At 43.7% G+C, this 72,089-nt stretch overlaps 3 long non-coding RNA genes across 4 annotated transcripts; 2 read left to right on the forward strand and 1 right to left on the reverse strand.

The window, feature by feature from the left end:
* Positions 1–31,114: 31,114 nt before the first annotated feature.
* On the forward strand, positions 31,115–52,803 carry LOC310759862. Of its 2 annotated transcripts, XR_014546584.1 has the most exons (4): positions 31,115–31,147; positions 39,286–39,374; positions 46,530–46,782; positions 52,551–52,803. It is a non-coding gene; the product is annotated as an uncharacterized lncRNA (long non-coding RNA). The 2 variants fall into 2 exon arrangements; XR_014546585.1 differs by lacking the exon at positions 52,551–52,803 and having other exon boundaries at positions 46,530–47,855.
* A 67-nt stretch (positions 52,804–52,870) lies between these two features.
* Positions 52,871–57,019, forward strand: LOC310759882. The gene is made up of 3 exons (XR_014546607.1): positions 52,871–53,121; positions 55,065–55,229; positions 56,743–57,019. It is a non-coding gene; the product is annotated as an uncharacterized lncRNA (long non-coding RNA).
* A 9,359-nt stretch (positions 57,020–66,378) lies between these two features.
* Positions 66,379–69,559, reverse strand: LOC310759823. The gene is made up of 2 exons (XR_014546534.1): positions 69,504–69,559; positions 66,379–66,918 (listed from the first exon to the last, which is right to left on the reverse strand). It is a non-coding gene; the product is annotated as an uncharacterized lncRNA (long non-coding RNA).
* Between the last annotated feature and the right edge of the window lie 2,530 nt (positions 69,560–72,089).

Consider the following 72,089-nt stretch of genomic DNA (forward strand, 5'->3'; position numbering starts at 1 on the left):
AGACAACTGAAAGACTCAGCTGTCTCTAGAAAGCATTCCTGACCCACCCACCCTCTTCCAGGACCCGGCATGCATTGGGAGTAGTAGAACAGAAATCTCAGAAGCAGAAAGCACAGATCAGCCGGCGCAGGGGTGATATGAAATGCTGTTATAGTCAAGATCTGTTCTTAAGAGGCATGTCTGAATATCACACCGCCCTGCCTCTGTACATGGATGTGTGCACCATTGCCTGTCAGGGGCTGGACTGAGGAGGAATGGTGGGGACTGCTGCCGTCCCCCTTCCTGCACCTTCCCAAGAAGAGGACAGTATAGATTTAGAACGGTGACTTGCAGAAGGTCATAGTTCAGAGGCTGCAGAGGGGAGAAGCTGGGAAATATTGGGAGAGCAGCAGGAAGAAAAAGCAGAATGGGAGAGAGAGCTGACAGACTCGGTGTTTCTAGAAAGCATTCCTGGTGTCCCCCCCCCCGCCCCGAGAGTAGTAGAACAGAAAGCTCAGAGGCAGAAAGCACAGATCAGCCGGTGCCGGGGTGATGTAAAATAGGAGGGAGTGAGGAGGTGGGACTTTACCTGGAGCAACGCCATTATCTAAGGGAGACCGCATTCCTTCGTCTCTCTCTGTGACTATTGAATAAACTACTTGGTAAGAACTCTTCTTGTTTATCTGCTTCTTGGCATCCCATTGTGGGAGGGATAGGATTCCCTGAAGCCTGACAACTGGCCTGTTGTCTGAGGTTTGTGTTTTAGCTCTCCCAAACAAGCCAAAAGCACAGGACAGACCCTGGGTACAGCTCATGGTTTGTCTGGAGAGAGCTAAGCCACATCACGTTAAGAGAGCTAAGAGAGCTAAGCCATGTCACGTTCAGCCCATGGTTTAGCTCAGCATAGCAGCCATGAAGCCATGAAGTCCTCTCAGCCGTGAAGCTGACTATGGGCCAGTCACAGTCTATCAGTTTGAATCACCTCACAGCGTTGCTGGGAGCATAAAAAGAGGAGGGAGTGCCTTGAAAGGGGTCAGTGTTCATGACAGTAACAATTCACCCAAAAACCCAAAACGAACTCCAGACTCTTGCAAGGAAAATACTGTCATCATCCCCATTTGTTTCTTTGAAGCCCCACCTGGAAATGCATCAGCCCCATCTAGTGAGATAGATTTGCAGCTTTTCAGCATTCAAAAGAGGTTCCAGGATTTTCCTGGAAGCAGTTCCCTTGGTCACATTCATCAAATAACTTTGCTTGTGATAAATGGAATGTGTCACTCATAAAACGTATCTACACTTCTGAAAGAAATCCATGATTATGAGCAGTGAGATGTGGATGATTCATCTCTTTATGTGGTGGCATTATCCTTGTGCTCTTTGAAAAAAAGGGTTCAGTCTGTCTCGTTCAGCATCCTTGGCGGTTTTGTGCGACTACAGAGCCTTTTGTGAAAGTTCATAGCCATGGATATTTCTCGCTGCTTGGATCCAATTTTTTAAATTTTAAAAATAGGATTAGTAATGTATTTGGGGTGAAAAACACTGTTCCCCCTCCCTTTTAAGAAAGCATTTTGTGTGTGCGGTTTGGAGGCATCCTGAATAAACAAAAATAGCAATACGGCAAGAGTCAAGTCTTGACCTTCAGCAGCTTAGCTTTTGCATAACGGTTTGGAATGAGTTGCACAGGAGCCAAGTTGCGCCCAAAATTGTGGGAGCTACATGGGCATGTGAAGACTGCTGCGTTGGGAAAGGCCGACTGGGCCTCTTCCCGATGTGACATTCATGCACCAGGTTGTGCTGATTGGCCCAGGGTGACATCCTGCCATGCTGTGCAGTGCCCAGAGATATCAACATCCCGCCAGGCTGTGATGCACTGGGGTGACATCCTGTCAAGCCTCTTCTGTCCCCTTGAGATTGGGGGTGACCGAGCCCCGTCCCTCAGCCCCATAGAGTTGGTGCACCTGATGAGTTGTCCTACTCATGTGTAAGTAACCTGGGATGGGTGCACTAAGTTCTGTCCCCATTTGCTGTTGAGTTACGTAGGGTTCAAAATCATGTGGGAAGCCCCCGTCAACAGAGGAGAACCCCCAACTTCAAACCTCTGATCTCCCCAAGTTTGAGGTCAATGGGGACATGGGTGTATCCATGGGCAGGGCGGGTAACTGCCCCCCTCAATCAAGTAAGTAAAGAAAAATACTTAACTAAAAGTAGATTTTGACAGATTTTTCTGAGCACTTGGGGTCAAACAAAAGTAATGGAGGGCTGTAGAGACGTTTTGTTCTGAATCTGCTAGGAAGAGCCAGACAGAGGATGATAACAGGTGGGGGTCCTGCCCCCCCAACCTAAATCTCAGCTACCTGCCCCCCATAACATACATCCTGGCTATGCCTATGAATGGGGGTGGCCTTGAAGGAGGGGTTGGACAGAGCTTAGAGCAGGCTTCCTCAAACTCGGCCCCGATGTTTTGAGACTGCAGTTCCCATCATCCCTGACTACTGGTCCTGCTAGATAGGGATCATGGGAGTTGTAGGCCAAAAACATCTGGAGGGCTGAGTTTGAGGAAGCCTGGCTTAGAAGGTGTTGTTGTTGTTGTTTAGTCGTTTAGTCGTGTCCAACTTTTCGTGACCCCATGGACCAGAGCACGCCAGGCACTCCTGTCTTCCACTGCCTCCCACAGTTTGGTCAAACTCATGCTGGTAGCTTCGAGAACACTGTCCAACCATCTCGTCCTCTGTCGTCCCCTTCTCCTTGTGCCCTCCATCTTTCCCAACATCAGGGTCTTTTCCAGGGAGTCTTCTCTTCTCATGAGGTGGCCAAAGTACTGGAGCCTCAACTTCAAGATCTGTCCTTCCAGTGAGCACTCAGGGCTGATTTCCTTAAGAATTGATAGATTTGATCTTCTTGCAGTCCATGGGACTCTCAAGAGTCTCCTCCAGCACCATAATTCAAAAACATCAATTCCTTGGCGATCAGCCTTCTTTATGGTTCAGCTCTTACTTCCATACATCACTACTGGGGAAACCATAGCTTTAACTATACGGACCTTTGCTGGTAAGGTGATGTCTCTGCTTTTTAAGATGCTGTCTAGGTTTGTCACTGCTTTTCTCCCTAGAAGCAGGTGTCTTTTAATTTCGTGACTGCTGTCACCATCTGCAGTGATCATGGAGCCCAAGAAAGTAAAATCTCTCACTGCTTCCATTTCTTCCCCTTCTATTTGCCAGGAGGTGATGGGCCCAGTGGCCATGATCTTCATTTTTTTGATGTTGAGCTTCAGACCATATTTTGCGCTCTCCTCTTTCACCCTCATTAAAAGGTTCTTTAATTCCTCCTCACTTTCTGCCATTAAGGTTGTGTCATCTGCATATCTGAGGTTGTTGATATTTCTTCCGGCAATCTTATTTCCAGCTTGGGATTCATCCAGCCCAGCCTTTCGCACGATGAATTCTGCATGTAAGTTAAATAAGCAGGGAGACAATATACAGCCTTGTCGTATTCCTTTCCCAATTTTGAACCAATTAGTTGTTCCATATCCAGTTCTAACTGTAGCTTCTTGTCCCACATAGAGATATCTCAGGAGACACATGAGGTGAATTGGGTGTACCTCAACCCTATTCTTTCTTGCTCATGAGTAGTTGGATGCCCAAATAGGGCTAACTCCTATTTGGCAATTTCAGTTTATGTCTGTTGATAATAAATATTAAAATTCCCTGCTACGGCTGTATGGTAATTATTAATTTCAGAAACCGGAGGATTATGTGGCTGAAAACTGAAGTCCAATAATCCTTTAATTTGAATCTGTAAAAAATTTTGTGGAATGCAAAGGGAAATTAAAGCATCATCCGTCATTTGCCGTGCTGAAACATTATCCTGCAGCAATCTGTCCTCACTTTCTCCTTCGACTTCCTTAATTTGAACAGGCAGTTGTGCTAAAGCTGAAGCAAGCAAACAAACCTTCCCACGTTTTACATGTCTAATATTTTACAACTTCCAAACCAGAGAACATTGTAATAAAAACCTCGTCGCAAACCTATTAGCATAAAAAGTAATTAAAAGTTATTGGCTTCTACCCTTTTGTGTTTTTTTGTCTCTGGGAGTTCTCTTTTCACCCTGTCTTGTTGTGCGCTGTGCTAACAAATCCCTTTGCTTCCTTTTCACGTTAAGAGAGCTTTCGAGGCTTTACAGCTCAGACATGAGTGGAATCCTGATTATTCTTGTTAGGTCTCGTCTGCTTTTCCATTAGAGATACCTTCTCAGTTTCTCAGCTAATGCCTTTAGTGTGTCTATGATCCCACTGTAGCTGTTCAGGAACCCCCCTCAGACAATTGCCGCCTTGTGAAGAGGGGAGTGTACCTCTGACCCCACATCAACGTGCCTATTCCTTCAGTGCTCAGCCTTTTTTATTTTAGTTCTTTTTTATTTATTTATATTTTCATTTATGTATATTACAACAATTATTCCACCATAGTTTTAACATTTCAAACTCCGACTCCCTTCACCCTCTTTCTGTGGTTCTTTACATTTCTTTCCATCTTCCTGCATACTCCAAATTATCTCAACATATTCTTTTATATATCTATTCCCATATATATATATATATATATATATATATATATATATCCAGATACATTTTGAAACTTCAGGTTTTTACATTAATCCTGCCAATGTCTTAATCTGCTTACAGTTTGTTCGCAAATACTCAATAAGCCATTTCCATTCCTTTCTAAAAAATAAAATAAAAAAATGTTACCTTGATTTCTTATTCTCCTGCTAGGTTTCACCATTTCTGTGCAGTCCATTAACTTCTGAATCCATTCTTCTTTCGTACGGAACCTCTTCTTCCTTCCATTTTTAGGGAAATAACATTCTTGCAGCTGTGGTTCCATACATAAATACATTTCTATACTGTTTAGGTAGTTTTGATCCCATGATTCCCAGAAGAAAAGCTTCTTTTTTAAAAAATAATAAATAAATGTCACCTTAAACATCTTTCTTTTTTTTAAAAAAATGTATTTTTATTAAAGATTTCTTGGTTTACAAAAGTATGTGCAATGTCTCTTTTTTCAAGTTGCGTTTTCTACAGATCGCTTTCATTTGTTGTGAGACATTAGTGTTACATTAGGAAGAAAAGGATGAAAGTTTGTGGGGTGGTCAGGGCCAGATTTAGGTGTGATGAGGCCCTAAGCAACTGAAGGTAATGTGGCCCTTTATATGTCCAGCTGTCAACAACAAATCGTTGCTGTTTTTTGTGTTGAATATATGCTGTATGGCAATTTATGGACCTAATAGGTATCTAAAGGCACTTGCACATGCAGAATGTAGGCATCCTATATATAGAAATGAGCAAGCCAGTGATATTTTAGGGAGCAGGCTAGCAGGCGGGGGCCATCAGCAGAGGAGCCTACACAACACAAAACACTGTTGCTGTATGTAGGTTTTATTTTACTTGTTTTTTAACTTATATTTTGGAAATGTACATCCAGTTTTTTTCCTTTAAATTTTTTTTGGGCCCCCAAGAGAGTGGGGCCTTAACCTATAGCTTGTTTAGCTTATACAGTGGTACCTCGGGTTACATACGCTTCAGGTTACAGACTCCACTAACCCAGAAATAGTACCTAAGGTTAAGAACTTTGATTCAGGATGAGAACAGAAATCATGCTCCAGTGGCGCGGCAGCAGCAGGAGGCCCCATTAGCTAAAGTGGTGCTTTAGGTTAAGAACAGTTTCAGGTTAAGAACAGACCTCTGGAACGAACTAAGTACGTAACCAGAGGTACCACTGTACGCAAATCCGGCCCTGGGGTTGGGGTTGGGTGGCAATGCTTCTATTCTACTTAGAGTGCTCTGCGATTTTGAATAAGCAGGTGCTGCAACAGCCACATCTTCTCTCAGAATACTCCATCCCATCACCACCCTTGCCCTGACACTCTGGCATTCATCATTCTGCAGCCACTAAAATGCTCCCTCCTTATTGGGCTGTTTATTTTAAATCCCCCCTTGCCCTTCTTTGGTCCCACCCCCTCCCTCAAAAGCCTTATTGTACTCTTGAAATCCTTTGGGTTCCCTCAAGCCTGCTGGCACCTCCCCTCTTGTGTACGGATGGTGCCATTTTGGCTACATAAGGATCGAAACTTGAAGGTAAAATTCACTATCGGTATAACAAGGGATGTGGGTGGCACTGTGGGTTAAACCACAGAGCCTAGGACTTGCCAATCAGAAGGTTGGCAGTTCGAATCCCTGCGACGGGGTGAGCTCCCGTTGTTCAGTCCCTGCTCCTGCCAACCTAGCAGTTCGAAAGCACGTCAAAGTGCAAGTAGGTAAATAGGTACCGCTCCAGCGGGAAGGTAAACGGCGTTTCCGTGCGCTACTCTGGTTCGCCAGAAGCGGCTTAGTCATGCTGGCCACATGACCCAGAAGCTGTATGCCAGTTCCCTTGGCCAATAAAGCGAGATGAGCGCCGCAACCCCAGAGTCGGTTACGACTGGACCTAATGGTCAGGGATCCCTTTACCTTTATCTTTATACCAAAAAGCTAGGGAAGAATATAACGCCGTGCATATACAATACAAATTTCTGAGTTTTGGATTATTCTAACGTGATGTGTACTCTGCTGCCATCTCCTGTTGCTTTTGTTGAGCTATGTAAGTCCCGATTCAAACTCTTATCAAGGAATCGCATCTCCACAGAGGATATATGGTGTTCGGAACCTCTCAAACTTTGTTTTGAAAAAAATAGTCCTCTGGCAAATAAGCTAAGCCTTAATATTAAATTCATCGAAAACTACAAATGTATATGAATAAGTTGATTTTTTTTTAAAAAAAAAATCAATTGCCAAAAACATTCAATGAGCAGACTGAGTGAATATTGGAGGACAGAGCTGTTTGTGCTGTGACCTGTGGCAGCAAAGCTAGCTTTCTTTCCTCAGGTGCGGACGGTGTGGTTGAGGTGACTGTCTCATTGCCAGTGTGGAAGCAAGATTCAACGGTTAGTCTCGTTGTCTTCTGCATGTGGTATGAGGGAGTGTCCTCTTCTCCTTTCCCTCTTCCAGCAGCTAACTGCATGAAAGCCTTCTTCTGTGCAGAATGTCCTCTGACTGACAAACATCTGCAAACGTGGCATCCAAGTTTCATTTTGCAAGTGAACCCAGATGAGACACTTGTGCCGTCTGTCGCATTTCTTTCTACTTTCCATCAATGCACTCTTTTATATATTTTTGCAGTGCTTCTAAAGCATTTTATTTTCCTTACAAACAGTTCCTCGCATTAGTCCCCGGAGGAAGATAAGAGTTCTACCATTACGGATGAGCAAGCTCCAGACACTTGCACACAGAAGTGAACTTAATTCAAATTTGGGAGGAAATAAACATATCGGAGAAAGTGCGCACTCTACTCATTGTTGGTCCCAGCTGGAACCTAAAAAGACTGAATTAGTGTAGCCTTAAACAAGTATCTCTCCTGTGGGATACATATTTCAGCTGGTGGAAAGTCATAAATGATCTGCTCATCCTCCCTTTCTTTGGAAATTATGGCTTTAACATTTATGAGGTGGAGGTGGATTTTGTTTATTTGAGACGTGGCAGTGTATGTGTGCATAGGAAGTTGCCTTTAAGCCAGAAAACGAAGCACAAAACTGAGGTAGTTTCACTTGCCAGTGGAAAATGTGGGGAGTGAGGGAGGCAGCACTAGATGCAACAAAATTGCTTTTACAATAAATGTTGGGTTTTTTTTTAACACCTGGAATTTCCTCTCTCCTCCTTTGTTGCCTTCTACTAAGTAAGACCAAGAATAAGTATTTTGTGTGTGTATGTAGACTTATAATAGCACTAACAGTCGTAGTAGTCTACAGGTTTTTTTCTTGCTGGCAATGGCTGACATTGGGCTGACATCCCGCCAGGCCTCTTCTGTCCCCTCAAGACTGGGGGGGGGGGTGGCTGAGCCCCATCCCAGTGTACATTGGTGGGACTGTAGAGGCCTCAGCCCCATAGAATGGGTGCACCTGATGAGCTGTCCTGCTCATGTGTAAGGAACCCTGGGATGGGTGTGCTAAGCTCTGTCCCCAGTTGCTGTTGAATTATGTAGGGTTCAAAATCATGTGGGAATCCCCTGTCAACAGACAAGGTGTGTGCCTTGGGAAAGAATGCAGGTCCATCTGGGACACATTCCCTCCCCCCCCCCCCCCGGTTTTCACCGTTTTGACTCAAACAGTTTTAGTTAGTGGACTTCGTCTTAGTTTTGTGCATTTGTATTTGATGATAGGCATGCCTTCTTAAAGCAGAGACATCACCTTGCCAACAAAGGTCCGTATAGTTAAAGCTATGGTTTTCCCAGTAGTGATGTATGGAAGTGAGAGCTGGACCATAAAGAAGGCTGATGGCTGAAGAATTGATGCTTTTGAATTATGGTGCTGGAGCAGACTCTTGAGAGTCCCATGGACTGCAACAAGATCAAACCTATCTATCCTTAAGGAAATCAGCCCTGAGTGCTCACTGGAAGGACAGATCCTGAAGCTGAGGCTCCAAGACTTTGGCCACCTCATGAGAAGAGAAGACTCCCTGGAAAAGACCCTGATGTTGGGAAAGACGGAGGGCACAAGGAGAAGGGGACGACAGAGGACAAGATGGTTGGACAGTGTTCTCGAAGCTACTAACGTGAGTTTGACCAAACTGTGGGACTCGGACATGACTAAACGACTAAACAACAACATGCCTTCTTAATTATATTTACAGAGCTTAGCAAAGCACAACGACAGTTGCACCCTGAGAGAAGACATCCATGTCATAAGTCAACTGGTCAAGCTTTTCTACCAGTATGATTAAGAGCGTTTGACTAGGATCTGGGAGATGGGAGTTCAAATCCCCATTCACTGGGTGACTTTGGGCCAGTCGCTGCCTCTCATCCTAACCTACCCCACAGCTTTGTTGTGGGGATTAAATGAGGAGGGGGGAAACTGCATACGCTACCTTGAGCTCCTTGAAGGAAAGTAAGAAAGTGATAAGTAAATTCCTCCCCCAGGTTATTTGCAGCGATGTGTTCAGAAAATACCACTAGGTGGAAGCATTTTCTTGCCATCTCTCCATTGGCTGAATTTAACTTATGAGATATGAGATGTTTCCTGAAAAATGTGCTGATTGCTGATGTTCTGGAGGCTGAGATGAGAGCTCAGAGTTTATGAAGCATTTGTCAAAAGGGGGGGGGGAAGGGGGTGAGAGGAAAGAAAAAGGAAGACTACAACTGTAACTGCGGGCAAATTTCTGTGCCATGAGGTGCTGTGGGTGAGAGATGGGGGAAAGAAAAAAACAAAGGCGGGTGGAATCTAATTTGTTGCATGAAGATAAAGCATGAGTTATAAATTACATTCCAACCTGCCATGCAATTAAATATCTATCTATATGTTTAATTGCATGTTGTTATAGTGGAAAATCATATTGAGGAAGTGCTGCTCTGTATCTCTGTATCCGCGGACAGCTCAGGAATATATTTTTTGTATATTACTAGACATTCCTCACTTGGTCTGTGATGGATGTCCTTTTCTGGTGTCCTTCGCTACCCTACCCATTCCTACTCAGAAGTAAGTTCCATTGACTTTACTGGGGCTTATTCCCAGGTAAATGTAAGATTTTGGCCTAAGAATGAGCTAATGTGATTGTCAGTGCAAGGAAGTCTGAGATCTCCCATAAAAAGTTAAATAATGCATTACTATTGAGGGATATGTTATTGGTCCCTAAAAAAAATTAAAAATAAAAATCCTGATCATATACTGTACAGTGGTACCTTGGTTCTCAAACTTAATCTGTTCCGGAAGTCTGTTCCAAAACCAAAGTGTTCTAAAACCAAGGCACACTTTCCCATAGAAAGTAATGCAAAACGGATCAATCCATTCCAGATTTTTAAAAACAACTCTAAAACAGCAATTTAACATGAATTTTACTAACGAGACCATTGATCCATAAAATGAAAGCAATAATCAATGCAAAAGGTAAAGGTAAAGGACCCCTGATAGTTAAGTCCAGTCGCAGATGACTCTGCGGTTGTGGCGCTCATCTTGCTTTACAGGCTGAGGGAGCGAGCGTTTGTCTGCAGACAGTTTTCCAGGGTCATGTGGCCAGCATGACTAAGTCGTACTGTACTATAAAATAAATAAGACAGTATTGTAGATGATAAAAATTATTATCCACACAGTCACAAAAACAAATTAACCGAAAAAGCCTCAAAAACAAAAACGCAAAATAAATAGCAAAAACAAAAGTGCCAAACTTGACTTCTGAAATGTTCGAAAACCAAGGCACACTTCTGATTGGTGCAGGTGCCCCAGAAACAATAGCATTGGAAGTTCAGCTTCCGAAAAACGTTTGAAAACCAGAACACTTTCTGTGTTTTTCGCTCCATAAGATGAACTTTTTTCCTTCTAAAAAGTAAGGGGAAATGTTTGTGCATCTTATGGAATGAATGTGTGGTCGCTGGAGCCGAATTGCCCAGGGGCAAAAAGCAGATTGTGCTTTTTTTTTTTTAGAAAGAGGGAAGGGGGTGTTGAAACAAAGCCGCTGTTCGGCAAGTGATCGGGAGGGGAGATAAGAGACTCTAGCAATAAAGGGGGCTGCCTGGGAGGGAGGAGGTAAAGACAGCGAACTTGCAAGGAGAGGAGACAGGAAGATTAAAGCAATGAGGAGAGAATTATATATATATATATATATATATATATATATATATATATATAATAATTTTATTTTATTTTATTTAATACACATATATTACAAATATACAAGCATACAAACATACATTTCATACAATCCTTAAAAGTGTTCAAACATACCTACACCCAATCCCACAAATAATTCATTTTCCCATCACCATCCACCACCCCTCACCCCACCTTTGTGTTTGACTTCCAATCTACTCAATTGCAATTTCTTTCCACTTCTATTACTTTCTTTCACACACCTTTAACCTAATTTCATACTTCTTTTTCTGTTATACATTGTTATCCATCTTATTTAGTATTTCAGCATTTGAAACGGAACTTGTTTATTTTAATAGGAGTTCTGATTTTTTCGATATGGTTTTGCAAGTATCTTTTAAACACCTTCCAGTCCCTATCTATCTTCTCTTTTGAGATCCTTCCAATTTCTCACATTGTTTTGGATATATTGCAGTACTCCAATAATTTGGCAAGCCACTCTATTTTTGTCGGTACAATACCACTTTTCCAATTTTTCGTAATCAATAGCCTTGCGGCTACTGTTGCGTAAGGTCTTGTCTTCTTCCTTTAGGCTTCCTGGTACTATTCCCAATAGAAAACCTTCTGGTGTTTTCCTAAATGAATATCTGAACATTTTTTTTCATTTCGTTATATATTGTTTCCCAAAATTGTCTGATGTTTAAACAATTCCACCATATATGTATCATAGTATCTTTTCCAGAAATTAGAAGAAAAGGAGGAGCAAAAAACTGCTCCAGCTAAGGAAAAGACACTAAAGCAAACAAGAGTGAAGGGGGGTGGGGTTGAAACAAAGCTGCTGAGCAGCTGATCGGCAAGCGATCGAGAGAGAGATAAGGGACGCTAGAGATAAAGGAGGCTGCCTGGGAGGGGGAAGTAAAAGCACATGGATCCTCAGGATTTTTGCATTGGGTCACCCCAAATTCACCATCAGATCACATAGCATGTCCATGGCTACAGCCTGCACCTAAAAATCACACATCCATTCTTTCGTGGGGCCGCAATGGCACAAAGAACGTGGTTACAAAACACGGATCCACATGGATCCTCAGGATTTTTGCATTGGTCTCCTCATACTGCAGTTTGGGGTCTTGCCCTCCTTCTTGACATGCCCACTTGCCCTCCTTCTTGACATGGAATGCTCTCTATTGGAGTCTCCAGGTCCAATATAAAAACCATAAGAAGGGAGAAGAGGGACCTTGAAGTTCCCAACAGCTGTTAATCAAGCAAGCAAGCACACAGGTCACCTTTGTCACAGGTGTGTCACGCCTATGTCCTGGCCAGGCCTGCACCCAATCTTGCTTCTGTACACTCTTGTTTGTTCTCAGTAACAAAAAACATATTATCAATATATATAAGGAGAAAAGTTGTTTTCCTTCATTTGCAAGGAATCGTACAAAACAAAGTGGCACTAATAAAGAAAAGTTCCAGGGTGGCAACAGAAAACGAACTAAAAATGCTTTTGGTCTCTTTTGGCTGTGAGACAGGCAACTTAGAACCCTGGGCATACATGAGCCAATAGCACCCAAGTTGGCTTCTGAGGCTCCCAAAAAATTGAATTGGGATGAAGCTGAAAGGAGAAAGGAGAAAAATGTAAATAAACAGGGCAACTTTTCTTAGTAAACTCATGAAATGAGTTCTGTTGAGTTCAGATAAGTGGGTATAGGATTGCAGCCTCATTTGCTTTTTCTTACAGATAATCCTTATATTTTATCTATTCAAACTATTACTACTACCGGAAAATTCTGTAACAAGAGCAGAGCTGCAAAAACTCATCAATCTTTTCCCTCTGGGTTTATTTTAAATGTCAAACATGCTATTTAGTGATGAGAGTTTTGCCGACAACCTTAAAAAGGGGAAAGATCTGGAATTCAGTCATTCTTAATTTTACCTGAAGTCCGTTCCTCAAACTAGTTTAATTTAATTTGGGCTTCAGCCAGTTAACTGTTAATTTAAAAAAATGTATTTAATATGTGTTCTATCCTTTTAAAAAAATTGCTTGAGACTCAAGCTGAGCTGGAAAATACACAGTGGATATAAATCAGTGCCTATAAATAGAGAGTGTAAATCTCAGTTATATATGAAAAAACTTGGGGAGTTAGTACATATGAAACAGAAGCCTTGAAAGTAAACGTCAATAAATCAAATCTCAAAATCAAAGGGGGAAAAAGACAATGATTTTCCTTGTCTCCTAAACTAAGGGAAAACTACTCCCTAATGCTCTTGTGAAGATAAAGTCTCTGCTTCTAATATATCCTGATGTATTTATGGGTGTCTAAACTGCAAACTAGAAGTTAGCAATGAAAGCATGAAACGCATCTACAACCTAGAAAGGCTTGACATTAAATAGTTTAACAGTCGAGTAATTTGGAAGAATGTTTAGATAAACAGAGAGCGAAGAATAGCCCACACAGTAAATGATGCTCAACTAAGGGTCTTGCAAGTGCCATAAATTATGCTGATTTTTAATTAACAGTAAAGTCTTCTAGGCTTAAATGGTACCTGGTCCATTGCTTCTAGGGTTGAAACAAAACTTTCAACTGTTTGTTAAACTGTCCCTAATATATTGGAGCGGGGAAGGATCAAATGGAATTATTTCCCTCTGCCTGACAGAAACCAGTGGTTACTTGTTTTAGTTAGTTTTTATGTGAATGCAACATGTCACCCACCCAAAAAAAGTTTCATATGGAGGATCTTTCATACGACTGCTATAAACTTTTTGGCCTCAGCTAAAGAGGAGAAATATGATTGCTTTGAAATATAATTTTCATAGGTTTGGAAAGGATGGTTTTTTGTTTCACTTTATTTTACAATAACTGTGCTTACTCAGGATAAATACACAGAGACAAGAGAGAGCCTGGGCTCTGAACTTTGTTGGAGCGCATAACACATTTCCCTCCACTTATTTTTGGTTAAAATACCCATATAGCTTAAATGTTATGAGAAATTGTTGGGTATGTTTGTTTGTCTAAAAAAAAAAAAAAGCTGATTAAAAAATGTAGTGAGAAATTGCTGATTAAAAAAAACTAATTTTTAAGCAAGTGCTTGCTATGTTTTAGAAATAGTTTTCCCAGCCAAAATTCCTTTCAGAGGTTCATGACACTTCTGAGACTAAATGTTAGGAGGGAATTGCCAGATTCTTACCTGCTTTTTGCCCTGCCCAGAGAATCTAAACCCGTTGAAGACCATATAAGTTTCAACTCCATCCCCTGTTGAGAACTACTTTCTTTTGAAGATAGAAACTTGGGTCACCTCTGAGGAAAAAGGAGTACATACAATTCAGCTGACATCCACTTATGTCATTCCATGGTTTATAAGCATTGGAACGGACTTCTGGAAATCCTAAATCCATTTGAAGTTTGCACATTTCAGAAAAATGCTGTTGATAAAGCTGATTTATTTCCTAGCAATCCTGAGGAATCTAGTTGAAAACTTCAGGGAATTGATGTAGGCACTGCCAAAAGTTGATGTGGATCAAACTGTACTGGTTTGATGAGGGGCAGCTTTCTGTGCTAATGCTCTCAAAGAACAACAACAGCAACAAAAAATAGTGTGAGAGAGAAGTACTTTATTAACCATGTACCATATTCTCGGACACCATGGCTGCCAATTCCATGGCAAATTTTGTGTTGCCAGCCTCCTTAACTCTTGAAGAGGGGCACTTAAGAAAGGACCTCAGATGATGATTGCAGGCTCTGGGGCTGTTCATATGGGGAGAGGGAGTCCTTGAGGTACACTACATAAGGCTTCATAGGTCAAAACCAGAACTTTGAACTGGGCTTGGAAACTAAGTGGTAGCCAGTGCAGTCGGGCCAGAATTGGTGTTACGTGCCCATCAGCAGTTAGCAGCACCTAGACAGAGCAGATTGGCTTGCAATGGGAGGTTGCATGTCAAGACCCCGTAGCCACCCCCTCGTTGGGAAATATTACACATAAGGAAACGTATACAGTGGTACCTCAGGTTAAGTACTTAATTCATTCCAGAGGTCTGTTCTTAACCTGAAACTGTTCTTAACCTGAAGCACGACTTTAGCTAATGGGGCCTGCTGCTGTTGCGCTGCTGCCGCACGATTTCTGTTCTCATCCTGAAGCAAAGTTCTTAACCCGAGGTAATATTTATGGGTTAGCGGAGTCTGTAACCTGAAGCGTATGTAACCCGAGGTACCACTGTATTAAAGGTAAAGGTACCCCTGACCATTAAGTCCAGTCGTGACTGACTCTGGGGTTGCGGTGCTCATCTCACTTTATTGGCTGAGGGAGCCGGTGTACAGCTTCTGGGTCATGTGGCCAGCATGACTAAGCCGCTTCTGGTGAACCAGAACAGCGCACGGAAACGCCGTTTACCTTCCCGCCAAAGCGGTACCTATTTATCTACTTGCACTTTGACGTGCTTTCGAACTGCTAGGTGGGCAGGAGCAGGGACCGAGCAACGGGAGCTCACCCCATCGCGGGGATTCGAACCACTGACCTTCTGATCGGCAAGTCCTAGGCTCTGTGGTTTAACCCACACCGCCACCGTTATTGGGCAAATTTGGCCACAACTTTATTGAATTACAGATTGTGAGCGGTATTGGCTTAGGCATTGATTGGACCTGACTATATCTGACTCCTGCCTGATGCGCAGGAAGTCCGCTAAGGGTAAACCACCGGATGGAGGAGCCCTGTCAATTCATACCAACTTGAGCTCCCCCTGGTGTTCCCATCGGGGTCGTGTCATAGCCCTAGCCCCCGACCCGGGCTTCGGACATGATCAACACCCCCGGATGCCTTTAACGGAATACCCTTAAGCTTGGAGGGGCAGGTGATGGCCATATCTCCCCTCCCCCATCACAAGGTCAAACAATGCCTAACCGCAACCCTAACCAAGTTGTGAAGATTGCTACGAGGTAGGCAAAAACCACATGGCCAGTGCCAATTTGCCAATTCCTACCAGGCCCTCCGGCTCGCGCCTCTGCTTAAAGGGACCCGGCCACGCCCCCCAGCCAGCAGATTGGCTGGCCGGGCTCTGACGTGGCTGGGATCCCCCCGGGCAACGGGGGACAAAGTCCCCCGCCCCCGGAGGGGAGTGGGTGACCACGTGGTCCACCGCAAGTCCTCCTCACTTGGAAGTGGAGCGGATTTCTGGGCTCTCAGATTTGAGCAGTGCCCTGTGCGACACGAAAATTTGGTGCCTCCAGCCTTTCTGCTCTGTTCTACAGCACTGCCTTGGTGTTCCCTGCAGCACAGGCTCACTGGCTGCGGTACCTGAAAACCGCCTTTGCAACTTGCCTCCGCTACAATGAGATGCCTCGCGTTTCTGTTTAAATTTCAGTGCTTATTTCTAAGATTGCATGAATACATTATAACTTGGCATGTGCAAATGTTATACCACTTGGTGCAATCTTTTCCCCCCAGTGGTGTATTTATTCTTTTTAAAAAAGTTTTTATTTATACTTTTCAAGTTTATACATTTCATTAGTTTTACAATCAATTTAACATTTCAAAGTTTGACTCCCTTCCCCCTCCTTCTGCAGCGCCTTAAATTTATTTTTTAATATATTCTGCATATCCAAATTCATTTAATTTGCTCATTTAATTATCTACTTTAAATATATACTCTTATGAAACTGCAGGTTATTACAATAATCCTGCTAATGTTTTTATCTGTTTGCAATTTATCTGTAAATATTCAATAAACTATTCCATTCTATTATAAAAAGTTTGTCGTCTGGATTTCTTATTCTTCTGGTATGTTTCGCCATTTCTGCATATTCCATAAGTTTTTGCATCCATTCTTCCTTTGCTGGGACTTCTGCTTCTTTCCACTTTTGGGCAAGTAGCGTTCTTGCTGCTGCTGTAGTAGCATGCATAAATAAATTTCTATACAATTTAGATAGTTCTGTCCCTATAATTCCCAAAAGAAAAGCTTCTGTTTTGTTTTGTTATTTTACAAAAGTTATTTTGAACATCCTTTTCAATTCGTTGTACAGCGGTACCTCGGTTTGGGACGCGGGTGGCGCTGTGGGTTAAACCACAGAGCCTAGGACTTGCCGACCAGAAGGTCAACGGTTTGAATCCCCGCGACAGGGTGAGCTCCTGTTGCTTGTTCCCTGCTCCTGCCAACCTAGCAGTTTGAAAGCACATCAAAGTGCAAGTAGATAAATAGGTACCGCTCCGGCGGGAAGGTAAACGGCGTTTCCGTGCGCTGCTCTGGTTCGCCAGAAGTGGCTTAGTCATGCTGGCCACATGACCCAGAAGCTGTACGCCGGCTCCCTCAGCCAATAAAGTGAGATGAGCAACCCCAGAGTCTGTCACGACTGGACCTAATGGTCAGGGGTCCCTTTACCTTTACCTTTACCTCCGTTTACGAACTTAATTCATTCCGGTAGTCCGTTCTTAAACCTAAACCATTCTTAAACCGAGGCACACTTTACCTAATGAGGTCTTCCGCTGCTGGTGCTCTTCCACCGTTCGGCTTCCGTTCTTAGACCAAGGTAAAGTTTGCAAACTGGGACACTACCGGTTTTGCAGAGTTCGTAAACCGAATAGTTCTTAAACAAGGCTGTTCTTAAACCAAGGTATCACTGTATGTCATTTCACAGTATGCTTTAACTTTCCTACAAGACCACCACAGTGGTGTATTTATTCGTTTCCCACAACTCCTAAGTTGCCACCTCCTCACACGGCAGGGCCCCTCCTTCTTTTACTTCTTCCTGTATGTCTCCCAAAATATGATCTGAGTGGCAGATTTTGGGGAGGGGGCACTCAGTGGGATGCAGAATGTGAGAAAAGAAACTGGAAGTAGATTTCTGCTGTGCAAGTGGGTGAACGTAACTGGGTGTTGCCCATTGATTTCTGTTTTTATTTAAATATGCTTACTGATTCACCCTTTGCTTTTAAAAATATTTTTATTTTTTCGTTGACCTGCAGTCTTAATGTTGGGAAACCAGTCTGAGTGCCCTGTGGGCAGAAAATCAGGAATAAAGCCCCTTCCTTCCTTTATTTCTTTTGCTGGGGGAAGAGTTAGTAAATCTCCTCCCCCAGGCTTAAGAAAAATCATTTTCCTTTAGTACATTCATTGTTCCTCTGTGTAGTTGAGCACAGCTTACACATATGGGATTTATTTATTTATCAGTATATATCCTGCCCTTTGGTCCTAAAAAAGGGCCTACAAGACAGCTCACAACAATAAATTTTTTTTTGTTACAAAACCATCATAAAACAACAGAGCCATAGGATAGAAATACAGCAGAGGGTCTGAGATTCTAAGATGGCTCCCAAGTTGTTTGCCATGCAAGCAACGTACAGGGCAAAGATTAGCCTTAATATAAGAAATTTATACAATGTGCATTTCTTGTTAGCTGCCCTGAGCCTGGTTTTCTGAACCGGGAAGGGCGGGGTATAAATAAAAAATTATTATTATTATTTCTCTGGGCAAAATGGACACCCACTACAGTCTTCTGCTGCACACCATTTATAAAACTTCCACCCAACCTATAGTGCAATAGTCTTGAGGGCAAGAGCATAATCTGCAACTCTGCAAGGAGAGAGAGAGAGATAAATGTTGTTGTTTTTTTCATTTGGGTTACAGCAAGCACTGATTTGGAAACCTTGCCTTAGGTTGAATTGCTTGGCAGCCCAGGACCACCATCTGTCTTACTAAAGCTTGTGTCGGAAGGAACGTGCCATCGCTATCCACCATCCAGGAATGAAAACATTATCATTCATAAATACATATAAAGCTGACATTTCTATGAGCAACACAGCTTAGTGAATCATGCGTGCAGAGACACCTGATCTATAAGAACTTGGTGTCTCTTTGGGGAGCGAGAAAAGCTGCCAAGAATCAGGACAGCAGAAGAAATGTGGGCTGCTAAAATGTCCCTGTTTGTTAGGAAAACCTGATAACAGCTGAGTGGAAAGGAGCCAGCGAAAAGCATAAAGCACAGCCGTGGTAGAGCCCAACCTGGTTTTGACCAATCTTCCAGTTGATTGAAGCAGAAACGGAGACAGTGGTGCCCTAAAGTCAGGACTTTGGAGCAGAACTTCAGGGCCCCACTCAGCAGAAGGAGCCGGAAAAGCCGCAAACACAGTTGTTGTTCTTGCCGTTGTTTAGTCATTTAGTCATGTCCGACTCTTTGTGACCCCATGGACCAGAGCACGCCAGGCACTCCTGTCTTCCACTGCCTCCCACAGCTTGGTCAAACTCATGCTGGTAGCTTCGAGAACACTGTCCAACCATCTCTGTTGTCCCCTTCTCCTTGTGCCCTCCATCTTTCCCAACATCAGGGGCTTTTCCAGGGAGTCTTCTCTTCTCATGAGGTGGCCAAAGTATTAGAGTCTCAGCTTCAGGATCTGTCCTTCCAGTGAGCACTCAGGGCTGATTTCCTTAAGAATGGATAGGTTTGATCTTCTTGCAGTCCATGGGACTCTCAAGAGTCTCCTCCAGCACCATAATTCAAAAGCATCAATTCTTTGGCGATCAGCCTTCTTTATGGTCCAGCTCTCACTTCCATACATCACTACTGGGAAAACCATAGCTTTAACTATACGGACCTTTGTTGGCAAGGTGATGTCTCTGCTTTTTAAGATGCTGTCTAGGTTTGTCATTGCTTTTCTCCCAAGAAGCAGGCGTCTTTTAATTTCGTGGCTGCTGTCACCATCTGCAGTGATCACGGAGCCCAAGAAAGTAAAATCTCTCACTGCCTCCATTTCTTCCCCTTCTATTTGCCAGGAGGTGATGGGCCCAGTGGCCATGATCTTCGTTTTTTTGATGTTGAGCTTCAAACCATATTTTGCGCTCTCCACTAGCTAACTGCATTTGGAAGTGAAGAAATGCACATTAGCATCTAAAGAGCAGGGCTGGATCTACACCGACGTGTTTAACGTTATTTCCTCCTATTAGAACGGTATTAGATATGTCGTTTAAAAATGTCGCAGGGCATACTTGTTAATTAAAACGTGTTTTTACCTTGATTTTTTCCGTCAAATGTCTTCTTCTTTGGCGATCACCCGTAGCCGAGTAAGATTGTCTTCCTGTTTTAACAGTGAGTCCATAAGTGGCTGTGGAGGCCAATTCTGGATCCACATGCCCTTCCATGGTGGGGACATAGGTTTCTGGGCAGGAGTTGATCATGGTGATGGTTTACCAAGCGTGCCTTCCTCTTAGCATGTTTCTCCCTTGCGTTCTGAGTTCGAGTGTCTTCAAAGCCCATGACACCTTTGGTAAAGGCTGTTCTCCAACTGGAGCTCTCGCAGGCCAGTTGTCAGTGTTTATACTGTATTTTTTAAGATTTGCCTTGAGAGAGTCTTTGAACCTCTTTTGTTGACCACCAGCATTACGCTTTCCATTTTTTAGTTTGGAATAGAGTAATTGCTTTGGAAGACGATCATCAGGCATCCACACAACATGACCAGTCCAACAAAGTTGATGTTGAAGAATCGTCAAATGTAAGTAATATCTGGCCACACCATTTTCCAAAACGCTGTTTTTCCCCGACGCTGGTGGCTGGTCGCTCTGCTCTTCCCTCCAGTGCTACGTTTTAATTCTCCCTCCCTCCCTCCCTCCCTCCCTCCCTCCCTCCCTCCCTGTCCTTTGTTATCTACACATGTTATTTGAACAGCACCCCTCGAATACCATTGGTAAAATGCCACATAGGGACATATGAGCAGTGTTTCACTGATATAGCAGCATAAAATGATTAAAAATTAAGCAATAAAAAAGACAAGCTAATAACACATTATGAATGTAAGAAGTAGGATGTCATGTGTCCATCTACGTTGCTAAAACCATACCTTAACCCTTCCTTAATGTTAAAAACCATGAGTGTATATCTGCCCCAGGACCCCTTAAGGCAGCTACACCCAGTCAAAAGTTAGATGTTTATACCACTGAACAGAGAGCCCAATATTCTGCCTTATACTTCATCCTTTGAGGACTGCCTTGATAAGGAAAATGTACCCACCCTGTGGAACGCCCTCCCATCAGATATCAAGGAAATAAACAACTATCTGAATTTTAGAAGACATTTGAAGGCAACCCTGTTAAGGGAAGTTTTTAATGTTTGATATTTTATCATGTTTTTAATATTCTGTTGGGAGCTGCCCAGAGTGGCTGGGGAGACCCAGCCAGATGGGCGGGGTATATATAAAGTGTTGTTGTTGTTGTTGTTGTTGTTGTTACCATGCATGAAGGTGCTAGAGAAGAATTATTACCTGTTTAAAGGTAAAGGGACCCCTGACCATTAGGTCCAGTCGCGGATGACTCTGGGGTTGCCGCACTCATCTCGCTTTATTGGCTGAGGGAGCCGGCGTACAGCTTCCGGGTCATGTGGACAGCATGACTAAGCCACTTCTGGCGAACCAGAGCAGCGCACGGAAATGCCGTTTACCTTCCTGCCGGAGCGGTACCTATTTATCTACTTGCACTTTGACGTGCTTTTGAACTGCTTTTGGCAGGAGCAGGGACCGAGCAACGGGAGCTCACCCTGTCGTGGGGATTTGAACTGCTGACCTTCTGATCGGCAAGTCCTAGGCTCTGTGGTTTAACCTACAGCGCCACCCACGTCCCACATTACCTGTTTACTTGGTGTTTATTTATAGAGTGTTGGTCACCTGCAGGATCTGTTTCACCTTGTGCAGGTGTGGTTCACCTGGTCTTGGGTGGATATTGCATTCTGTAGGAGATATTATTTTGTGAAAGGGTCATTTGCTGTGGACAGCACACTTGTATGCAACGTTACAGAGAATCATGAAGAATGGCTTTTCCAGAGCTTCAGTGCCTGCACCAACATCGCTCCTTGCCCCAGTTCCCCAACCCAATTAGCCTGCCCAGATCTATTTCCCCGCTATGCACTGTGTGTGCTGGGAAACCATGACCGATGAAGCAATTTGATCTCTGAGCCCAGTTAAGGAACACAAAGTCTACAATCAGAATGATAAATTGGACCCGCCACTTGATTAGGAGCCAGGTGCGTGATTCATGTGCTATGTGCTGATTAAGTGCATCTAATAGTGATGAGTGAATCTCCACATTTTTGGACGGGGATGATAATCAGCTTGGGTGCATGTCCAAGGCATGGAGTGGGAGTGGGGTGCTTTAGCATCCCTGAGCTAGAAATCATACAGGACTGGAGCACATTGTGATGTTTGTGGATCATGCTGAGCCCAGCTCATAAATACTTGTGGTATTTCAACTATTCAGGTTCCAGTACTGGCTACGTGGGCCCAGTCTGTGGAAGCATATAGAACTAGCTAACTAGCTATTGAAAAGTGAATATCTTTTGAATCATAGGATCAGAGAGAGTCCATCACCTCTCTTGGGAGTCTGTTCCACTGCCGAACGCCTCTTACTGTCAGAAAAATTTTCCGAATGTGTCATTGGAATCTCCTTCCTTGTCACTTGAAGCCATTGGTTCGAGTCCTAGCAAGAGCAGAGCAGGAGAAAACAAGCACGTTCCCTCTTCCATGTGACGGACCTTGAGATATGTGAAGGTGTCGGGGGCCACTAGGTGGCGCATCGGAAGATGGCTGACAATAACATCTCTCCGACCCACACGAGGTAATTTGGAGGCTATGATGGGGGTAATTAGCCTCCTTAACCCCCCCAGGATTGTGGGGGGACGGCCCTTGCCTGCTGTGCCCTATACCACCCCCGAATTTGTGGGGGTGGGGGCACTAGGCACAAAGCCCTCCTGTGGGATTCCGGCACTCCTGGACGCCGTCCCTGATTCGCGCCGCTAGTTGCAAGCATCTTCAAAAGAAACAATTTGGACGAGATAAATTGCACATGCTTCAAGGAAAAAGGGGAGTAAAGACTGCTGACAGAAGAGATCTCTGATAACAAGACAAGAATAAAATATGAGAAGATACGTCAAGATACGGTATGACTGAGTGGGGAGGGAAAAAAACCCCTGCCTTCCTTTTTCTTATGTGATTTAACAAGAATCCCCTTCCCTAATGAGTCAGAAACTAAGGACTTAAGCTGTGGATTTAAGGCTGTGTGGAGATAAACTTTCGAACCAAAGCAATGTTTCAAGATGAAGCTGGAAAGCTAAGAGTTTTGGAATGACGCAGTTAAAAATGCCGTCGCCATTTTGGGAGGCATTGTTGGAGCTCTTGGGTCTGGGAGGAGAAAGAGAGAAATAGAGTTGTTTACATATCGTGGATCAACTTCTCGGTGGGACTTAAGAGCGACAAATGCCAAATTTATGATGGAAAAAGCGATGTTATCTACGAAGGAGATATATGGAAACCATCTGGACTTAGTGGAGGAACGGGAAATCCACACAGGATTATTATTTTGCTTATCGGCTTAAGGAGACTAACAGAAGAGATCGTAAAGGAAAAATAGAAATTATATGAACAAGATATGATGTGGAAACACCAAGATAAGACTGGATAGAATTATGAATTTTGTTTGGACTGATTGGGACTGATTTGGACATTAACGCAGTAATAAGAAGATGATCTGAATCCCCCTTTGGATCTTGAAGTATGGGTTCCCCCAACAAAATTTAAAAATTTGGCTTTGTAATTTGGAATTTATGTGATGTGATTTAATTTGATGTGATTGGCCAGTTAATAAAAATTATTTTTTTTAAAAAAAAAAGAGATATGTGAAGATGTCTATCATATCTCCTCTCAGTCTCCTCTTTTCCAGGCTAAACATACCCAGCTCTTTCTAGCGCTCCTCGTAAGGCTTAGTTTCCATAATGTTTGTATGAATGGGGTAACTGTGCCCCTGAAGGACCAGGTGCGCAGCCTGGGAGTCATTTTGGACTCACAGCTGTCCATGGAGGCGCAGGTCAAATCTGTGTCCAGGGCGGCTGTCTACCAGCTCCACCTGGTACTCAGGCTAAGACCCTACCTGCCCGCAGACTGTCTCGCCAGAGTGGTGCATGCTCTAGTTATCTCCAGCTTGGACTACTGCAACACGCTCTACGTGGGGCTACCTTTGAAGGAGACCCGGAAACTGCAATTAATCCAGAATGCGGCAGCTAGACTGGTAACTGAGACTGGCCGCCTGGACCACATAACACCGGTTCTGAGAGATCTGCATTGGCTCCCAGTATGTTTCCAAGCACAATTCAAAGTCTTGGTGCTGACCTTTAAAGCCCTAAACAGCCTTGGTCCTGTATACCTGAAGGAGCGTCTCCACCCCCATCGTTCAGCCTGGACACTGAGATCCAGCGCTGAGGGCCTTCTGGCGGTTCCCTCATTGCGAGAAGTTAGGTTACAGAGAACCAGACAGAGGGCCTTCTCGGTAGTGGTGCCCAACCTGTGGAACACCCTCCCTTCAGATGTGAAGGAAATAAGCAGCTATCCTATCTTTAAAAGACATCTGAAGGCAGCCCTGTGTAGGGAAGTTTTTAATATTTAACGCTTTACTGTTCTGTTGTCTGGAGAGGTTACTTTCTGGTTCACATGGAGAAGCTGTTTGCAACAGAGTCCAGTGACGGAAGCATGCAGCTGTATTGAGGCAGCACTGGGTGTTGACATTTTGTGCCCCCTAATAATTTTGCTTTTCCCAATCTTGCTTTCCCAGTAGTGATGTATGGAAGTGAGAGCTGGACCATAAAGAAGGCTGATTGCCGAAGAATTTATGCTTTTGAATTATGGTGTTGGAGGAGATTCTTGAGAGTCCCATGGACTGCAAGAAGATCAAACCTATCCATTCTTAAGGAAAACAGCCCTGAGTGCTCACTGGAAGGACAGATCGTGAAGTTGAGGCTCCAGTACTTTGGCCACCTCATGAGAAGAGAAGACTCCCTGGAAAAGACCCTGATGCTGGGGAAGATTGAGGGCACAAGGAGAAACGGACGACAGAGGACGAGATGGTTGGACAGTGTTCTTGAAGCTACCAGCATGAGTTTGACCAAACTGCGGGAGGCAGTGGAAGACAGGAGTGCCTGGCGTGCTCTGGTCCATGGGGTCATGAAGAGTCGGACACGACTAAACGACTGAATGACTAAACAACAACAACAAACAATTTTGCACCCGGGGCAATTGCCCTTATGGCCCCTCTCATGCTATGCCACTCTGCTTTACCCTCTGTGTGCTATCAGTAGGTACAGGATGTTTTCCAAAGACGGCAAATGAAATAAAGTATGAAAGCAAGCATTTTTTAAAAAAATACAACTAGCGCAACATATTGCTTTTACCTGCTCTCTACGTTTCAAATGAAGCAATGGTGCAGATCGAAATGTTCCCCCTGCACTTTCATTCCTAGGTACTTTTCTTTAAAAAAGCATGGCTAACTGGAAGCATTTTTAGACTTACTGGACTTTGACTCCATGTAAATCAAACAGTTGGCGAAACAGTTGGCTTGCAGTGCGTGGTCAGGAGATGAATCGGCAATGGTGCAGCGCAGCTGGCTCATATTTAATGTACAGATACAGTGTGCTTGTAATTGCTAGCTAGACAGCCAATAATGTAGTTTTGGCAGAATTTTGAACCAGATGTTTTAAATAAAGAATAGACCGAATAAGCTGACTTTCATAAATTTTGTTGTCTACACCATTTTATGGGTCATTCTCAGCTGCTCCGTTTATCCAAGGAGGGCAGATAGATAATTTGGGATTTCTTCGGGTTTTCTCAGAAAGATTTGGTATTATTAGCAGATGTCTTAGAGCAAAAGTGTATGATGGACAGTGAGCTCGGGGACAGCTCCCCACACCACTGCCTGCCCAGTTGGTTGGAGCTAGTTTTCCGAACCAAGCACGCTGGGGATATTTATTTATGACAGTCCAGCTCTACTGCATGGGGGTAGGGAAACAAAACATCCTTTATTGAACAGATTTTCCACAGGACCCAGGATGACACACATTTGTACAAGCTGGGAGTGCTTGTTCTGCGGGTTTTGCTAGAAATTATCATCAGGAGGCAGGAATGGGCAGAGATTGAGGCACAGCTGTGAAACAAAGCTCAGTTGTGATTCATTGCTTCTTTGGAAGCGGGTTGAACCAGAATGTGCTGAGTTTCTATCTAGTTCATCATTCCCGTGGTCCACCATAAAAAGGCAGCTCAGGTCAACATAAGTCAGTCTCTCTCTCTCTCTCTCTCTCTCTCTCTCTCTCACACACACACACACACACACACACACAGAAACACACAGAAAAATGGTTGTGTGCATTGAGCCAATGGCCATTTCTTTTGCCATTGTGTCAGATTTTGACTTAAAATGACAAATGAGGGCAAAAGGACAGACATATTGCTTTAAGAGGAATAGTGGAGTTTTGCTAGCATGGTGACTATGATGGCCTTCGAAACTCATTCTTCATTATGGCTGGGATATTGTTTAAATTCAGTGAAGTATGATTGTAATTTGGTATATTGGATAGCTGTGGTTATTTCATTCTACAACTCTGTTTTACTTCTCCCACTCCCCCCCCCCCTTCGTTACTGTTTTTCCAGTATCTACATATTTTGACGAATGTACACATTTTTGCAAGCAATTCCCCCTAATATAATGCATTTTTCTATGCTATTTTTGCTAATACCTTCCTTTTCATGCATGGTTTCACCTAATATGTACATTTTGGTAAGCATTGTTTGGTTGGAGAGCGGCATCGCAAAATTCATATCATTGCAACATTTGAAGGGTGGCTCTGTCTCAGTTTACATGTTGTTGTAGAAGCTGTGAATTTGATTGGTTTGGCTTTAAATGTGTACTGAATGCTAAAAGAAAACTATAGGTTGTTTTTTTAAAAAAAACTTTTTATTGAAAGATTTTCTTGGGTAACAAAAGTACCTACAGATTCTGTGTTTTCAATACATAATGATAATGATGATAATGATAATAATAATAATAATAATAATAATAATAATAATAATAATAATAATAATAATTTATTTATACCCCTCCCATCTGGCTGGGTTTCCCCAGCCACTCTGGGCGGCTTCCAACAAAACACTAAAATACAATAACCTATTAAACATTAAAAGCTTCCCTAAACATGCCAACCTTCAGATGTCTTCTAAAAGTTTGGTAGTTATTTTCCTCTTTGACATCTGGTGGGAGGGCATTCCACAGGGCGGGTGCCACTACCGAGAAGGCCCTCTGCCTTGTTCCCTGTATCTTGGCTTCTCGCAGCGAGGGAACTGCCAGAAGGCCCTCGGTGCTGGACCTCAGTGTCCGGGCAGAACGATGGAGGTGGAGAAGCTCCTTCAGGTATACAGGACCGAGGCCTTTTAGGGCTTTCAAGGTCAGCACCAACACTTTGAATTGTGCTCGGAAACTTACTGGGAGCCAGTGTAGGTCTTTCAAGACCGGTGTTATATGGTCTCAGCAGCTGCTTCCAGTCACTAGTCTCACTGCCACATTCTGGATTAGTTGTAGTTTCTGTGTCACCTTCAAAGGTAGCCCCACATAGAGCACATTGCAGTAGTCCAAGCGAGATCTACAGTAAGGTTACCAGATTTTTTTCAATGAATCCGGGGACACTTTTCAACTTCAATGAATTTTGTATGGGGACTGATTTGTAAATCCAGGGACTGTCCCTGGGAAACAGGGAAGTATGGCAACCTTACTCTGATAGGCAGCATGAAGCCTCCCTTCACAGATTAGTTGCTGAGGTCAGGGAAGGTGGAGGCAACCCGGAAGCTGCATCTTAGAGCCCCTGCACCAACCATGACTAGACTTGTCCAATGTCTATCCACCTTACAAAGTTGTGACGATTGCTATAAGGTAGGTGAAAACCCACATGGCGGTGCCATTTTGCCAGATGTGAAAAATTCTGGCCCGGCCCCGAAAATACGGCGACTGACATTGTCCACAGCAAGGTCGTACCATCAGCACAAAAAAACCTAAACTGAGGGAGGGTGGGTGGGAGAACCAGTGCAGCGAGAGAGAAGGCGAAAGGCTCTTGGTCCCGCGCACCCAGGGAAACGCCCCCTAATTCCTGCCACCACTGGCCAATTTGATGGCAGGAGGATCATCTGGCCTGCCATAGGCCGGTTAACAGAGGAGGCCTGGGGCCTGCCCACAAAGCCACCCGCCTGAGAAGGGGAAGAACGGACCTACTTGCCTTTGATATAGCATCACTCTAGAGGTATTGTATGGGACGCGGGTGGCGCTGTGGGTTAAACCACAGAGCCTAGGACTTGCCGATCAGAAGGTCGGAGGTTCAAATCCCTGCGAAAGGGTGAGCTCCCGTTGCTCGGCCCCTGTTCCTGCCAACCTAGCAGTTCAAAAGCACATCAAAGTGCAAGTAGATAAATAGGTACTGCTCCGGCGGGAAGGTAAACGCCGTTTCCGTGTGCTGCTCTGGTCCGCCAGAAGCAGCTTAGTCATGCTGGCCACATGACCGTGAAGCTGTACACCCTTGGCCAGTAAAGCGAGATGAGCGCCGCAACCCCAGAGTCAGCCATGACTGGACCTAATGGTCAGGGGTCCCTTTACCTTTAGAGGTATTGTGAGAAATTAAAATGGCATCCCTCAGTTACCTGGCACAGCCACCACTGCCTGCCACCTTTGTTTAGGAAGCCCTTTGCCCTCAAACTCAGAGTCTGCCCTGTGTTTTCTGGTTCGTGTAATTGTACACCACCCCTCTGACAACATGTGTGGCGTGATACACACTTGCAGATGTTCTCCCCCCCCCCCCCCGGAGAGGAACTCTGTGTGCTACCACAAACATTCAAAACAATTCCATCTTTTGCTCAAGTCATGGAAACAGCGGTCGACCTCTTTGCATTACACGGTGCTATTTTTATTTTATCTTTTGCCGCGCACTGGAAGGCAGGTAGTCGGAGCCACCTCATTCCCACAGATCGCTCAGACATATAAGGCTGCGCGTTTTCGGAATGCTTCTATTTGCTTTGGCAGGAGTGGCAGCTGCTTGGACGGCTTCCAAAGGCACCGTGTGATGGACATGTAATCAGCATGTAGACCACTGCAGCACATAACTGTGGCGATGTAAACATGACCCCCGGTCTTGTCGGTCTGTTTTGGATCATGCATCACTCCAGCATCCTGGAATTTTATGGAACTCTACCTAGCATCCCCCCCCCCATTAGTTAGCTTGGCCATGAATCTGAATTATTTCTTAATAGCTACATCAGTTGGCAGTTAAGATCATTCCCACCCCCCTTTTCTTAAAAAAAGCACATTCTTGCTCCATGTCAGTGATATATTCACTGTAATAGTGCTCCTTTCATTTAGAACTGGCCACTGTTGCCAAAGTTCAAAGAAACCACAGCTATTTTAAATGGTTATGTATCAGATGCAGAGTCCATTTGGTCAAATTTGCTGGTTTGTTTTTTTGTAGAGGGAAATTCGTTGTGGTTTCTGGGCAGAAAAAAGACCATTTCCATCCCTTTATTGAGAAGGAACGCAAAAGAAAGACATTGATAACTCCATTGAAGGGGATTCATTTATCTGCCTAATTTTGTAACAGGGATTTTTTTTTAATATTTGCATGTTCAGGCATTGTTTTGCTAGGTCTTCAAAGACTATTAGGGGACGGGTGATGATCTGTTCGTAAAACAATGACTTGACTTGATAGTTAGGTATAATTTTAATTGCTTTTCTTTGTAGGTTTGAGAGTGATTGGCCCAGATGATGAAGTGGTGGTGATTGTCCCCACTTCTCCTTGAGCTCTTCGATGGAGAAAGACAATGGACACGATTTAATAAACATATCATATTACCTTCAGATTGTGCATAGTCAAGGCCAAACTACATGTTATGTAGTTCACACTTTTAAAAACATATGCTTAAACCAGGCATTAATACTCCAAAGGAAAACCAGCCGCAGGGCTGATATTGAATGTGTTCCTCTAGATCCAAATCTAGAGTCTGCAGTAATTCCTGGGCTGCTATTCCCCCCTGCCAAAAAACCACCCCTAGTTGCAGTAATCAACCAATAGCCCCCAGGAATTAGAGCAATTCTCAGACAGGAACTGGCATGAGTTCTCAGTCCAGATAAATAGTATGTTATGGGTCAGGGCCCTGCAGCTGTTTTATCCCCTTCAAAACAAAAGTGACCCATTTAAGTACTTAAAAAACACACACACCACACAGTGTAAATAACATAAGGCATGTTTCTGAGCTTCAGAAAATGAGAGGCTGGGTGGTTCCGTTCATCCCCAATAATAGGATCACTTCTCAGCCATTCTAAACATATAGACATGTAGGGTTTGCCCCACAGGGATTGAAAATAGCTTCAGAATGTGGCTTCTGGAAGGTATCCTTCATGTATCCTTCAGGGGAACTGTGTGCCCCTCATGTGAAAGATGGACCAGAAGAATTGAGCATCATTTTCCCCCAACACACCATTTCTTCTCCTTTCTTCAAAGGGGTGCACCATGCATTTGGGGTTTCCCATTTTAACCATTTTGCTCTTTCACCTTGTCAGACCTGAACTGGTGTCAGTGAATGTCTTACACCATGGGTAGGCAAACTAAGGCCCGGGGGCTGGATCTGGCTCAATCACCTTCTAAATCCGGTCCGTCGACAGTCCGGGAATCAGCGTGTTTTTACATGAGTAGAATATGTCCTTTTATTTAAAATGCATCTCTGGGTTATTTGTGGGGCCTGCCTGGTGTTTTTACATGAGTAGAATGTGTGCTTTTATTTCAAATGCATCTCTGGGTTATTTGTGGGGCATAGGAATTTGTTCATTCCCCCCCAAAAAATATAGTCCGGCCCCCACAAGGTCTGAGGGGCAGTGGACTGCCCCCTGCTGAAAAATTTTGCTGACCCCTGTCTTACACTGTCAGTATAGAGTCTCCTTCTCCAGCTGTGAGGGCTTGGAGGAGGATAGTCAGTGTTTCAAGACGATCTTGCAACCCGCCTACCCTAAAGCCAAGAGGCAGCAGGAGTAAGGGTGAGTCTGAGTACCTTATTTATTCAGGAACAGCAGGCACATATACAGAAGATCTAGCAAGTTGGACTACACAAAAACACTACAGGGATCGCCTATGCTTGAGCTCCTTGGGCACATATGGATCTTTGAGTTTGGAGGGTATCACTCGATCTTGTGACTTCTCTCCCCCTCCCTGGATCAGCTCCCCCCTGCCTGAGACAGAGAGAAAGCGCATACACATGCATACATCCCTCTTTCCCCCAAAGGGATCTGTACAAAAGCAGACCACCCAAGTGCCCCTATTTCCCAGGGACAGTCCCAGGTTTACAGAAGCTGTCCCAGTTTCTGATTTGATCCTGGAATGTCCTGCTTTTCCTTAGGACCTCCCTATTTTAAATGTTCCCTAAGACTGTCAGGGAGCATTATCAGCACAGAATGCCGATGCTGATGAGAAAGTCTACTTACATCTCCATCCACTTTCTCTCTCACATGCTGAATGATCAAACCAAAGGAGATGGCTATGCCTCTAGAGCCCTAGTGACCAAGGAGCCAGCAGGGGGAGGTGTCACAATGAAGGGCGTGTCACAAGGACCTCCGCAACCTAGCAACCACCAGCACTCAACTGACACCACTCTCAACTGACACTAAGTTGGCTTTTAATCCATGTTCAGCTTTTTACAAGTATGTAAAATGAAATTTATTCCTTTATAGTCAAGCTTCTGTTGTTCCTGCACCTACTGAGCATTAGCTATCTAATCTACCTCTCTCTGTGTTCCTATATTGCTAAATGGTGGAAAACCAGAAATCACCCCTTGTGTAATTCATTTTATTACCCTCCTTCACTAGCAGGTCCCAGGGCAAGTTACAGCCACCTAAATTATAATTATTGTTGTTATTGTGTGACCAGGCGGTGACAGCCCCAGCCCCCAGGGATCATAAGGAAGAAATAAAGACTCTGACAATGTTATATGGAATTAAAATTAGGCCACAACTTTATTAAACTTCCAAATGTAGGAAGACGTTGGCTTAGGCCTTGGGCATGTATCCCTCCCAGCCCCACAGCTGGGGGGGGGGACTGGGGCTAATCAGGGTAAATGGGATATGGGGGTGCTCTGTGAGACATAAGTATAGCAGGCAACCAAGCCCATATCTCTGCACACAGGGTAGTTCACTGATGAACTTTCGGTGTATGGCCAGTGACACCCAAAATATAACCCCTTTAAGAGGGGGACATTATTATTATTATTATTATTATTAACGTTATTAATTAAATTTGTATACCCACAGGTTTCAGGGCAGTTCACAGGATAATATCACAATATAAAAATACAAATTGTATAATAAAAACAAAAACAACCCAATAACCTCCCCCCAACACATTTTAAAAGGGCATTGGATGTCAACAGGGCTAGTTTTGAAAATACAACTCTCTGGGGTCAAAGGCCAGGTAACAGACCCCCCAAGTGCCCCCATTTCCCAGGGACAGTCCCAGATCTACAGAAGCTGTCCCAGTTTCTGATTTGATCCTGGAATGTCCCGCTTTTCCTTAAGACATCCCTCTTTTCATCGGAGAAATGTTGGAGGGTATTCAGTTATGCAACCCCCGAGGAAAGGAGATAAGTAACTATACAACCTTTAGAAGACATCTGAAGGCAGTCCTGTATAGGGAAGTTTTTAAATAACAAAATATTTAATGTTTTATTGTGTTTTTATATGTGTTGGAAGCCGCCCAGATTGGCTGAGGCAACCCAGTCGGGTGGGCAGGGTATAAATTTAACAACATCAATAATACTAGAAGAAGAAAAGGACGTCCCTATTTTCATTGGAGAACTGTTGGAGGGTAAAAGTCAGAGAATCACCCTTCCAACTTCCTCCTTCATCTCTATGTTCTTTTCAAGGGAGGTAAAGATGACCACCCTTGCCATCTCATGACTTAAAGGGCAGGGGCAGGTAGGGGGCTCAGAGAGTTCATGGGCACTAGGGGAAGACCATGGTGCCCACATTGGCTGCTACCACTTCCTGACCAGATCTGACTGGTCTATCCAAGGAGAAAACCACATCTACCCAAACAGGATTGTGAAATGCTGTTATAGTCAAGATCTGTTCTTAAGAGGCATGTCTGAATATCAGACCGCCCTGCCTCTGTACATGGATGTGTGCACCATTGCCTGTCAGGGGCTGGACTGAGGAGGAATGGTGGGGACTGCCGCCGTCCCCCTTCCTGCACCTTCCCAAGAAGAGGACAGTATAGATTTAGAACGGTGACTTGCAGAAGGTCATAGTTCAGAGGCTGCAGAGGGGAGAAGCTGGGAAATATTGGGAGAGCAGCAGGAAGAAAAAGCAGAATGGGAGAGAGAGCTGACAGACTCGGTGTTTCTAGAAAGCATTCCTGGTGTCCCGTCCCCCCCGACCAGGCGTGCCTTGAGAGTAGTAGAACAGAAAGCTCAGAGGCAGAAAGCACAGATCAGCCGGCGCAGGGGTGATGTAAAATAGGAGGGACTGAGGAGGTGGGACTTGGAGCAACGCCATTATCTAAGGGAGACCGAATTCCTTCGTATGAATATTGTACGAATATGAAAATTGTATTGTATGAATATTGAATAAACTACTTGGTAAGAAGGGACGCGGGTGGCGCTGTGAGTTAAACCACAGAGCCTAGGACTTGCCGATCAGAAGGTCAGAGGTTCAAATCCCTGCGACGGGGTGAGCTCCCGTTGCTCGGTCCCTGCTCCTGCCAACCTAGCAGTTTGAAAGCACGTCAAAGTGCAAGTAGATAAATAGGTACCGCTCTGGTGGGAAGGTAAACGGCGTTTCCGTGCACTGCTCTGGTTCGCAAGAAGCGGCTTAGTCATGCTGGCCACATGACCCAGAAGCTGTACACCGGCTCCCTTGGCCAATAAAGCGAGATGAGCTCCGCAACCCCAGAGTCGCTCACGACTGGACCTAATGGTCAGGGGGCCCCTTACCTTTACCTTACTTGGTAAGAACTCTTCTTGTTTATCTGCTTCTTGGCATCCCATTGTGGGAGGGATAGGATTCCCTGAAGCCTGACATTGCCTTACTTTCAGCTCAGAGCAAACACCTGAGGTTTCGAGCCAGAGGTTCAAGCACATGCTTTTCCCTTGAGGGCAAGTCTTTGCCACTCTGAGTGCCACCCGGCTGCAGAACAGGCCATGAGCTTCTTCCTCAGGAAAAGCCTACATTGGTTTGAGCTATATAGTATGGAGCAGCCATCAAATCATCAGCCAATTAATCGGTCACATACCTCTACTTAGGGATGGAGGTAGGCTGATGGATCTGTTTGCCTGCCTCTCACAAGGCAATGCTTTTCCTTGGACTTTTGTTGGCTAGGTCAAGTCGATCCTGAAAGATACACTGAAGCTGTGTTTGCCACAAATGAGCAATGACTGAATCCATGTCCCCTTTTGTCGGGTCTGCCAACACTGTCCAGAAGATATATCTTTTGGGTTTCCAAACTGACACACTCACACAAACACGCACAGTCACTGCCCTTTGTATTAAAATCCATTCAAAGCCTGTTCTGAACAAAGTCCGCAGCATGGCAATCCCTTGGGCAGCCAGACGCAGTTGGAAATTCATAATAATAGCCATGTATAAGTTGGAGCAGCCCAGTGTTAGCAGCAGTTAAGTAACTTATGGACAGTGAAAATGCAAACATGTTTTCAACAGGACGTTAGCCTATTCATATGCTGGGGACTGAGACTGGTATTGGGTCTCTCCAGGATGCTGAGAGCTACAGCAGCTGCCCTAGGGTGCTGGGTGCTGACCCCAAGGCCCATTATAAGTGATTTGGCTCCACAAGTAGTTCCCTTAAAAAAAAAATCACAAAATTTTGCAGGAGGAAAGAAAGGGAAATGATGAAAATTTCAGCAGAAGCTGAAATGGAACGAAAGAAATACATGAAGATGATGGACTATCCCGAAATGGTGAAATTGACCGGGAGAATCAGAGACCAGGACGAGAAGAAGTTTAGGAAAGAATGGGAAAAATTTGTAGTCTATTTAAGAGAACATTATAAACAGTTAAAAACTTTGGCAGGATTAGAGTAATACTTGTAAAAGACAAAATATAATGAAAAAGTTAATAATAGATATAACGAATTGGGGGAAAGGATAAGTTGAATAAGAAGGGATGGACAATGGAAACCAGAGAAGGGCGGGGGGAAGTCAAGGGATTCTGATAATCCTAAATCTAAAGGTGATCAATATGTTTAAACTGAAACTTGCTGGAAATGTAAAGAAAAAGAGGGTACCTTCTATCATATGTGGTGGACCTGCCCCAAGGTGAAAGACTTCTGGGAGAAGATTTATAATGAATTGAAAAAAATGTTGAAATATACATTTATTAAGAAACCAGAGGCCTTTCTTCTTGGAATAACAGGTTTGGAATTTCCCAAAAAAGATGTTAAATTGTTTTTGTATGCCACAACTGCAGCAATAATTTTGTTAGCGAAGAATTGGAAAACACAAGAAATACCAGCTGTGGAAGACTGGCAGATGAAGATGATGGATTTTTCGGAGCTAGCCGACATGACTGGAAGAGTCCGCGACCAGAAGGAGAAGGATTACCAGGAGGAATGGATGAAATTTAAAGACTATTTAGTTAAATATGTTAAGTTAACTTAATTGGAAAAGCTTGCAAATATCAGATAGGCTTAGGATTTAAATATGTAATGTGATTACAGTGGTACCTCAGGTTAAGTACTTAATTTGTTCCAGAGGTCCGTACTCAACCTGAAACTGTTCTTAACCTGAAGCACCACTTTAGCTAATGGGGCCTCCTGCTGCTGCCGTGCTGCCGGAGCACGATTTCTGTTCTCATCCTGAAGCAGTACTTAACCTGAGTGTCAGGGAACTGTCATCGGAAGAACCGGTGGTGCAAGGGCTCCCAGAGGTTGGGAGAGACTTATCAGCGGAGGAGGGAACCAGCAGGGGGAGAGAAAGAGCTCCAAGGGAAAGTGAGTCGGAAGGATGGCTCAGAGACAATTCCAGCGAGAACAGTGGGGAGGTTTCAGGACCTCCTATAGGGACACCCACTCCTCGCCGGAAACTGTCACGCAGAGAGTCCAGAAGGCGTGTTTCTGTTAAGGAGCTTTTATGCTGGAAGAAATTCCGTAAACGCCCACTGTCGGATTCTGCCAGCGACTGACGGAGCCATGCTGATGGAGCTCCGTCACAGACAGGGGTTTGTGGACTTAGCCAAACCTTGAGGGACTAGAAACTTTACGCACAAGCAGCTCATCATCCCATCACACTGAGGTACTATTTCTGGGTTAGCGGAGTCTGTAACCTGAAGCGTATGTAACCTGAAGCATATGTAACCTGAGGTACCACTGTAATTAATATGTTTAATGCCAAATTTGAAAGAAAGAAAGATGTTAAGTGATTAAGTTAATTTTATAAGAACATTGGTTTTGGAAAACTGTTAAAATGATATACACTGAAATTCAACCAGGGGGATACAGGGAAGTCACTTAACAATATTACTAAGATTGATGTAAATAAGGCCGAGATTTAATTTTTTTTTTTTGGAAAATTAATAATTTTTTTTGGAAAAAAAATAAACTGAAACTTGTTATGGAAAATTTAGTAAAAAATATATTTTTAAAAAAGAAATACATGACTGTTATCTAGTGGCTGCACAATCTATCTGAAGCTACACCACCATGTCTACCCTTCTTCTCTGCCTCCCCCTCAGTTGTTACATCTCCTCTCCCCTTCTCTCCCCCCACGGTATCCTCCTCTTGCCCCTTCCCTTCTCCCTCCACCACCTCCCAAGGCATCCAGGGCCGTCCTGTTGCATTTTGGCTTCATCCATCACATACCCCTCCCTGAAAAAAGAGGCTTATTCCATTCGTTTGGGCAGCAGAAACCATCAAAGGTTACATTGCATGGGTCTATAAATAACATCATTTTTGGTATTTAAAGCTGAGAAGCATAAATCACCGGCATGGCTAGTGTCCGATTCAGTCCGATGAGTGTAAGGAGAGATAAAAGAGTTGCTAAATGCATGCTTATTTACAAACTTAGGAAATGTATTTTAACCAAAGGACCTCTCGTGCTTTTCTTTCATTGGACAGGGGTTATATCTGTAGTCCATACTTGGCGATGTGTTGCTATTATTCAACATAGTTGTGTGGTTTGTTTGGTGAGTGTATCATAGTAGGCTCCCTCTAAATTAGACTTTTGATTAATGACACTTCTATATTAAGAGCTTGGGAAATGTGCTGAGAACTGGATGGCAGAAGCCCCCTTCAGGCATATCAAGGAGTGTGTCCGGGCATAAAGGGGAAGAAGGATGCATGCAAGTTCCTCCCCAAAAATGCATGTGCATCTCAGCTCCTCCTAATCGTGCAAAGGTCTCAAGGGAGATTCTGCCCATGTTCTGTTAAGTATAATTGTTTAACTCATACAGAAATGAAAAATGTCTATGTATTGATATGGGTCTAAAATGGAAAATGGCTAAATGTGTCTTGCGAATGCTGAGGATTTTCCACAAGAGTTTTTCTAAAGGACTCTGAGCTCCTTGCTGAGTTAATGACCAACTAACTGATTATTAGTTAATAATAATTAACTAATAATTAGCGCGGGTGGCGCTGTGGGTTAAACCACAGAGCCTAGGACTTGCCGATCAGAAGGTCGTTGGTTCGAATCCCTTCGACGGGGTGAGCTCCCGTAATTTGGTCCCTGCTCCTGCCAACCTAGCAGTTCGAAAGCACATCAAAGTGCAAGTAGATAAATAGGTACCGCTCTGGCAGGAAGGTAAACGGCGTTTCCATGTGCTGCTCTGGTTCTCCAGAAGCAGCTTAGTCATGCTGGCCACATGAACCGGAAGCTGTATGCCGGCTCCCTCGGCCAATAAAGCGAGTTGAGCGCCGCAACCCCAGAGTCGGCCACGACTGGACCTAAGGGTCAGAGGTCCCTTTATCTTTACTTTTTAACTGATTCTTGTTCTCTGGTAGCTGACCTGTGAGGGTTGTAGACGTAGAACATATGAGAGGTATTGGTTTGCAATCTCCATTTTGAAAGTTGTCTTTGAGTCTTGGCCTCCTAAAGCTATGGTTTTCCCAGCAGTGATGTATGGAAGTGAGAGCTGGACCATAAAGAAGGCTGATCGCCGAAGAATTGATGCTTTTGAATTATGGTGCTGGAGGAGACTCTTGAGAGTCCCATGGACTGCAAGAAGATCAAACCTATCCATTCTTAAGGAAATCAGCCCTGAGTGCTCACTGGAAGGACAGATTGTGAAGCTGAGGCTCCAATACTTTGGCCACCTCATGAGAAGAGAAGACTCCCTGGAAAAGACCCTGATGTTGGGGAAAGATGGAGGGCACAAGGAGAAGGGGACGACAGAGGACGAGATGGTTGGATAGTGTTCTCGAAGCTACCAACATGAGTTTGACCAAACTGCGGGAGGCAATGGAAGACAGAAGTGCCTGGTGTGCTCTGGTCCATGGGGTCACGAAGAGTCGGACACGACTAAACGACTAAACAACAACAACAACAACAAAGGGAGAGCAAACAGCCTGGAGGGAGGGAGAGAGAGAGAGAGAGAGAGAGAGAGAGAGAGAGAGAGAGAGAGAGAGAGACTTTTGCTTATAGGTCTCTTTGGATTATTATATCTTTTGCAAGATGCTGAGCCTGTGCTGGACAGCACAAGATAGTGTATGGATATTTTTAATGTTTTAATTCTGTTTTGAAGAATGTTCCACCAGTAAACGTTTGAATATTATTTCCATGGGCCTGGACAATGTTTCATTTCCAAAGGAGTCAGTTCTTATGCTTCCAGTCACTTCAAACTGTGCAATATTTAATATCTGCAACATGTTCAACTTGCTATGGGGCACAGTTTAGGGAGCGGCCCAGATTTCACCCTTCTGGGGAAGACACCAGGTAACTTGTGCCTCTGCTCAGTCTGTTGGGCAGCTGCTGTTAATGGTCGGTGGCAACTCCTGCTCTGCAGAAAAAGATATATCCTGCTCCCTCTACACCAATAAATGCAAACTTTTGCAACATATATTATGAAATATTATGCATTTATGGATAGACGTTTTTGCTTACATTTCATTTTTTTAGTTGCCTGCTTTCTAATCCACTAAATTTGAATTTAAACTCTTTTTATTCCAACTCTTAAACTTCTTTATATGAGGGAAATTAACTGTTTCTGGGTACTGTGGATGTTATGTTCTATGCATTTGACTTCATTGTTCTGCATTGTTGTAGTAAGGTCAAAGGGAAAAGAAACATAAAGCTTCAGAAACCAGTTGAAAGGATTTTCTTTAAATGCACAGGGCTCTTCAAGACCATGGGTACTTGCTGCTGAATAATTTTTTTGCCTGGAACTAAAAGGGTATCTTACTTCAACGTTGGAGCAAAATACCAGATTTGCAAGATGTTTTGCATTGTATCAAGCCTAAGCTCTCGTTCTGCAAAGAAACATGACCCTGGCATGTTTTTTAATTGATCCTGAGGTGTCAGACATTATGCTTGTTACAGCAAGATAAATATGATTCCTCCCAAAGGTGGGTTTTTTGTTTTTTGTTTTGCCTAAGCTTTGTAGACTGTATCTTCCAAAGATGAATTGTTCTGGTTTATAAGCCTGGCTTGAATTATTTTTTCTTTCATGACAGACAAGACCAATGAGTTGGGTAGTATTTGCTCCTCAGTGAGCTAAAACACAGCACCTGTGTTATCCTGGTGTAAAGCCTTCCTTCCTCACTATCATGGCTCCTCGGGCAATTATTTCAGTGGTAAGATAAATACACGAGAGAATCACATTTTGCTCTCTTTCATAAACAGAAGCGGGGCCGACAATATATTTTGTGGTCTGAGGTGAATGACAAAATGGCGCCCGAGCTTTCCTCCACTCTGCATTCCATGTAGAAAAAGTGAGTAGACTTGCAGTTGAATATTACTTCAACTCAGGCTGTGGCCTAGCATTCCCTGAAGCACCTGAGGGCAGAAGGCTAGCTTAGAGGGCTAAAGGCAGCCGGCATGGCACATGCAGCTCTGTCCGCTCCCCATCCTTCAGGATCTGTTGCCTGAGGCAGTTGGCTCGCTCTGTAATGATAAGGCCAGCCATGATTAGCTTACACAAAAACTTGCCTCTATCAAATGGCACAGTTACATAATCTTTTTTTTTTTTTTTTAAATAATTTTTATTACGTTTCTTTTCATAATTTTGACAATTCAATACAATACAGAAAAACCCAAATACAAGAAACAATTTTTGATTTTTTTAACAAAAAAGAAAACCATTGGACTTCCCCACACCTTCCAGATCTGCGTTCTTTGTAGTAGCAATATCAGCAATTTGTTACCTTATTTCAAACCTTGTTGGAACTTTCCATTATTATGTACCCATATTCAGTATATTGTATCTTAACTTTGTTACCTTTTAAAATAAACATAAAATGTTTGATTCACATTGACTTCTTTTCTCATTTGTCATTAATTTTACCATTTGCTTAATCATATTTGCTAAAGCGTAACCTTTCCAAGAACATGCACTGTCTTAAAGTTCATACAGCTTATAGTATTTTTGCAAATAGTCTTTAAATTTTTTCCAATCCGCCTCGACTGATTCTTCATCCAAATCTCGGATTCTGCCGGTCATTTCAGCTAGTTCCATATAGTCCATCAACTGCGTCTGCCATTCCTCCAACGTGGGTAAATCTTGTGTCTTCCAATTCTTTGCGATGAGTATTCTTGCTGCTGTGGTAGCATACATAAACAAAGTTCTATCTTTCTTTGACACTTTCTGGTCTACCATGCCCAGCAGGAAGGCCTCTGGTTTCTTGGGAAAGGTATACTTAAATACCTTTTTCAGTTCATTGTAAATCATTTCCCAGAAGGCCTTCACTTTTGGGCAGGTCCACCAGAGATGAAAAAATGTCCCTTCTGCCTCCTTACATTTCCAACATTTGTTATCAGACAGGTGATATATCTTAGCTAGCTTGACTGGGGTCATGTACCACCGGTATAACATTTTCATAATATTTTCTTTCAGGGCACTACATGCCGTGAATTTTATCCCGTTGTTCCATAACCTTTCCCAGTCTTCAAACATAATGTTATGTCCGACATCCTGTGCCCATTTTATCATGGCAGATTTAACTGTCTCATCCTGTGTATTCCACTTAAGCAGCAAGTTGTACATTCTCGATAATACCTTAGTTTTTGGTTCTAACAATTCTGTCTCCAATTTCGATTTTTCCACTTGGAAGCCAACTTTTTTATCCAATTTAAAAACCTCTTGAATTTGAGCATAGTGTAACCAATCTCGCACCTTATTTTTTAGTTTATCCTTACTCTGCAGTTTCCAGTTGTCTCCAATTTTTTCGATTATTTCCCAATATTTCGGCCAATAGGCCTCCATATTGGGTCTTTTTCGAGCCTTGGCCTCCACTGGTGATAGCCACCTCGGGGTTTTACTCTCTAATAAGTCCTTATATTTCATCCAGACTGCAAAAATTGATTTTCTGACAATATGATTTTTGAACAGTTTATGAACCTTAACCTTGTCGTACCATAGATATGCATGCCAACCAAAAGCATTATCAAACCCTTCCAGATCCAGGACATCAGTGTTTTCTAACAAAAACCAATCTTTCAACCAGCAGAAGGCTGCAGATTCATAATATAACCTCAAGTCCGGCAGGGCAAACCCTCCTCTTTCTTTCGAGTCAGTTAGTATTTTAAACTTTATTCGAGGCTTTTTGCCCTGCCAGACAAACCCAGATATATCCTTCTGCCATTTTCCAAAACATTCCACTCTGTCCACGATCTGTAGGGTCTGAAACAAAAATAACATTTTCGGCAATACATTCATCTTTATAGCTGCTATTCGACCCAACAAGGAAAGTTTCAATCTTGACCAAATTTCTAAGTCCTTCTTAATTTCCGACCAACATTTTTCATAATTGTCTTTAAATAAGTTCAAATTTTTGGAAGACAAATAGATCCCTAGGTATTTCACCTTTTTAACCACATTTAATTCTGTTTCTCTCTGAAACCCCTCTGTTTCTGTAGATGTCAAGTTTTTGGCCAAAACCTTAGTCTTTTGTTTGTTCAACTTAAATCCTGCAACCCGACCAAACTCATGAATAAGTTCTAAAACTCTTTTTGTACTGGGTTCTGGCTCCTGTAATGTCAAAACTAAGTCATCTGCAAAAGCTTTCAGTTTATATTGTTTCACTCCGACCTCTATCCCTTGTACCAACCGGTCCTCCCTAATCATGTTCAATAGCACCTCCAGGACTGAAATGAATAAAAGAGGGGATAGAGGGCACCCTTGTCGTGTCCCTTTTTCAATTTTAAATTCCTCCGTCACCACATTGTTCACTATTAATTTAGCTTTCTGTTCTGAATAGATTGCTTCTATTCCATTTTCAAACCCCCGTCCCACTCCCATCCCTTCCAGATTTTTCTTCATAAACTTCCAAGATATATTATCAAATGCTTTCTCCGCATCAATGAAGATTAAAACCGCCCTTGTGTTCCTATTGGTTTGCAATAGTTCCAAAATGTCAATGATGTTTCTGGTATTTCCATATAAATGTCTACCAGGGAGAAAGCCAGCTTGGTCCTTGTGAATTACTTCATTTAAGACCTTTTTAAGTCTGCTTGCTAAAATGTCTGCAAATATTTTGTAATCCACATTCAGGAGTGAGATGGGACGGTAGTTCTTAAGCTGGGTCTTTTCAGATTCTAGCTTGGGTATCAATGTGATGAATGCTTCTTTCCACGTTTCCGGTGCCCTCTTCCCCTCCATGATCTGGTTGCATACCTCCATCAAAGGCTGTGTCAAGTAGTCCTTCAAAGTCTTGTAGTATTTGGAGGTAAGCCCATCCGGGCCTGGAGATTTGCCAAGTTGCATATTCTGAATGGCACCTTCAATTTCCTGTTGAGTTATTTTACAATTCAAGATTGATCTTTTATCTTGGGTTATTTTTGGTAGTCCATTTATCCTTAAAAATTGATCTATCTCCAACTCTTTCTGAGGCCCTTGTGCATAAAGTTCTTTGAAGTATCTGTGGAAGCACTTCCTGATTTCTTCTGGTTTCTGAACCATTCTTCCTTCAATCTCTAGATTTGTCACTGTATTTAACTTTTGTCTTTTTTTCAGCTGCCAAGCTAGCAGCTTTCCACATTTGTTTGCTGATTCAAACGATCTTTGCTTCATCTGTTTGATTTTCCATTCGATCTCTTGATTTATCAGTTTAGAGTATTGTGCTTGATGGAATTTGATTTCTCTCAGCACTTCCTTTGACTTGGGATTGGTTCTCAGTTTCTTCTCACCTTGATATATTTTCTCCAATATTTTATCCTTCTTTCCATTCCAGAGCTTTTTCTTGATTGTATTTTGTTGTATCAGAAACCCTCTCATAACGGCTTTACTTGCGTCCCAGATCATTCTTTTTTCAACTGTAGTGTTCAGGTTGATTTCAAAATAGTCCTTTAACGTTTTTTGGGCCTTTTTCACAATCTCTTGATCTCTTAATAAGGTGTCATTCATTCTCCATCTGAAGGAACCGGTTTGGGTAAGTCTAAGTTCTAGTTTCAAAGCATTGTGGTCGGAGCATGTTTTTGGGCAGATTTCCACCTTTCTAGTCTTGGGTGCCAGCCCTCTAGATGTCCAGATTTGGTCGATCCTTGTCCATGACAGGTGGGCCTCAGAGAAGAAAGTTCCTTCTTTACCTAGGGGGTCTTTTGTCCTCCATATATCAATCAGATCCAAATTGTCAATCAGTTCAAAGAAAGTTTTAGGCAGTCTGCCATCTGATGTTAAGTTTTGATTTTGAGACTTATCCATATGTGTAGATACCACTCCATTCATGTCTCCCATCATTATGATGTTGTTGTAGTCCATATAGTCCAACATGGTCTCATGCAGCTTCTTAAAAAATTCTGATTTCCCGTCATTTGGCGCATATATTCCTAATATCAAAATTTTTTCTCCTTGTGTCTGGATTTCAATCGCCAAGATTCTTCCTTGCTCATCTTTAAATACAAATTTTGGTGCCAGGCTCTCCTTGGCATATATCACCACGCCTCTTTTCTTAACCTTGTCTGATGAAATAAATTCTTGGCCTAGTCTTTTGTTAACTAAGACTTTTCTGTGAAGCCTGGTCACATGGGTTTCTTGTAAACAAATAATGTCCAATTGTTCTTTCTTCAATATGTGAAATATTTTCCTTCTTTTTTCCGGAGAATTTCCGCCATTTATATTCCAACTAAGTAGCTGCAGAGACATCCTGTACTGTTTTGTTACACCTAGAGTGGTATATCTTCTGGTCCCGAGGGTGTAGGGCCTGCTCCGCCTCCAGGCGGAATCCCAGCTTGTGGTAGAGGACAAAGTGCTGCTGCTTCTTTTTGGAGATCTTCACCGTGATCGTGCAGGAACTTTTGTAAATCCTCTGGTGTTTTTATCTTTACCTTCTTCTGCTTGTAAGTAAATGATAACCCTTGTGGAAACTCCCACCTATAACGAATTGTGTTGATTCTCAGCAGTCTTGCCAGTTCTAAATAAGTGGTTCTCAAGTCCAATAACTGTTTTGGGATGTCTCGGTAAATTTCCACCCTTTTATCTTGTATCACCAATGTATTTGCGAAATGTAGGCCTAATATTTTGTCTCTCTCTTCCCTTGATCTCAAAATTATCAAACAATCTCTGGGTCTGTCCTTCCTTACCAATCTTCCCAGCCGAAAAGCTGACACTATTTTAAAGTCAGTTTCTTCCTTAATGCCCCAGAATTTTGAAAATTCTGTTGTCAAAAATCCAATTAAATCTTCTTGTTCAATTTCTGGGATTGCTCTTAATCTGAGGTTATTCTCACGATTTTTCAATTCCACCATCGAGAGGTAGGCTTGTTGTTCACCAATTTGTTTATGCAAAGGTTTAACTTCACCTCTAACTTCCTCGACCTCTTTTCTAGCTGCCGTTGCAATTTGAACAGCTTCCCCAGCCAAATTACGGTTTTCTTGTGTAGCTCCTTGCAATTTTTCAATTGCTTGTGTATGCTGGGAAACCTGATCTGTCAATTTCTGGATCGAAGATGTAGCTTGGTCAATTTTTGATGATTGGTTGTCAACCTTTTGATTTAAAGCTGCCAACTGCTCCAAGATTTGTTTCAGAACTCCCTCAGATGCTCCTGCTGCCATATCTTCCTCTGCTGGAATTTTAGACTTTTCGGCTTCTGCCTTTTGTACGCCCAGCACAGCTGGAACTGATGATCTGCGTCCCTGAGTCAAAGTTGTTTGTACAAGCTGTGCCTGCTTTTTTTCCTTTTCCTTCTCCTTAGCTTCCTTGGCTTTGGCTGCTCTTGTCTTTCCTGTACCACTCATCAGTCAATGTTCAAGGTCAAATTGTTATTGTCCCATGGGAAAGACAGATCCAATTTAAAAACAATCCAGTGAGAGAGAGTAAACATAAAAAGCTGTTCCCAGGCCTTATATTCCCAAAATCCTCTAGGGGGAGTACCACCAAAGTTTCAAAAAGAAGAAGGCAACTTTTCCGCCATTAAAGTCCCCTGTATGTTAAAAAACAGAAATGCAATAGTCCCAAATGGTAATAAACAAGTCCTGCAGAGTACTTTAAACTTTTAACAAAGTTTCAAAAAGGTGCCTACAATTTGTATCCAGTCCAGCTTGTTAAAGCTCAAAAGCTCAAGGGTATCCATACGTCTGTAAAAGTTTGTAACAATTTGTAACAGTTCCGCAGTTAAACAGTTTCCCCTCCAGCAGCCCGACGATTTGGAATTTAGCTTTGAATGATCTTACTGGGGAGGATCGCTCCAATTTTCCTTTTAAAAAATTGCTCACAAATAAGTCTATCTTTTCTCGTTAACAGTCACTTCTGAAAGTGCATGAAAGTCCCTCTTTAAAACATCCCTTTTCAGCCGCTTTTCGCTTCTCTGATCCCTTGCTTTGATCTTGTAAGCAGCTCCGGGAGGCGGACTTCCTTTTTAACGTCTCCCGGTTACAGCCAAAATTTTTTTCAAGAATTTACTGCCGAATTTAACGTCCTTACTCACGGGTTTGTTGTTTCAGTCGAATCTTTAAAGGAAGAAAGGTCGGCGCTCATCTGCAACAGCTGCGCGGCTTCACTCCCGCAGAAAGAGCGATGAACTCACAGCACCGCTACCCCTCTTTCACTCCGGAGCCCCTTACGGGGTTCCTTTCGCGATTTCGGGGTCGCTCCAGGTGCCCGCCGAGTCCCACGGCCACGAGCTCACTCTGCTCGTGGTTTTTCTTGATGGGTCGTCGCTGTGCCGCAGCGAAACGACCCTTTCCTGCGGAGCCCCTCTTCAGACTAGAAGAGGACCGCCATTACAGTTTCGCGCCGCCTCCGGAAGTCCCAGTTACATAATCTTTAAATCAGTATCATACTCTGTGATTGTACCTATTTTCCAGGTATTCATGGGTACCCTTGTCCCTTTTCAGTCCCTAATATTGATCCTTCTATACCGTGAGAAATATCGAAGTGGCACAAAATAATAGCTATACAAACCCAAACACGAATATTGTGCGCTTTGTGCAAATATTCTAGTCCTCGTATGGCAAGAGTAAGGCTGAGACCTATTGTAATGCTAAGGCTGTTAAATACACTGTTCTAGCTTGTACTGGTAGGTCTTTCTGTACACAACCAACCCAATAATTGAGGGAAATGTGGGATATACTTGAGACTAGGGGTCAGGAACTTGTGGCTTTTCAGACACTGCTAGACTACAAATCCCATTATCCCTGAGCATTAGCCACACTAGCAGGGGAGTTGGAATCTGACAGCCTTGCTGCAGGCCCCTAAAAGCAAATTCCATTAAGCTGTCCTAGAAGCACATCCTTGTATTTCTAGGGACAAAACTATTAACCCACCACCATTGAACTATGGTTTGAATGGGGTTTGATGGCAATAGTACGTCAATCTATCAAACAAACTGTTCATAAAAGCTTGAGTTCTGATGGCTGACAAATCTTCTTTTACTTCTTGTTTGTTTTGTTTTGTTTTGTTTTGTTTTGTTTTGTTTTGTTTTGTTTCTTTACAGGTCCTTCCACTGCCCATCGCCAGTTCCTACCCCCAACAGAGAAGTCAAGTTTAGGTGAAATATAAACTGGTGAAGGTACAACTAGGCAATAAATCCTTGTCAAAACATGTGATGGAGCAATGCTGGAAAGAGAAAGAAAGGAAGGAACTGGAACGGGGAAGCAAAGGTTCATCTAATAACCATGTCATCAGTTGCAAATACGCCGTCCAGTCTGAGAGCATAACTGAATGATAGGCCAGTTCATCCCACCAAGGTTAATGAAGACAAATTGTCTCTGCATTAATGCTGTGCTCTGTCCCTCTCCTCCCACCCCAAGGGGTGGGCAAATGTCAGGCGTGGGTACCAAGAAAGGAAAGAGTAATCTGGTACAATAACTCTGTCTTGTGACACAAGCAAAGGGTTGTGGCTCAGGGGTAAATGCTGCGCAAACAAAATCCTCACCAGTTTAATTCCCATCATCTCCTAGAGGAACTGAGAAAAGCTCCTCGCTGGATCTCTGGAAAATCGCTGCCTGTCCATGGAAACAATAATGAGCTAAATGGACTGGTGTTCTGACTTGGTATCAGGAAGTTTTCTATGTGACTGCTTAAGATTTGGCGAGTCGACTCTGTCACTACCTCAGATGGAAGTTTTACATACACAGCAGAACCACTGAGAGAACCAGCATGGTCCAAGTGGTTGGAATGCTGGAATTGGACTGGGGAGTTCCAGATTTCCACTCCCATACACTCATGAAGCTCACTGGGTGACCTTGGGCCAGTTGCTATATCACCATCTATCCTACCTCTCAAGGTTGTGGTGAGGATAACAGAAGGGCATCTGTGGGGCTGTCAGATCCTTGGAGGAAAGCTGTACAGTGGTACCTCAGGTTAAGTACTTAATTAGTTCCGGAGGTCCATTCTTAACCTGAAACTGTTCTTAACCTGAAGCACCACTTTAGCTAATGGGGCCTCCTGCTGCTGCCGTACCGCCGGAGCCCGATTTCTGTTCTCATCCTGAAGCAAAGTTCTTAACCTGAAGCACTATTTCTGGGTTAGCGGAGTCTGTGACCTGAAGCGTATGTAACCTGAAGTGTATGTAACCTGAGGTACCACTGTAATACAACGATCAATAAAAATGCATGTTTGGAGAAGGAGATAAGTTTCCAGTTTTTCCTAATTCTGCTTTTGCCACAACAAACAGAAATCATCCCCAAGCAGAACTGACGTTTATAGTGTAGAAATGGCAAGTGAATTGCCGAAAGAGAAATAATATATAGACACATTTAGCTACCCTGTAAATCTAGAGGAAAGTAAACGAGCGTTTCTTGGAAGGAGGCTGTTTTGGTTTCTGGAAGAGGCACCACTAGGCATCGTGTAAGCAAAATCCTATGATGGTCATTGCTTTTCACAGGTCCGGGGCAGTCCTATTGTTGACCAGAGAGAGGTGACTGCCTCCAGCAGTCTGGCTGAGCCCCTCTGTTGGGGAACAGAGCTTTATGTTCTCTGCATTCCCTAAGAAAACTTCCCTGAAGTGTGGTGGAGGAGGCTGTCCTATCACCAATGTTGAAGTAAGACTTAACTGCCCGGCAATCTGTACATGGACTGGGGTGGGTGCCATCTTGTCATCAGGTAGCAATACACCTTGGGCTGGCACCGTCACAAGTCATGAAAGATCCGTATGAAATTCTGGTAAAACCTAATGGGAGAGGGAGGGAGAAGGGATGGGTCCTCCTCATAGCTGTCAACTTACAGATTTGAAAATAAGGGACCAGCAGCCTTTAAAATAAGGGACCAGCAGCCAAAATAAGGGACCTGCAGCCTCACCTGTTCCAGGCACTCCAGTCTTCCTGTCCTCCTGCAGTCTGGTCAAACTCATGCTGGTAGCTTCGAGAACACTGTCCAACCAACTTTGTAACCAGAGGTTCAACTGAATAGAATCTGAATCACATGCACCACAAGGCCTATGCAGCCTCAACTTAAGATGGCTCCCTGGCCTGGCTTTGCACTGCAAAGTCTGCAGCAGCACGTGCAAAAAATGGCGTCCAGCATTCAAAAAACCCCTCAGCTTGCATTAACTAGCCACACACAAGGCATGCAAGCTCCACCCCCAGTCGTTCTTAGACTTCTTATTGGGTGAGCAACACAGCCAAGCAACACAGTTGGAGCCTCCCTCCTTCCTGGCCGGCAGGGAGGGAGGGAGAGGAGCTGCTTCCTTTGAAATTTCAGGGACATCATTTAAGGGACATCCATCAATAAGGGACAGCAGCGGGACATGGCGCTGGAATAAGGGACTGTCCCTTCAAATAAGGGACACTTGACAGCTATGGTCTTCCTCAATGGAAGCTTCATCCGTTGACCAAGTCACCTACAAGTTTATTTAGAAGAAAGTCAGTTGACTCCAAATGGGGCTTATTCCCAAGTATGTGTTTCACAGGATTGCAAAACCTTTTCCAAAACCTGGATCTAGTCCTACATCTTGAACTCGTTCTGATTCCTAAGAGCAGCCATGAAGCTTTTCTGGGAGTGGGGTGGAGTTAAGCAGTCTTGCTTGCCTTTCTCCCGCCTTCCACCTTTTCCTGTAACAAACAACACCTGTTCTGCTTGAATGTGTGGTAGCAGAAGCAAAAAGGTGACCTGAGAGTTCAGTCCATCTTTGGTATCTGTGAGGTCTTTGGAGCCAACATTTTTGCCCCATTCGAGGTACACTTTGTTATCGGCGACTGGAAGTTGGAGGAAACATTCTTTCCCTTGGCTCAGGCAGATCGGTTCCCATTGTCTTAAATCAAGGAACCTATCTCAAATGCAAAGCATTTTTTTCCTTCATATAAATCTGTAGAAGATCAGTTAACATAGACAGCAAAGCATATGCTTGTAGTTGAAGTTCTGGCAGCAGATGTGATGTGCAACCGATGGTCGAGATGTTGTGGTTCAGAGTTGGAAAGCAAATAATTCCTGAGAGGAAGGATTCTACGGTCCTCGGCAGCTGATCCAGGAATAAAATAAATAAGCAATAAAAATCCACTTCCTGTTTTGAGAGTTTGCATTTCATACTGGCAAAATTCACCTACTAAATTCAATTTCATGCTTCCATAAATAAACCTGGCACCTTCTAAAATGCTTCCCCATCTGTTTTACAGCTAGGAGCATTTTATTTAAAGCACCCCTGGGATTCACACCAATAAGAGTGTGTGTGTGTGTGTGTGTGTGTGTGTGTGTGTGTAAGGACTATTGTGAAGAACACAACTTTTTAACTTGGAAAGAACACAGTAAAATAATCAAAAAATTCCTGAAATTCTCTCATAAATGAATTACCTCACAAGTATTCATGTTTTCCCCTCACTACTACTCAGACTGTGTGGTCGGTCCTTATTTTTATAGTTTTATATACTTATGAGAGATATCTTTATTTTTATAGTGTGTAAATATTGCTCGATTGTATTTATAAACCACTTGATATCCAGAATTTCTAAGCAGTGTGTGCATACATGTAGAAAGGAAATGCTCATAAAAACCTGCAATTATTTTTTTTTACTGCTGCCTTCCCCAGGGTGGCGCTGTGGTCTAAACCACAGAGCCTAGGACTTGCCAATCAGAAGGTCAGCGATTCAAATGGGGTGAGCTCCCTGCCCCTGCCAACCTAGCAGTTCGAAAGCACGTCAAAGTGCAAGTAGATCAAGAGGTACCGCTCCGGCAGGAAGGTAAACGGCGTTTCCATGTGCTGCTCTGATTTTCCAGAAGCAGCTTAGTCATGCTGGCCACATGACCCGGAAGCTGTACGCCGGCTCCCTTGGCCAGTAAAACGAGATGAGCACCGCAACCCCAGAGCTGGCCACGACTGGACCTAATGGTCAGGGGTCCCTTTACCTTTAGCATACTCAAGAATCAAAAGTTTGGTGTCTCTTTTGGAGGAAATGTACAAGTTTTTGTGCATTTAGCCATTTCCAAAACCTATACAGTGGTACCTCAGGTTACAGACGCTTCAGGTTACAGACGCTTCAGATTACAGACACCGCTATCCCAAAAATAGTACCTTGGGTTAAGAACTTTGCTTCAGGATTAGAACAGAAATCGTGCAGCGGCAGCGTGAGGCCCCATTAGCTAAAGTGGTACCTCAGGTTAAGAACAGTTTCAGGTTAAGAACGGAGCTCCAGAACGAATTAAGTTCTTAACCCAAGATACCACTGTACAAAGAATAAGAACAATTAAAATTAATCCTCAAACCAGAAAGCCAGCTAGAAAGGTTTATTGAAGGAGGAAAGCCTTTGCCAAACACTTGAAGTTCAGCAGGGAGAGGGCCTGTTTAATCTCAGTCATGAAGGAGTCCAACGGGATTGTGACGACATTATGGAGTGCATGACTTCTGGAAGTTATAAGTCATGCATCTCTGAACTGCTGGGGACCACTAACAGACACTCCCCACAACCCTGAGATTAAGGGTCTCATGCTCTACTGACTGAGTTGTCCCAGGGATTTTATATGTCACGTCTGACAAGAGCATCAGAGTTAATTCCAGAAATAAGTTGCAGCATTTTTAGCCATGCTGTGGGACACTGAGTATTCTTTTCCAGGGACGCGGGTGGCACTGTGATCTAAACCACTGAGCCTCTTGGGCAGGCATAGGCAAACTCGGCCCTCCAGATGTTTTGGGACCACAACACCCATCATCCCTGACCACTGGTCCTGTTAGCTAGGGATGATTAGAGTTGTAGTCCCAAAACATCTGGAGGGCCGAGTTTGCCTATGCCTGCTCTTGGGCTTGCAGATGAGAAGGTCAGCGGTTTGAGTCCATGTGACGGGGTGAGCCTCCCATTGCTCTGTCCCAGCTTCTGCCAACTTAGCAGTTTGAAAGCATGCCAGTGCAAGTAGATAAATAGGTACCGCTGTGGCGGGAAGGTAAATGGCGTTTCTGTGCGCTCTGGTTTCTGTCACAATGTTCTGTTGTGCCAGAAGTGGTTTAGTCATGCTGTCCACTTGACATGGAAAAACTGTCTATGGACAAACACTGGCTCCCTCGGCCTGAAAGCAAGATGAGCGCCGCAACCCCATAGTCGCCTTTGACTGGACTTAACGGTCCAGGGGTCCTTTACCTTTTACCTTTATTCTTTTCCAGTGGCTGAAATAATGTTTGCTTGTTTTTTGTTTTTGTTTTGCGTGTTGAGGTCCCCAAGACACCCCCCCAAAGAAAAACACAATTGACACTTAATTTTTGTTTAAGGTTTTTGGCATAATTTTGGCCACAACTTTATTCAAATTACAGCAATGTGAGTGGTTGCTTAGGCATTGGTAGCACTAACTGACCCCGCACGGGGACAGCTCTGACATTCACACCCCCCGCGAAGTCAGCAAGGGTAAGTCACCTGGGGAGAGAGACGGGACTGGGAACCATGCCTCACCTCTCCCCAGAATGCTCCCAGGGGCTTGCGTGGCCCTAGCCCCTTGACAGGGGGTTTCGGACAAAAGCATGGGGAGCCCCTGGGTTCCTTTAATGGAAAACCCTTGAAGCAGCAGCAGCAGCAGCATTTTGGAGGGGCAGGCACAGCCGAATCCATACCCCTCCACCAACCAATTCCAAGACCAATGCCTAACCGCAAACCTTACAAGTTGTGACGATTTGCTACGCAGTAGGCAAAAACCAAGTGGCACACACTAATCAGCCAAATGGACAAAATTCCTACCAGGCCCCTGCCCCAAAGCAGACGACCCCATGACAGGCATAGCAAGGTCAAGCAAACAGCCTAAAATTAGGGAAGGGGGTGCGGGTGATCCGAAGTAAGCAGCGAAAAGAGGAAGTTCCTCGCTGCGAGCATTGTATTTAACAAATAGGGCTGTCAATCAACAAATGGCAACATCTAGATTTCACCAGTAACAGCCCGCCCCTGCTTAAAGGATGGCCAAACCATTTGCCTAGTAACAGTGAGGTGTCTTGTCAGCCCCGCCCGCAACCTGTGCTCTCCATGAGGGAGAACACACTTTATAAAAAAAAACTTACTTAGTTGAGTGATTAAATAATACCTTGGACCAAAGGTATTTACTCCTTCAGGATTCCATCAGGCTGGAAGTTTACAATATGAAAATGAAAGCACATAAGCCCAGGATACTGTTTTATGTCTCAAGTTCAAAAGCCAGATAAGAAAGAACAAGCAGAGCAGAGCTGAATGCTGAATATGGTATCAGCTTTGAAGACCGAGATGCCCATAATAAAAGTGTGCACATTTCGGATACCATTCTGTATTTCAGTATTGAACCCTGTACATTCTTTGATGGGTGCTAGGTAATGCAATAGCTGAAGCAAGGCCTCTCGAATACCGTACTCTAGTAGTTAATAATACAGCCTTTAAAAACATTGTTTCTCCTGGCTCCTTTTCCAATGTGTCTTGCCTTCTTTGACAACCACTCACATAGCTTTCTGCCTCTCAGCTCTCACAGCGAGTTTCTGTTATTTTGCAAACACTGAGCTAGCTTCCATCATTCATTATCAAATCCCCATCTTCACTTCCGATAGCCTTGATCTATCCATCACCCGCTTCCTTACAGTTCTCCAGCTGTTTGAACAATGCCACCTATAATGTTCCCTAATGCTGTTCACTGTCAACAATCCTTTCCCAACGCAGGTAAGAAATCTTATGTTTTTTATTTGTCTCAGGCTGGAGTGTTATTTAACTTGTCACTGAAACAAGAGTCAGACTTTTGTCTGCAAACACGGCTTGTCTTGACCTAATCTCAGCTGATGTTTCTCAATTACAGACTTTGTAACAATTACTGCGGCACTATCTGATTTTATGATTGACACAACATAGAGCTTTTTAAATTAAAAAGAGCTGTGCAAATAAATGTAGCCTTTTCACTTCCACCTCTGTGCTACAAATAACTGAGATGCCTTATTGTTTGATAGTTGTGCTATGCTCATTGCCACAAGGGTTTTCTCACTTTTACTATGCCAAAAGGCCATTTATTTTGACTCCAGGCACAGCTTTTAAACAACTGCATGCAAGAAGCAAGAGTTGCCAAATGGTAATAGCTGCAATCGCTGCAAAACAATTCTTTTTTAACGTATTACATAGGGAATCATCAATGTAATTTTGACTGTGTGTGTGTTTTTTAAACCCCTAAGTATGCTCTTTCGATTACATTGACATTAGCTACTAGCTAAAAAATATATATGCAAATCTTCCATGTTAAATGTAAGTAGATAAATATATTAATGGTTCCTGTATAATAGTTCCTGCATACCCAACCCAAAAGGGACGCGGGTGGCGCTGTGGGTTAAACCACAGAGCCTAGGACTTGCTGATCAGAAGGTTGGCGGTTTGAATCCCCGCGATGGGGTGAGCTCCCGTTGCTCAGTCCCTGCTCCTGCCAACCTAGCAGTTCAAAAGCACAAAGTGCAAGTAGATAAATAGGTACCGCTCCGGCAGGAAGGTAAAGGGCGTTTCCATGCGCTGCTCTGGTTCGCCAGAAGCGGCTTAGTCATGCTGGCCACATGACCCGGAAGCTGTACGCCGGCTCCCTCGGCCAATAAAGCGAGATGAGCGCCACAACCCCAGAGTCGGTCATGACTGGACCTAATGGTCAGGGGTCCCTTTACCTTTACCTTTACCTTACCCAAAATCGAATGTAACAGGATTCTTGCTTGCTGGTCACAGGAAAGAAAACAGCTTTCTTTCTTAAGATTTGGGGACCCTTCCCCACACAAATATTCAGAAACAAGTTGGTCATAACCAGAGTGACATTTCAGTTGGAGGGAGGGCATTCCCCCCCCCCAATGTTTCTCCAATGAAAATAGGGACGTACCATTCCATAATGATCATTTTACAATTTATACCCCACACATCTTATTGGGTTGCCCTGGCATTCTGGGCAGCTTCCAACATATATAAAAACATAATAAAACATAAAACATTTTTTTAAAAAACCTTCCCTATACAGGATTGCCTTCAGACGGCTAGGGATTTGGGTAACTCTATACCCTACAACATTTCACCAATGCAAATGGGGACATCCTAAGGAAAAGTGGGACATTCCGGGATCAAATCAGAAACCGGGACGGCTTCTCTAAATTGGGGACGTCCCTGGAAAATAGGGATACTTGAAGGGTCTGTGAGGGGCACTGAAGGCTGATAAAATATGAGTTATATGTGGCCAGCATGCCTAAGCCACTTCTGGCGAACCAGAGCAGCGCACGGAAACGCCGTTTACCTTCCCGCCGGAGCGGTACCTATTTATCTACTTGCACTTTGACGTGCTTTTGAACTGCTAGGTTGGCAGGAGCAGGGACTGAGCAACGGGAGCTCACCCCGTTGCGGGGATTCGAACTGCCGATCAGGACCTTCTGATCGGCAAGTCCTAGGCTCTGTGGTTTAACCCACAGCGCCACCCACGTCCCTTGAGTATGTGTAGCAAAATATAAAATACTATATGAGTAGTAACCTCATGTACAGAGGGACTCGGGTGACACATTTAGTAAGGTGCAAGATCAGGCTGCATTTCAAACAGTACACAAGAACTGGAAACAAAAACAACATTTAAAGGTTTGTTTTCTCTTTCCATCTTCCAGAATATGCATGGGTGGAAACATCCTTCCACTAGATGTCAGCAAAGCATTCTCTAAGCACCAGCTGCAATTTGCTTCCAGCCTCCTGTTCCAGCTACATAACAAACTTAATAGACAAGTGTCTTCAGATAAAGCCCTTATAAGGGTAACCACAGAGGCAGACAAACCGTGAGGCTCTTTGATTTGCATTTACTACCATTTGTGTGTGATTTATTTCCCATCAAAGTTATTTATTTTACCTTATGCTTTCCACGTTTCCTTGATAACACTCATTATTAAGTTTTGAAAACTGATTAAGTGAGCAATTCCGGTGGTTCACAATTAACTCCTGGGCCCATTAAAATGAAGATCTCGGTACAGTTCGCTATAGTGGACCAGGACTTGGGAGATCAGGGTTCAAATATCTACCCAGCCATGAAGTTCACTAGTGACCTTGGGCCAGTCACCGCCTCCCAGCCTGACCTATCCCACAGGGTTGTTGCAGGGAATTAAATCAGGAGAGGGAGAGTTATGTACACTGTCTTGAGCAACTTGGAGAAAAATATGGGGTATATATGTAGTAGTAGTAGTAGTAGTAGTAGTAGTAGTAATAGTAATAGTAGTAGTAGTAGTAGTAGCAGTAGTAGTAGTAATAATAATAATAATAATAATAATAATAATAATAATAATAATATATTTATACCCCGCCCATCTGGCTGGGTTTCCCCAGCCACTCTGGGCGGCTTCCAACAGAATGCTAAAAACACAATAAAACATCAAACATTAAAAACTTCCCTAAACAGGGCTGCCTTCAGATGTCTTCTAAAAGTTGTATAGTTCTTTATCTCCTTGACATCCACAGGGCAGGTGCCACTACCAAGAAGGCCCTCTGCCTGGTTCCCTGTAACCTCACTTCTCGCAGTGAGGGAACCGCCAGAAGGCCCTCAGAGCTGGACCTGAGTGTCTGGGCTGAACAATGGGGCTGGAGACGCACCTTCAGGTATACTGGGATGAGGCCATTTAATAAATAAATAGACAATTTAGGATTAGAACTGCTTGGGTGTTTTAGAAAAAGTAGCTGCACAAGTAATTGTACATAAGTCCCACTGAAATCATCTGGACTGGACATTCCATTTACTAAGCAAACTAGCTCCATCACAGGGACAAGTGAAAGAGGACATCTTCACCCGGTGTGGTTCCCCTTTATCAAATAGACAACAAAACAAGACAACGACCTATCCTCCCAATGGCATATGAAACATTATGGCTAACCTGGCCCCACAATCCTCCCCAATCACACACACAAACAAAGCACATTGCAACCAACTGAACACAACCAACCAGGCTCTGGACCCTCTCATCTCTCACAATGACAATGAACATTAAATAAAAGTTCAAATAAAAGACCTACTTGTGTGATGCTGACACGATACCCTACACAAACGCTATGCAATAGAATGAAAGAATGGTACCCTCCCATCATGGGACGTGGGTGGCGCTGTGGTCTAAACCACTGAGCTTCTTGGGCTTGCCGATCAGAAGGTCAGCGATTCGAATCCCTGTGATGGGGTGAGCTCCCGTTGCTCTGTCCCAACTCCTGCCAACCTAGCAGTTCGAAAGCACACCAGTGCAAGTAGACGAATAGGTACTGCTGTGGCGGGAAGGTAAATGGTGTTTTCGTATGCTCTGGTTTCTGTCACAGTGTTCCGTTGCACCAAAAGTGGTTTATTCATTCTGGCCACATGACCCGGAAAGCTGTCTGTGGACAAACACCGGCTTCCTCAGCCTGAAAGCAAGATGAGCTCCACAACCCCTTAGTCGCCTTTGACCGGACTTAACTGTCATGGGGTCCTTTACCTTTACCTTCCCTTCCCATCTCACCCCCCCCCACATGATATCTAGAATGACAGTGTCTCATACAAAATGTAAATGAAATATGAAAAAGACTCTATAAATAAAAAATGGAGATGCTGTATGTACTTTCCCCCATTTATTTGTTTGTTTTGTAACACAAGAAAACCTCTAATAAAAGCTAATCGAAAAAATCAGAGACAGTTTGGCCATGGATTTTCATGGGAGCAGGAACATAGAAACAGATCAATTGTGTTGTGAATGTTTTGTAGGCAACAGACTACGTTATCAGATGTGACTCAGCCCTCTTAATAATTCTGATGAAAAATGCTGTTGCCTATAAAATGCAAAAAAGCTTGTAGTTACACTTTTATGTATTAACTATTTTATGTGCACACACACACACACATACACAAAGAAAGTAAGAGTGTCTTCACAGAATTAACACAGATCTTTGCAGAATTAACAATCCATCAAAAATCATATAGGAATTAAACTCTTCCGAAAACATCTGTGTTGATTTGAGATACGCTTTCCTGAAGAATTGTTGTTGATGTACGAAATAAGCACAAACCATCTATCGATAAATGAATCCAACTGTGTTTGGTGGACAGACACATGTATTTGTTCAGGCAATTGTCCATCGAGTCTAAATAACATAAAAAGTTCTCATATACCAAACCAGACTATTGGTCCATCTAGCTTACGACTGTCGACACCAGGGTGAGGAAACTTTTTTAGCCTGCCGTCCACGTTCCCTTCTGGTCAACCTTGCAAAGGCATCATGCCAAGTGTGGGCAGGCAAAACTGGCTAGAGCAATAGATGTGAATTTTGTCTTTCTGCAAGTGGCTAGATTCTTCACGCTCACATCTCTCCCTATCTTCCATCTGGATGAGCAAGAACTACAGATGGCTTCTGTAAGTCCAGGACTGTCCCTGGAAAATAGGGACACTTGGAGGGTCTATCAGGGGTCAGCAGGGGACCGGTCCATTGTCCCTCAGACCTTGTGGAGGGGCCAGACTATATTTTTTTTGGGGGGGGATGAATTCCTATGTCCCACAAATAACCCAGAGATGCATTTTAAATAAAAGCACACATTCTACTCACGTAAAAACACCAGGCAGGCCCCACAAATAACCCAGAGATGCATTTTAAATAAAAGCACACATTCTACTCATGTAAAAACATGCTGATTCCTGGACCATCTGCAGGCCGGATTTAGAAGGCGATTGGGCTGGATCCGGCCCCTGGGCCTTAGTTTGCCTACCTATGGTCTAAGACATGCACCAGATTCAGTCAAAGCTCAAACCAAATCAAGCTGATTTGGGCAGATCCAGGCTCTGACTGTGGTGGGTTGAGACAGTTCTGGATTAGGCCTCCTGGAAAAATCTGCAGGTGTCAGTGGGCAGGGCATTGGGTGGGAAGAAGGAGAAGCAGGCAGCCTTTTCAAAGAGCAGGAGGAACGAGCTACAGAAGCAGACTCTAACAGAATTGAAAATGGGGTGACTCGAGACCTCAGAGGTAGCAAGAGGAGACCTAAGCATCAGACCAGGAAGGGGAGAAGAGAAGACACAAACAACAACGACCCCCAGTACTACCAGTTCCTCACTCACTGTCATTGCCATGTGACAATAGTGACAGCTGATGCAGGAGTTGGTCTGAGGCGCAGCTGCAAATGAGGTATTTTCTGATTCCTTCAAATTATCGGGCAACACCAGGAATTTCAGCTAGTCCACAAATGAGTGTATGATAGTTCTCTGAATTGATATTCCTAACTTTGGTCGAAATTGTGTTACAGGTTTTTTAAATTTAAAAATGTGTCTGTCATACCCCAAATGATCCATCATTGTATGTGTACAGCTAAACTAGGGCTGAAAAGGATTAGATTCTGGACCCAGATACCCAGTTTCTTCAAAGCAAATCCCTTTTGATTTTGGTAAATCTTGCTTCTCAGGAACTTGAGGTTTAGTCGGGATAAGTGTGGAAAACAATCTTTGAGAAAAGGTGGAACTTACAAATTCAGCAAATCCAAATCCAAAATAGCCAATGAATCACGGCTGTGTGGTTTTTATTACAGCTTTTCTATATTACAGCAGGTTGGCTTAGCGTGAGCTTGTGCAAATATTTTCTTTGATTTCGGAGCAGATGGTTTGATACACCCAGGGTTTTACTTTGACTTTATAAGATGTAGAGATGCAGATGGGCCATTTTATAATCCATTTTATTACACCAGAGCCATGAAGAAAAAAAAAGACATGCAGGAAGCACAAGCCATCCTTTTCTGCGTATGTGGGCTAGCCATGCACTTTGTGAGAGCTTCCTGCCAGGAGCAGGGACAACAGATACCTCCATGGGGAAACTGGCCCTCCAAATATTGTTGGATCTGTGTAAGGGCACCATGTTCATGGCAATAACAGGTTTGTTTGTTTATGGAATTTAGATTCCTTCATTCCTCCCAAAGGAACCCCGGGCAGCAGGTTGGTGGGCCTACTAAAGGTGTCAGATGAACCTCCCTGGGGAGAGCTTTCCACAAATGGGGAGCCACTGCAGAAAAGGCCCCGTCTTCATGTTGGCGCCCTCCAGACCTCCTCGTGGGGAAGGCAGATGAAGAAGGGTTGCAGAAGATGATATCTGGGCCTGCATAGGTTCATATGAAAAGAGGTGGTCCCTGAGGTATATAAACTTGTGGAAGCACATGTCACATTTTCTCCCTTCCCACCCCCCACAATAAATCTGGGCAGATGGCACACATACATGCAATCAAGCGCACAAATCCATACACATGAAAACTAAGCTCCATGCTCTGGATGCTATTTCACAAATCATTCTTGTATATTGCATTTATTAAGATTTCTACTTCAAGAGGACTACAGAAAGGCATTGAATGCCAAAGCTGTTGGCACCCTGACTTAAGGTGAGCTCACACATAGATTTTTAACAATGACTGACAGTGATGACTTGCCTGTGTGAAAGAGTTGTCCACAGATCAAACACCACATACAATGCTTCTCACACCCCCATCACACATCATCTCAAATGTGCTTTTTAGTAAAGGCAGTTGGCACATTCAGCTGTGAACCATCTAGCGAAAAACAACCAAGCCATAAGATGGGCTTGTTCATGTGCTGTCAGAGTGGCATGAGAGTTGCCATTGCTGGATCCCATACTGAACACTGGGCTGCTGTTTTCGGGATTTAAAGTTCCCAAATTAGCATGCGATGCAAAAAGTGAAATTCGTTGTGACAATATATTGCAATTTGAAAGCAACAGTTTTGGAATAAGAATTCTTCAAATTAATAGCAACTATAATTTGACGTTGATCACTGGAAGGACAGATCCTGAAGCTGAGGCTCCAATATTTTGGCCACCTCATGAGAAGAGAAGACTCCCGGGAAAAGACGCTGATGACAAAGGTCCATATAATTAAAGCTATGGTTTTCCCAGTAGTGTTGTATGGAAGTGAGAGCTGGACCATAAAGAAGGCTGATTGCCGAAGAATTGATGCTTTTGAATTATGGTGCTGGAGGAGACGCTTGAGAGTCCCATGGACTGCAAGAAGATCAAGCCTATCCATTCTTAAGGAAATCAGCCGTGAGTGCTCACTGGAAGGACAGATCCTGAAGCTGAGACTCCAATACTTTGGCCACCTCATGAGAAGAGAAGACTCCCTGGAAAAGACCCTGATGTTGGGAAAGATGGAGGGCACAAGGAGAAGGGGACGACAGAGGATGAGATGGTTGGACAGTGTTCTTGAAGCTACCAGCATGAGTTTGACCAAACTGCGGGAGGCAGTGGAAGACAGGAGTGCCTGGCGTGCTCTGGTCCATGAGGTCACGAAGAGTCGGACACGACTAAATGACTAAACAACAACAATAATTTGACGTTGGCGGCTGTCTTGAGACTGAGATGTGCATTATAACCTGCATGCTATTAAACATGCAAATTAGTTGTGGGTCCATCTTTCATGAAGAATCTGCAATGCTCTTCCCCCAAAGTGTTTCCCAAAGTGGCAAAGTTTCTGTCATGGTATCTCTAGAACTATACATGGGATACTAATTCTAAGGCTTTGATTGTCACTTTAAGGAAACTTAAGTGAAGTTCCTACATCTGCAGTTGGGAAATACCTGTCTAATGATATAATAATAATAATAATAATAATAATAATAATAATAATAATAATAATAAAAATACCCTGCCCATCTGGTTGGGTTTCCCCAGCCACTCTGGGCGGCTCCCAACAGAATATTAAAACAGAAAAAAACATCAAACATTAAAAACTTCTCTGAACAGGGCTGCCTTCAGATGTCTTCTAAAAGTCAGATAGTTGTTTATTTCCTTGACATCTGATGGGAGGGCATTCCACAGGGTGGGTGCCACCACCGAGAAGGCCCACTGCCTGGTTCCCTGTAACCTCACTTCTCGCAGTGAGGGAACCACCAGAAGGCCCTCAGAGCTGGACCAACCCGGATGTCATAACATTGTTTCAAGCTTTCGAGTTTTCCAGAACTCTTCATCACATAATATGTAATACAAAGCTGTGGTGGGGGTGGAGTGGGGAAGGGAGGGAAGAGGATGGGGGGGGGACAAAACAGGGAAGTTTCTAATTCTGGTGTGAACTGACTGGCCGAGGGACCAGTGCCAGGTGGCTGTCATCTTATATCTCCCAAAATGCAGTGCCTGTTGTTGGCATAGAGCCTATACATTTAGAAGCCCTATGTGCATGGGGCATTCCTCCATCCCATCTTATTAGGAGATCTGGAAAAGGCTCAGGCTGTAGTTAACGAGAAGCCGAGCCGTCGTCCAGACTTTTCTTAGATATCCCTTCCCTTCACCCAATCCCAGCGAAATAAAATACTTTCTTCTGGAAACAAATGTTCATGCCCGAAAAGCGCCTAGCGTGCGTGCCAGTAAATCATGCGTGAAGCCGATAGAAAGATACAGTTCTGTAATGCTGGACACATCTGTTAGGTGTTCATAAGCCTGCAGAAGGTTGCTATATTGTTGCATCACTACAGGAAATATTATATCAAAAAGCTGGCTCTGCCGTTGCAGGTTGAGAAGAGATTCCAATATCTCTTCCAGATGTACAGTGTTTCGGCTCTGAAAACCTGATGGTTCCTCTGTTTCTGTGCTCCGTGGAGGCAACCCTTTATGCAGAAGGAGGGCTTTGAGGTGGGGGGGGGGGGACTCCGCTGATTCATTCTGCTACTTCTTCACCAGTTGGGAATATCCACATTTTGTTGCGGCCTGGAGAGGTATAAAAAAATATGGGCCTGCAGTTCTTTGTGAGGGCTACAGAGAGCAATGTATGTACATTACTCTCAGCACAGGTCTGGAGCTTCTGTATTCCAACGACATAATGTTGCAAAATAGAATGAAAAAGGCATCCATCAGCAGCCTGGAATTTTGAAAACGGATGCTTACTCTTACGACCAATGTCGAGAAATATTGGCTACGTTTAAAATGGGATGTGTTTCACTGCCACTGTTCCCACTATGACAACATGGCAAAAAAGAAGAAGTGTTGATGGAACATTGGACCTGGGCAGACAGAGGTTGCCAAGGTGATGGGGTGTGTATGTGAAGTGGCAGGAAAAGAGTGTCCTTAGCAAGGTGTGCTGGGAAAAAGAACAAAGACAGAGATCCATCTTTGGCAGGCTGGCTGAAGGGAGACTGGGAGAGATGCCTTTGACTCCAGTGCTGCACTGCTGTGGGGAGACAAGCCCCTCTTGAGAAGACCATGCTGTAAGATCTGGACCCTGCTCCATCCAAACTCAGTATGTGAACAAATCATATTTTTTTAAAGCTATGACAGCCTCTGCTGCATCTTTAATTCTCCAAAGAAGAACAGGCCCTGGTTGAAGTCCAAGCCCCTTGAAATCCTGTGCGTGGCTCAGCAAAGATTGGGGTGGCCTGTAACAGTATATTGTATGCAGGACATGGGTGGCGCTGTGGTCTAAACCACTGAGCCTCTTGGGTTTGCGGATCAGAAGGTCGGCGGTTCAAATCCCCACAATGGAGTGAGCTCCCGTTGCTCGGTCCCTGCTCCTGCCAACCTAGCAGTTCAAAAGCACATCAGTGCAAGTTGATAAATAGGTACTGCTGTGGCAGGAAGGTAAACGGCATTTCCGTGCACTCTAGTTTCTGCTGCGATATTCTGTTGCACCAGAAGCGGTTTAATCATGCTGGCCACATGACCCAGAAAGCTGTCTGTGGACAAATGCCTGCTCCCTCGGCCAGAAAGCGAGATGAGCGCTGCAATCCCATAGCCTCCTTGGCCTGGACTTAACCATCCAGAGGTCCTTTATCTACCTTCTTTACCTATATTAGATGCCACTTTTTATACATAGACAGAGGACTGCTGAAGTGATGAAAGGCATTTGCATGTGCGGGTTTATATTTTAGGGTACCCACCATCTTGTGTTTTTTGCCCTTCTGGCACATTTGAGGTTTGTTTTCATTAGTATGGAAACCCACCAAATCTGAACAAGAGCAAATGATTTGGTGTCATAATCAGCTCATATGCATCAGATGTTTAAAAACGTCCTCATAAAGATGGTTTTTTAAAATAATAATAATAATGCAAGTCTGCAGGTTGCTTTTGATCTTGTACCCAAAAACATTCACCCAAAAATCTGGAGGCTGTTTACTTTCCCAGCTAGCATCTGCAAATATTAATGACATTTCCCAGCAGAAAACTTTATGCATTTAAACGCCATTTTCTTTTTATTACTTTGGCCTTCTGTTTGTATTTTAATTCTCATATTTTCTCAGGCAAGTTGCAAGTTCACACAGCAAGGCAATGAGGCAAAAATAAAGTCTGTGGCCAATGGGGCTGATTACATGTTGGACCTTGAGTACGATCCATATTCATAACTTATAGGATCATACTGATCTCATTTGAGGCTGATTGCGAAAAATGATGGTATGGAAGAAAAACTGGTCAGCTGATCCAACTTATGAAAATTTATGCTAGTATGTCCAGATTCTATTGGATCTGTTTATGCCTTCCTGGGGTCCATCAGAGATTCTACAAAATTCATTTCCAAATAAATTTGGCTGAGAACTTTAGAGAAGATTTCTTCGTATCTCCCACTTATGGCATGGGCTGCTTTGGGCTGGAAAGATACATGCAGGTGTGTAATAATGTGACTAAGAGACTAGAAGTCACTGGTTTGAATCTTACCTGTGCCATTTTTGCAGCCTCCCCCTCCCCATCATTGCCATTGGCAATATGTGGGGGTGGAATAAGAAGAGTTTAGCTTAAAGTTTCATCCACATCTTCTTTGATAATTTGTTTGGGGTGTGAGGACAAAATAATGTCTCTACAAACAAACATAGGGCAGGGAAGAAATATCCCTGATTTCTTCCCCCAAGGGGGGCTGCTGCTTATCTCCATGATCTTAGTGAAGTAGCTAAGGGCTGTTTTTTGGTTTTTGAAAAGTGGTGTTAACATTACAATGAACCCCCTTTGTAGCTTCTTGCTGGCTGCACTTTCTCAAAAATGGCGCAGTGTTGTATTGCATCATGCCATGAAGTTGCACTGCATTACTCCCAAGACTTTCCAGAAAGTGCAGCAGATAATGGTGAGAAGCCATCTCTTTCTGCAGGCTTCCATGAGCTGAACCAACGGGTGTCACGGTCCGTGTTATGGGCAGTCGGAGTCCCGGCTTGGTACGTCAGGACCGGGGTAGAGGTTGGGAAGCAGGAATCAGCAGTCCAGGGGTCAGGAAGCCAAGAGTCCACGAATCAGGAAACCAGGCGTCAGGAAGCCAAGGGTCCAAGAGTCAGGATGCCAAGAGTCCAAGAGCCAGGATACCAGGAGTCAGGAAGCCAAGGGTTCAAGAGTCAGGATACCAGGAGTCAGGAAGTCGAAGCACAGCTAGGTGGGTAGTGTGTTGCTGTGGCAAAGAGCCAGAGGGAAATGCTGGTCTTATATATCTTTCCCGGCCCTTGCCACCAGGAGCTATGAGTCTTCTGTCAAGCCTCACCTGTGCAGCCACCCCTTGCCCTTCCAGGCCAAACTCAGGAAGGCCCCAGTCCTGCGAGTCCCTACCAGTCACAGGGCCTGGCTCCTGAATGTACTCCTGACACTGGGAGTGCCTTGGAAATTATACCCTGCCACTCCCAAGGCATTTCAGGAAATGCAGCAGGAGGCAGGGCAAGCTCGCTGTAGTTGGCCACATTCCCTGGAGCACTTTGGGAGCAAAGTGACATCACGTTGCATCATGCGTAATGTGTCTGAAGAAGCATGGCTGGCAGGAAGTAGGAGGAAGTGCCTCACACCATGTGCAGTGTGGTGATAATAATAATAATAATAATAATAATAATAATAATAATAATATATCATTTATACCCCGCCCATCTGGCTGGAAGTCCTTCCCCAGCCACTCTGGAAGGCTTCCAAAAAAAAAAAAAAAATTAAAATACTGTACTACATCAAACATTAAAAGCCTCCCTAAACAGGGCCGCCTTCAGGTGTCTTCTAAAAGTCTGGTAGTTGTTGTTCCCTTTGACATCTAGTGGGAGGGCATTCCACAGGGCGGGCACTACTACTGAGAAGGACCTCTGCCTGGTTCCCTGTAACTTGGCTTCTCGCAGAGAGGGAACCTTACTGCATGAAGAAACCTTAATGCATGGAGGAAACTCTACATTGGCCCTAGTCATCTTATAAGGTTATGGAACGTCCTCCGTCAAAAAAGGTAGTTCACAGAATTCCTACCCCGGACGACGATACTGCATAAAACCACACCCCTAAATGTTGTGGAAACTGGAGGGAGGATTGCAGCACCAGCAATAATAATAATAATAATAATAATAATAATAATAATAATAATACTGACTTAATTTATAGCATAGTTTTAAGGATTATAATAATGGCATGTGTGGGGTGTGCGTTGAGCACCTGAAAGTGGTGTACAAATGAATGTCATGCACATCATCTGCCTGGTTGGGAGCACCACACCAAAATAAATCAGCCCCACTTGGTATGTGTAAAATCACTCTAGGTCTGCAATCCTGCATCCATTTCCTTCCATGCAAGTTTATTGGATTTCAGGGTGAGGTTTTGTGGTCAAAGACCCATACATTTTGCAACTGGTGAGTATGTTGCGTTGCAGCACACCCCAACAACCCATTAGCAGACTACAATACTAACAAGGGAAGGAGGGACTCAGGTTTATTCACTTCCAGAAAAGGAAGCCTATTTAAAAAGGAGACGTGTGCTCTCCAACAAAGGTGGCAAACCATAGAAGGATTTGAAAACAAAACAAACCACACGCATGTGGATAAACTCATCCTGCGTTTCAAGTTAGACTGTTAGTTTTGCAAGCAGGGAATCTGTTTGTGTGTGCATCCTTAAGTACATAATAGGTTATGAGGATGCTGTATAAACAGAGCGGCTGCATTTTAAAATTAAATATTAAATCAATCATTTCTATCAGCTCCAGACCGCAAGGAACAGTTGCTCTCTAATAGTTAAATGCCATTTAGATTTCAAGGGCTTTGATTTATTGGAAGAAACCTGCTGGGCAGAACATACTGTGGAGCTGATTAATGTCAGTTTCTGTCATCAGTTTCCACTTAGATTCTTGGCCAGCTCCGATATCTCCTCCCTTAAGGATCCAGAAAGAATTCAAGGCCTGATCCAAGAGCCTTTGCTGGCATGGGGTTTGCAGAATGTGGTGCTTGCAAAATCAAGAAGATGAATGGAAGTGGAATTTCATGTTCTCCACCGGACTTGTTTATGTAACTCATTTCTCTGGAGAAAGCTGTCCAACGCTGGGACCACACCAGCAAGGGAAACAAATCAATAGCATGTTCACTGGGTTTGTTACAGATGTCTTGCATTTCCTTCGCCGCTTTTATATGCTCCCTCGTAGGTTGTCAAAGTAGAAAATGTCTAGAGTAAGAACGCAGAGCTACTATTGCTGTCTAGATTTACATTCATCACTGGACTCGTACGTTTCCTCTTACAAATCAGTTGATTGTAAATGCTGATAAGAAGACGAGACATCCGTTGCCTAAACTGAGTTAGTAAAAGAAAGAAGGGAGAGTTCTTTATGATCTGAAGTGTCGGGCTTCGTTAGATGTGTGCGCATGTTGTCTGAAAGTATTGGTTTTTCTTAAATATTATCTGTGCATACTTCTGCTCCTTATTCTTATTTGTTTACATGAAACTTAAGTTCTTAACTATATCAGGACAGCGTAATGTGGAAATAAGAGTCCCATCCTGCTATCAGTGAAATGTGAGCAGTAGTCTTATGGCATAGGACAAGTAAAGCTGATACGAAACAGAACATGCTAAACTCTGTCAATAGTTCACTCGACTGCCAAGAAACTGAATCAATCTGGGAAACGGGAGAGTGTTTGCCATGGGTGAAAAAGTTTGAAAAACTCTCTGGTAGTGATAACAATGTTGTTGCTTTTACCAAGTATATAGTGACTGGACAAAGTCCATGCTTGAAAGGAACTGTACAACAATTGGCATACCCATTGACAATATTCATCTCTAAACAATCAAGCTGGTATTTGGTCACAGATGAGTATTTTTTGCCTGGAGGCTGTGTTGTAAAGTTGCAGACTTTGAAGCCCTGCACAAACGCAACATTATTTGAGCAGCGGGACCTCTCAGGAACCACATCCATCACATCCTCTTAATACAATTTCCCAGGATCTGAAGGAAGTGCTGCATTGATTAACTGGTGCCTTTTACATTATGAGAAGGACCACCGCTTGGTGGTGGAACACAGGAACAAAGTCCCAAGCTAGCATCACCTGTTGTCTGAAACTCTAGACAGCCACCGCCTGTCATTCAATACCTAGACAATACTGAGTGAAATAGATAGACACTATAAAAAGCAGACTCCAATAGCCCTCCTCCTGTTTTTACTTGTACATCTCATCTTTTGATCTAAAACAGGGGTAGCCAAAGTGTCCCCCACCCAAGACGTTACCGCACTACAACTCCCACCATCCATGACTACTGGCCAATGTAGCAGATGGGAGTCAGAGTTCAACAACATCCGCAGGGCATAAGATGGCTGCTACACCTAATTCATAAGGTCTCACAAGATGGTTTGTGGTTGTAAACCACTTGAAACGCCAGAACACAAATTTAAACAATTACAAAAAACCACAGACAAATAAAACACCATGTTCAAACAGCTGAAGCAACAGCTGGCAAATTATAACTGATTAGTTAGACAGTGGAAAAGCTAGCAAGGAGAAAAGCAAGAATGTTGTTGTTTAGTCATTTAGTCGTGTCCAACTCTTTGTGACCCCATGGACCAGAGCACACCAGGCACTCCTGTCTTCCACTGCCTCCCACAGTTTGGTCAAACTCAAGTTGGTAGCTTCAAGAACACTGTCCAACCATCTCATCCTCTGTTGTCCCCTTCTCCATGTGCCCTCCATCTTTTCCAACATCAGGTCTTTTCCAGAGAGTCTTCTCTTCTCATGAGGTGGCCAAAGTATTGGAGTCTCAGCTTCAGGACCTGACCTTCCAGTGAGCACTCAGGGCTGATTTCCTTAAGAATGGATAGGTTTGATCTTCTTGCAGTCCATGGGACTCTCAAGAGTCTACTCCAGCACCATAATTCAAAAGCATCAATTCTTTGGAGATCAGCCTTCTTTATGGTCCAGCTCTCACAAGAATAGATTTCCTCCAATGTTAGCAAATAGCCTTGGGGGAAAAAGTGGCCTTCATCTGGTTATGAAACGCCAACAAGGAAGGGATTCTATGGAGCCGTCATTTCAGAAAAGGCCCTGTTTTAGATGACAGCTCTAGACCAGCCTTTCCCAACTGTGAGTCACAACAGTGGCAAGAGTCGGGCGCGGGTCTGCAATAACTCTGAAGGTGTCAGTGAAGTTAACTCTTTATTCAAAGAAACCAAAACAGTGCAGGCCTAGGGATCACAGCAACCCTTCCCAGTAGGTCTTGCCCCAATGAAGCAGTTGCAAGGACTGAAGGTTCTCACTTTCCCATTGCTCTCCTCCTCTAGTTTCTTCCTGAGCAATCTGAGACTCCATCAAAGCATCTGTCTCTGTTCTGCCCTCTTCATACCTCTTCTGGTTCTAGGAGACCAGGGAGGAGAGGAGCTGGTCACCACAGGAGGGGGAGACCCCCTGGCTTCTTCAGCAGCCCGCCTCATCTCTGTCTCTTGGCCCCCTCCTCTCTAGCCTCCACTTCTGCCTCTGGTTCTGGACTAAGCCCTGACCACTGACCATACTGAGTAGGAATGGTGGGCATTGTAGTCCAACAACATCTAGGAACCTGTCATGGACTGGCTGGAAGCATAGCTGTGGTGAGAGGCACCAGCTGGGGAGCCCCCAAGGGAGGAAGGCTCGGAGCCAGGGGATTGGTGGTGGGGTGATAATGAGTGGTCAGAGGGAGAAGAGTGGGCAGAATGGAAGGAAGGGTTTCAGAAGATGAAGAGGTAACAGGGTTTAGTGAGCAGGAAGAGGCTTTGGCAGGGAGTAGTCCAGAACCAGAGGCAGAAGTGGAAGCTAGAGAGGCTTTTCCTTAGGACCTCCCTATTTTAAATGTTCCCTAAGACTGTCGGGGTGCATTATCAGCACAGAATGAAGATGCTGATGAGAAAGTCTACTTACATCTCCATCCACTTTCTCAGTCACTGAATGATCAAACCAAAGGAGATGGCTATGCCTCTAGAGCCCTAGAGACCAATGAGCCAGCAGAGGGAGGTGTCACAATGAAGGGCATGTCACAAGGACCTCCGCAACCTAGCAACCACCAGCACTCAACTGACACTACTCTCAACTGACACAACCAAGTTTCCTTATATGGCTTTCAATCCATGTTCACCCCAACACATTTTAAGAGGGCACTGGATGTCAATCAGATCGACCAAAGGCCTGGTTAAAAAGGATCCTTTTTGCCTGGTGCCTAAAGGTGTATAATGAAGGCACCAAGCAAACTTTCCTGGGGAGAGCATTCCACAGATGGGGAGCCACTGCAGAGAAGGCCCGTTCTCGTGTTGCCACCCTCCAGACCTCTCGAGAAGGAGGCACATGAAGAAGGGCCTCAGAAGATTATCTCAGGGTTTGGGTAGGTTCATATGGAAAGAGGCAGTCCTTGAGGTATTACGGTCCTGAGCTGTTTAAAGCTCTGTAGGTCAAAACCAGCACTTTGAATTGGGCCACAAAACTAATTGGTAGCCAGTCCAGTTGGACCAGGATCAATGTAATATGCTCAAACCGTTTTGCTCCGGTGAGCAACCTGGCCACTGAACTCTGCAACCAAGGAGCCAGCAGAGGGAGGTGTCACAATGAAGGGCGTGTCACAAGGACCTCCACAACCTAGCAACCACCAGCACTCAACTGACACTACTCTCAACTGACACTACCAAGTATCCTTATATGGCTTTTAATCCATGTTCAGCCCCAACACATTTGAAAAGGGCATTGGATGTAAATCAGTTCTCAGCATTCTTATTATCCAACTACAGGTCCCAGCATTCTTTGGGGGAACTGGTGTAATTTTAATGTGTGTTGCATGTGCTTTAAATGTAGAATTTGGACCTGCCCTGAATCAACGCTCAGGACACTAGGATGTAAGCCTGTTTTTGACTTGACAAATGCAGGAGGAGGCTGGGTGCACCCTAGGGGAGAGAAAACCGCTGCCACTCCTGTTTTAACATTACATTTATATATGCAGCCTATGGGAGCCATGAATAGTTTCAGCATAAAATGTAAATAGTTAGCATGCTGCTGAAAGGGGATTTAAATAACAGTAACCAATGCAGAATACATTAATTATTCGGAAATGTCCCCAAATCATCATTAAAAACTCCCATGGTCAACAAAAAAATAATTATAATGCACTTATTCGCCTTAAGCCTATAATAGTAATGGTTATGCCAGTGCAGAACATGTCTTGGGAATTAATGGGCAGCTGGAGCTAATGGCTGACAGTTGCAGTGCTGGCCTCACCCATTCCCAGGCAGCCATTAATCCTCAGGAAATGCCCTGTGCCTCAGTCATTACCGACGAAATCTCTGCCTATTTTTCACTTGGTTTTATGTGCCTCGGCAGGATCCAGGAGTTCCTGTAGATTTAAAAGAAACAGAAACTAGTTGGGGAAAACAATCTATAGGCTCCTTCCCTCCTCGCTTTCGTGTTGTTCTGGACAGGCCCTTTAACTTTCGTTCTTGGGCTGTGGTAAGTAATTATTCGTGCCATGTTAATATGAGTTTTTCATTCCCACAGAGTCGGCGCCTGAGAATAATAGGGGCGAGAGGCTCTGAGGTAAAACTTGTTTAGGGTGGTTATGTGAGTGCGCTTGGATACAAGCATGCGATTGAGGTTCCTTGTGTGGGCAAGTCCATGAAATGTATGTGTGCCAATGTATGGGAGAATGGTGGATGTGTAAGTATGAGGAGATAAGAAAATTAGGGCTGGCCGATATCTGGTTTTCATAGGGCTGCCGGAATTTCCCAGACATAGCCTGAATATGGCAGCTGGAAACAGTGTCCGGGCAGAAATCGCTGAAATGTCTGGGAAAATCTGGACGTATGGCATCCCATACGTCTAGATTTTGGTGAATTTCCTTAAAAATAGCTCATTCCGTAGTTCCCTATTTCATTTTTTTTTTTTGCAAGGAAAGCTCCACAATTTTAGACAAAAGTTTAGTTTTGTGTCTGGATTTCCATTTTTTGAAATACAGCAACCCTAGTTTTCATCATCGTGATATATCACCAGCTAAACATCACGATATACCGATATATCACAATATCTGAAATAAGGATGGAGCTATGTAGAGGCATTGGCTGGCTTCACAGTTTTTCCCACATTGTCATTTTTGCATAGCACACACACACACCATGATTCACGATATATTGCCAGGTCAAAAATTATGAAACTGATATCACGATATGAACTTCAAACCGGTTTTGAACGATATATTGATATATCGCCCAGTCCTAAAGAGAACAGGATGAACGTGTGAGAATATTGTACATGGGTCATGGGCTTTTCTACAAGAGCATCTTCCTCCTTTATCCACCATAAGTAATGTTTGTAGTTCCCCATTATTTTTTGCACGCCCACTGTAAGGTAAACTCTTTTATACTGCCATTTATGTATGCACTCATACAGCATAAAGAACAGATCCAAGCGAGTCAGAAACAGCAGGAATCAACTGACCCTATTGCCTTTATATTCAGTAATTCATTCTTT

The sequence above is a fragment of the Podarcis filfolensis genome (assembly GCF_964270895.1).
Source record: "Podarcis filfolensis genome assembly, chromosome: 3".
NCBI classification, from domain to species: Eukaryota; Metazoa; Chordata; class Lepidosauria; order Squamata; family Lacertidae; genus Podarcis; species Podarcis filfolensis.